The sequence below is a fragment of the Thalia democratica genome, chromosome 1 (assembly GCF_965202585.1).
Source record: "Thalia democratica chromosome 1, ktThaDemo2.hap1.1, whole genome shotgun sequence".
Taxonomy (NCBI): Eukaryota; Metazoa; Chordata; class Thaliacea; order Salpida; family Salpidae; genus Thalia; species Thalia democratica.
Window position 1 is genome coordinate 60,934,183 of NC_139165.1, and position 72,089 is coordinate 61,006,271.

Genomic DNA, 72,089 nt, shown 5'->3' on the forward strand with positions numbered 1-72,089 from the left:
AACAATTTCAAGTGCTTTTTCGATGTCACAAGAACATAAGTAGTTTTATACTTTTAATCTTTTGTGTTCATGAAAATGCTCAGGTAGAGTTTTTATTTTCGTATAAAGAGTTTTTTCAGTTTATTCTTACTTTTTACTTATTAATAAGTATCTTGTGAGTAGTACTAAATATTATTTTTGTAAACCTTTTAATACCTTAAAATATCGTTTTTTTACTAAAATTTTTAATCATTCTTTAAATAATTAGTGCTTTTTATTGATATTAAACTAAAAACTAGTTTCTACAATATGTCTTAAACCTTTTAAGATAAAAAACTTAAAATGTTACTTACTTTGTAAAAATTATTAAAGGTGTCATTAAAGTTTATATGTTGCATGTAGTTGAAAAATAGTACATTAGAAAATTCAGGTCATAAATAAAATAAAAGACTAAAAACTACTAAATACAAACTTACTTTTAATAAAGGAGGTTACATTTTTTTCTTAAATAAAATATTTTAAAGCTTTACGAAGAAAGAGCTTAAAAAAATCAATAACTCTTGTTAGCATGTTCCTCATGTTGTATCTTTTTTTTTGAACACTGCACTGGTATTAATTATTCATAAAATTCAAATACCAAGTATTATTAATTATTATTTAATATAGCTTCTTAAAAGTAAAAAAATGAAACTAAAACCATTTCTAAATTTTATTAATATTTTTCTAATATATCAATAAATTTAGAAAATAAATAGTTTTTATTTTATAAAAAGTATGTAATTTATTAAAATAATGCTTAGTAGAGTGTCAAGTAAAATCAAAAACCAAATTATAAGTGTATATATTGATTAAATTTAAAAGTGCAAAAAACAAACTATTACTGCTGTATCATAAGTCTTCACAACGAAAATTACTAGAAAAAAAAACACAGCAATACGTTTGAAAAAAATACTAAAAAGAAAATATCAAATAACTTTTTCTTCGTTTGCAAGTCGTTAAAAAAATATATTTAAGTGTTCACTCTACAGTCAAAATTCTCTAAAACTACTTGCAATCTTGATAATGTAAAACACTACCTAACGGTTTTGAAAAAAAAAATATATAATAAACAAAAAATAACAATTGTCAAAAATTACTTCTTTTCGCTACTAACTTTAAATAAAAATTGAGACAAAAATTAATTTTGCGATTTGTTTTATTTTTAGTGAACTTAATATTTATCAGTCTACCCTTTTCAAAAGTTCATGTAGATAACTAAACAAATTTGTGTAAAACAGTAAAATTAATAAAATTGTAAGATAAGGTTGACGTTGCGTCCAAAGGTAAACAAAATTATATGTATTATGTGATGCTATTATAAAGTTGTTTAACAAAATTTTAAGTATAAAGTTTAAGTACTAGAAATTGAAAGCATTAATAGCAATTTTAATGAGAGGAAACAGACTTGTTTAAAATTTCTTTAAAATAAAATTAAACAACAATTGAGGAAGAACTTATGTGGAAGAACTTCGCAACGATTCCACATAAGAAGGGACTAGCATGTTACTAACACCTTAAGAAACTGGATGACCTATGGGACAAACAAGCCAATAAAAAGTCAATCAGCAATATGTGAACATTTTTTAAATAACTTAGAATGCTCAAAAAACTATAACGATAATATGTTTTCCATAGTTTGTAAAGGAAGTAATATGTATCATTAAAGTGTTTTAGAATTTTTTTTATAACAACTAATAAGCCAAGTTTATGCCAACAAAAATTTGTTTATAATTCTAAATTATTCAAATTATTGTAAATTCGCTACTAAGTTTTGTTTTTGTTGTTTAATTTTATTTTTAAAACAAGATTAAATACGTCTGTTTCCTATTATTAAAATTGCTATTAATGCTTTCGATTTCTAGTACTTAAGCTTTATACTTTAATTTTTTGAACAGCTTTTTTCCGGTGCATAACTTATATAAAAAATATAACAAAATACATTTCATTTTTCTTAAATTTATTTAAGTACTTTCGTAGTAAGGCTCATCAGAAATTGTATCTTACTAAGTTAGATTGAATTGAAATTGAAATAAAATCATACTGTAGTTTAAAGTTTTAAAATATAAAATGATGTAATAATAGAATGATAAAAATTAATTAAATGCTTATGCTGTATACATTTGGTATACTAATAAAACTCGTTAGATTAAAAACAATTTAAAATAAACCAGCGATAAAAATAAAAATTAAAACTACACTTTAAAACAAAATTAAAGAAGAAAATAATTACTTTAAAATTAGTTAACAAAAGGATTTAAAAAGTCTAGTTTGGTATACGAACTTTTCCTGCTTACATAAAGTGGGTCTTAAAGATTGAATACATAAGGCTTCCAGAATATGCGGCTGAAGAGAATTCTCCGCTCTCAATAAAGCTGAAAATTTTTCTATTTTATAATTTTAGCACACAAATGTTGCCCAATCGCTGAGAAGTATTTTTTCGTTGGTTTCTCCGAACGGCCATCAAACTAGCTTTTCGAGACTTTCGGAACATGCTGATCGATTCTTACATGAAACCTTTGAGATGTTTTTCCCACGTAGTCACTACCAGAGTGACAACTAAATTTATAGATGATGTTACTTTTTTCTTGGGTGGGAGAAATATATTTGTAAATTCCACTTAGAGGTCGATTAGTATACAAAATTGTTCTTAAATGAACAGAGCTGAAAACCTGGTTTATTTCCTCTGAAATTTTCTTAGAAAACTTCTCAGAAATATTTCAAAGGTTAGGAAGTTTTAAGTACACTGGACTGAGGGCCAACCATTTTTAAAGCTGTTGAATTTCTAGCTCTTGTGATAACTTTCGAAACTAAGTTACCTGGATAATTAAGGGAAAGGAAAGTATTTTGAAGTGTTTTTAACTCACCTTCAAGAAAGCAAGGAGAACAAACTCTAGTGAAACGGTTTACCATACTCGTTAAAACTCCTAAATTCTGCTTGACTGGACCAAAAGATGCCCACGGAACATAAAATGCTTCTGAATTTAATTTACGATGGTCTTTTGTTAAAAATTCCCCCTCAACTGATCGTTGGACACAAACATTTTAAAAATTTAATGAATTGTTGTGTTCTTCTTCTTTTGTAAAATTATGGTTTTTGTGAAGATTATTTAGGTCATTTAGGAAACTAAAAGTTTCTTGTCTATTTCAAACATGACAACAGTGTCATCTACGTTTCGAAGATACATAAGAGGACTTTTACAGTTCAAAAACAACTTACTTTCTAAGTAACCAACAAAAATATTAGTAAAGATAGGACCTAAAGGTAAACCCATTGCAACCCCATCTATTTGTTTGTACATTTTACCATCAAAACTGAACTTAACACCCAAAACAGCCATGTGTAACATTTCTTTGCACACGATTTCCGGCATCTGAGGTTGTTTTTAAAATCTGAATGATACAATACGTTTAAGCAAATTTCAAAACCTCTACTACTGAAATATTAATGAACAAGCTTTTGATATCATATGAAATCATATAGCTACTTTTGACTTTGGAACGAGGAATTAGATTAATTTTTTCGATGAATTGAAAAAAACCTTTAAGAGTGTAATTTAAAAGTTTTTCTAAAACTGGTGCAAGTGTTTTTACTAACAACTTTGCCAAATCATTTTGTGGCGAATATATCGTTGATAAAATTGGCCTTAAAGGGCAATCGTTTTTATTTATTTTAGGAAGACCATAAAGTTTTAGACGTTGTGAGCCTAACGGTCTGATTGAATTATACGTAGTTTCACTAATGAATTTATTTTTGTACCAACCTAGTATTTTTCTTTGATAAGAAAGTTCAATGCGTGCTGTGAAATCAAAAGAGTTTACAGAACCTATATGTTTAAATTTATTGCAATAGTTAAATATATTTTCCATTTTACTAACATAATCAAAAGAATTTAAAATTACAACCCCAGAACCTATATCCGCATTTGTGATAATGATGTTTTTGTTATTTTTAAGTTGTTTAAGCTCTTTTATGCAACCCTTAATCATTCTGAAATCACCTAAATCAATTTGTGTACCACTATAACTATGCGCAAAATCTCAAAGTTTGGCATCTAAACTGTTATGAGCTTCAGTACTTACTGGCTTAGTTCAGTTTCAGACCATAATCTGACTAAAAATTCAGATAGTTATCAAAAAGAAAACGAAGTGTTAATCCAATTAAGACACTGTGTCATCGTGCACAGTTAATCTGTTTACCTGAATTGTTTGAAGAGGAAATTAATTACATTAAGACCTTATTGTATAGGAATGGATATCCTCCTGAGTTAGTAGTAGAATATTAAATCTCACCTAAATGGTTTACAAAGAAATAAGGAAATTGGACTAGAAAAATATGTAATCACCTTGAAAATTCCATACATTAACAAAAGATCTGCTTGTTTAGAGAAGAATATTAAGCAACTAATAAGTTTTATTTTTTCAGCTGCAAAACTTAGAGTAGTTTTTACCTCAAGTCCTATGTTGCCACCTGAAGGCAAAGACAAGATACCCACACTTAATAAAAGAATGTTTATTTACCAATTCAAATGTTATTGCCTCGATAGCTATATCCGTCTAGACAACTGAAGAAGAGGATTAAAGAACATATATACCTGTTTGCTCTAATAAGTTTTTGAATTTAGCTGAAAAAGAAAAGAATTCCAATAAAAATATAAATGCAATAAAAAGATCTGCTATTGCGGAGCATTTGGTTAACAATCAGAGTTGTGTTGAAATTTCAATTTGGAGAGATTTAAGATAATTAAAAGTTGTTATAACGTGTTTGACTTAGTTAGAATGAAATCTATTTGTACTTTAAATAGAAAACCTGCTCTTTGCAGGCAAAAATAATTTGACTATAATGTTGATTTATTAACTTAATGCTCTTTTTGGTGTTTATATCTTTATATTTTTAATCAGCTTTAATAATTAGTATTTTGATTAGTTTTGTGTAATTGAATTTGTATGTAATTAATTTCTGTTTAATAGTTACTACTGTTAATTTTTAACTTAAAACTATGTTTTATTTATTGCTATTTATTCACCTATGAAAATAACGTGAAATATATCTGAATTTTGTCTTAAGTATTTTTTGTATATTGTTTAAAGAACTAAATTTTACAAATGGTTTGGTTTTTTAGTCACAAAATTCACCAAATGCCGCTTGCCTTTTCATAGCATTGTATATATACATTATACTACATTGCTTTATTTTATAGTTTCTTAAAGAGGCCTTATCAGCTACAAGCATCATTTTCTTGTTTATTTTTATAAGTTCTAGGTAATTTTTAAACTTAGATGGTACAAATAAAATTTTATATGTAGAGCTATTTTATACAAAATTGATTTTAAGTATTCTATACTTTATAGACAAAGTAAAGTAATATATACTTTAGATATGAACAAACTAACAACTTAAATATGTTTCGGACTTAGTCTGACAAAGACTTAAAACATATAACCCTAAGTTTATTATTTGATTAGTAATGAAAATAGTTTTTAGACAAAAATTTTAATCTACTTCAGTTTTATTTATTACTTTGCTTCAGGGTTTCCTAAAGTTGGCGATATCACCCAATGGGAGCGATTTCGACTAGTAAAAGGTAATCACACAAGTAATATGGTGAAAAATGGGTAACCAACTACTAAAGAGTTGATGTCTAGTATAAAGGGTTATTATATTTCTTTAATTTCTTTAAAATGGGCAATCATGAAAATGAGTTAGGGAAACCCTGCTCTTTTTGTTCAAAATTTTTACTTAAAAAGTCTGCTATTACGAAACACTGCCGTTAATAAACTTCTTTGTGAGCTCCTGTATATGATTTCTTTGTTTAATGAGATTTTAAAATCTTAGCTTATTGTATGCACAAGTTTTGCTGATAATAAGGTTTGCTAAAGATAAAAAATTTTAAATTATACATTGTCACATTAAAACCTTTGTTAAATAAGTAAAAAGTACGTCAGCTCATTATAAAACAACTACTTAGACTTTTACACTCATTTATTTAAGTAGTATGTATTAAGCGTCTTTCAAAACTTTAGTAAAAGGTACTGTATGTTTGTAATAAAATTAAAAAACATATAAATAGACTGAACTATAAAAAAAATTAACAACTATTAGAATTATCGTTGTCATTTAACTTATTTAATAAAAAAATCTCAACATTTAAATTCAGTCTTGAAATCTTGTTAAGATTTTATTTATCTAAATAAGTAATGTATATATCATTTTTGATTTTTTAAATTGCTATTGTTTTAATATTACCTTAATGAAAGTAGATAAGATTTTACATTAGTTGATTATCATTTTCTAGTATAGTGTAGTTCTCTAAACAGGCTTGGTTTAGTTATTATTTTTTTATGTCAACATCATAAAGAACAAAACAAAACCATTATATAACACGTAACTAGATAAATATTTATCTTTATAACTACAAAGTTTTAACTGAGTGGCAATAACCTTTATCATCTGCAATTTTTAATCTGTACAAGTTATAGCACACTACAGTTTACTTTTAATTTTCGTTGTAAGTAAAAATTTTGAGAAACTTTTTTTTTTTAATTTAAGCACTTTTATTTAAAAGTTAATTTTTAGTACTTCAGTAGTAATAAAAATTATGTTATAACTCTTTAAAAATTAAATCTTATAACGATCAAACATTAATTAACAGTAATAAAAAAAACTACATATGCTCAGCATTATTTTTAGTATAAAAGTTCTAAAAAAAAAAGTTTTGTTGATTTAAATTTTTCAAAGTAAATATTTTAGAAAATAGAAAAAAACTCAAGCATCTATAAAAACTTTTTTCAAGCAATAAATTTTAGTATTTACTTTGATTATGTTTAAGTAATTTAAAAGTAAACATTTTCTAGTCATTATACTATGTTAAGATTTTAGAAAAAGCTAATAATAGTTTATTATCACTAAAATTTACAAGTAGGGTGTCTAAAGTATAAACTTTTAGAGTAGCTGAAGTAATTTTTGATCATAGAAGAGTTTAGCACCTCTAACAGATTTATATTATTAAGTCAAAATATCAAGCTTATTTTAAACATTTAAAAAAACGTTTTATTATAGCGGAATAAAAAAAAATTGTTGCAACAAAACTTTTAAAAATAGTATCTGAATATATAAACCACAACTTTTCTAGTTATTCTGTAAGAATTATTACTTATAGTTTTTTTTTTAATTATATACATGAGATGGGCAAGTATGCTTGTCACATCCTTTTGCATACTACACGATGAGTCAAAAGCCATTAAAATATAAAAAAGGGTCAGCGACTTTAGGCCAACTTTCTATATCCTGGTGTAGTTTCATGTTTTAATTCATAATTCTTAAATTGGTTGATTGACGGCGTTTTTAAATTATTATTAGAAATATAGGGTCCTAAATAAATTTAATTTGCATAATTTTGTTTACACTTAATACAGAAATCAAAAAGTCATAAAAGCGTTTAAATCATAAATAATTTTTTTGCCAGATAGTCCAATTTTTGATAAAGTAAGTGATGTGAGCAATACTTTAATTTTACAGCATTTTATAAATCATAAACTATATATTCAGAGTCGTTTTTATGTACTAATGACTAATTGTCCAACTGTATTTTGAAATATGTCTGTGCTTTTAAATATCTTCTAAATTCTGTGTTTATTACAAGCTGTTGCAATAATTTTCTTTTATGTAAACTTTTTAATCTTAAGTGTTTGATGCTTTTGTAAAGAAAGAAATAATATGCTTAAAATAAGTAGCTATAATTTTGACTGTTTAGTACGTTTTATTTAGTTTTTCTAATGTATACAAAATAATTTACTTTAAGTTAAGCAAAACTAACAGACGTTTAGGTGTGGCTAGTAAAATATTTGGTAATTTCTCTCTTGCCTTTTTCTTTTGTTAGAACTGCATGATTGCTTCGAAGGCTTTTTGTATACTTTAAATGTGTTTATGTACATAGTTTTTGATTCATATTTGTTTTTAGTCTGTTTTTATTTCGTTTAACTGAATCTAGCATATATTGAGTTTTTTTAAACTTCAAAAGCCTTATCGTAAAAAATAAGAAATATAAGCTAAATGGCGCTCAAAATTCAGCCAACGAAGCTCAAAAATTTTTTAAATCAAACTTCTTGTTTTAAAAAAAAAATCGTTTGTGCAGTAGGTTATAAAAAAATTAAATATATTATTAGAATTAAAGTGGTAAATGCTACTTTCATTTTTATTAGAACAGTTTTCATTTTTTAAATAAGCGTGCGAAGAAAATCGATCGTTGTGCTCAGATTTTTTATTTTTATACACAGGACAAGTTTTAGTTTCTGTAAGAGTTTTAGTCTTTATTATTCTCTGAATAAAAACTGTATAAATATTAGATAAATCTATATATTTTGAATTGGGCTAAGACCTTCTTCTTATCGTTTTTTTACAAAATTTAAAGCAACAATATAAAGCCTGAATTTTACAATCAAAACTAACTTCTGAATACTTTTTTGATTACTTTCGGTAAGCTAAGATTAGGGAAAAACTTTAAGATAACTGAATTAAACATACTTCGCATTAAAGACATTTTATTTAAGATATTGGTATCAAAATTCTATTCAACGATTGTTACTTTAGATAACACTGTTTCTCCTAAAAGGATCTTCAGAGCTTTTTAAGTTACAGTGTCAGCTAAAATAACAACCGTTAAATAAAGGTTTGATAATTAAGCTTTTATGTATTGAGCACTCTAACTCATACAGTTTTCTCATTTATGTAAGATATTGATATATAGTTTGTAGCAAATCTTGCTGGACTTATAAAAAAATTTTAACCCCTAAAGCATATAAACAAACTTTTAAAAAAAGTTACAATAATAACGACCATGTTGTATAACATTCACGTATTTATTTAATTGTTAAGTTGTTAGACTTAAACTTAAAGTTATTTCTTAAGCACTATTTATTGTGTTTAAATGAAACTATTTTTAAAGTGTTCTTTAAAATTCAAATTATAAATTTTAAAAAAAGTTGCTAGACGACACAAAATAAAGACAAAAATAAATACTATACCAAAAAAATTATCTACGTAATTTTTATCGGCCCATATTTGTGAAAAAAATTTGGTATAAGTAAATATTTCAAATAGTTCTAGAATAAAGTTTGCAAAACTTCTATTTAATCTATTACTGTTTTTTTTTACTAAAATAAACATATTCTAAGAAAAATTTCTAATTTGACGTACACTGTAAAAACAATAGAGTAGACTGACATACCTACAATTTTTTTTTGTCTTAAACCTTTTCGATTTGGTTTGGTCGTCAACTAAAATGAGCATATAATTTTGCTTAATTTTACAACAGTTAAAATTGTGACAATTAAGTTAAAAATTAGGTGTATATTTACTGTTTGACATTTTGTCACATAATCTATATGTGTTACAAATTTTATTATTGTTCTGATGACACGCTTAAAACGTAGAAACTGTAGTAAACAAATCAAAAATTAGTAGTTTTGTTGTGTTATTTATATGCGTTAACATATATACATACATGTAGAAATAAGTTGATTAACTTAATAAACAAATTTTTTTAACACAGAGCCCACTTTAAGGGCTTTTTTAATAAAAACTCAAGTTTCGTGCCTACGCTTCCTCAACTGCAAAAGAAGTCCAAAAATTTGTTAATGCTAAGTAACTTATTTAAGCCGCAAAATATACTTAAATTATTATGATGATAATATACTTATAATAATAACAAATTTGTATATACACTACCTCGGAACGGGTCAAAATTGTACGAAAACAAAATTTCACAAGGTTACTAAATTGCACGAAGGGACTAAATTGCACGAGAAGAAAATTGCACAAAATTGCACTAAGATAATTTTGCACGAAGACAAATTTGCACGAGGGCACAAATTTGCACGAGGGAACAAAAATGCACAAAGACTATTTTGCACCAAGGTTCAATTTTGTACGAGTTACATTTTTGCACGAGAGTAAAAAGAACATAAAAAAAAGTAAATAAAAGATATATAAATAAAATAAAAAATAATTCAACTCGTGCAAAAATATCTCCGTGCAAAATTGTCTGCTCGTAGAAAAGTGTCTTCGTGCAAAAGTATCTATGTGCAGTTTTGTACACTCGTGCAATTTTGTACCCTCGTGCAATTTGGTACGCTCATACGAATTTGTAACCCCGTGCATTTTAGTACGCTGATGAAAATTTGACAGCTACCTACACTATCTAAACTTGAAATATTTTATTACCATATGAGTACATAATAATCAAAAGTTACTTTTTTTAATTTAGTAGTGCAAGCTCAAAAACTAAATATTGATTTCAAAACATAACTTACAAAATATATCTTAATTAATTACAACAACTTTTTCATTCTATCAAAAAATTGACTTGCATATAGTTTTATTTTTTAGTCTAACTAAGTGACTTTTCAAAAAACAATTGGAAATATCATGAGTAATAGTGTGCTATAGATAAGATAGATTTTTACAAACAAATTATGATCCCAAGTAGTATATATGTCAGTTTATGAATGAGATAGAGGGATTCCATTCATCTATGATCTATGTAGTTGTTAAATGAGAAAAGATATGAATAAAAATATGTAATTTAGTTGAAAATAGTAGTCCTAAGCACTAAATTTTTTTTTTTTATTTTACATAAACAAAATGAACTTCTTTTGTTTAAGTTTTGACTCAGGGTCAAGTATTCAATAGCAAGCTACAATTCGTAAAATAGCAACCTAAAAAGTAAAAACTTTATGACTGCCAAAGTTTTTAAAATCTTCCCCCCACCTTTCGCCCCTTTACTAGTTATTGCCCCCGACTTACTAAAATCGCCCCCAGGGGGGCGGTACCGCCCACTTTGGAAAACCTTGGTTTAGATGGAAGATTAATTATTGCACTAAATAATTGTACTGTACAACATTTAACAATTACGTCATTGTGTTTTTTTTTTTTTTGTTTTCCTGTTTAACTTTTGTATCATTGTTTAGCAAAGTGCTATTCATTTTAAACCGCACTAGCTGAAGATTAAAAACTATTTTGTTATTTTTATGAAGCGTATGTTCTGTGTTTTTTAAAACCAGTTTTTTAATAGATTACTAAAAGCATTTTAAAAGGGCTCTGTGGAAAGTGGTTAAGTTTATATAATCACATTACTTTCTATTTATTTTTTTATGACGAATACTACCTTTTAGTAGTCGTTTCACTTTTTTTTTGATGCAAAGTATATCGCTGACAATTATTAGGATAAATCTTGTTGTACTGAAATTAATTTGACACAGCTTTTAAAAGTTTTTTCATTGTTTTATTGGTTTATAACAAAAAAAACTTGTGTATAACTATCTATTAATAGGTTTTAAAAAACAATAAGATAAATGTGTAAAACTTAAAGGTTTTCTGTGAAAAAACTTCCTTGTACAACTAAAGATTTCTATAAAACCAGATTGCGGTTCGGTAACAAGTTTTTCCCGCTATAAATTTTTAAGACAATAAATTTTTTAACAAATTTAGCGTTTTGATCACTTGAAATCTTAGTAATCAATCTTTTTTGCCAGACTTTTGTCACATTTAACAGAAAAATAAATGGCTTTAAAGTTTGAAAAATTTTTATTTTTTTTAATTAAATTAGTTTAAATGATTACTGACAAAATGCTAACTTAGTTTGATAATTATGTTCAAATAAAATAAGTTTAAATTGTAAATAATCAAATAGAAATCTATGATAGAAAATTTTTCAGGTACTAGCAAATCCAATTAAAACCGATCTGATGGTATATAACTTTTATAGAAATTGATCTGATTATTTAGACAGGTTGGAATTGAACGGATTAGATTTTATTAAGATCGGAAATTAAGCATGCTAAAATTTATTGGCCGGGAAGCTATTCAAACTGGAAGTGATCGAGTGGAAAATGGTCGAGTTGAGTATAAATCAAATTGGATTTAAATAAGTTGAAAATTTCAGAAATTTAGGCAGCCATGAGGCAATAATTTAAAACTTACACAATATATTATTGAGTTAAAGATAAAAAGTAATTTAAAAAAGTTTTTGCGTATTTAAGAGTAGTTTCTTGAGAAATGTTGTCGGAGGGGGCCCTAGCTTTTTTTATTTCTTCTAAGGGGGTCTTATGGATAAAAGTTTGGAAACCTTGTCCTAGACGTTGAAAAATTGTTCAAGGCGAGGGTTTAAAACACATATGTAAAATAAGGCGTGTCAAACGAGCTGTTATTATCAATACAAAGAAAAGACAATTTTATAGCAGGAAAATTATACGTAAAGCAGAGAAGAAGATGTTCAAAACATTAGAAAAGATTGATGAATGTTGAAAAAAAAAGAAGTAAAAGGGGTTTCACAGTTCTAGATATAAATTAAAATAAAGGTTGCCGGGTATGATAGAAAGATCTTTTGAACAAACGACAATTTTAAGTCATTTTTAGTATAAAACAACTTAAACAATACAATTCTATTTGGAAGCGTTTTTTGTTTACAAAAAAAAGTAAAAAAATAAAGGCACAGGACGTTAAAGGGAAATACTGATAGAAAAAATGTATTGAGTATTTTATTTCCGGGTAGAAACATAACGCTTTGCACTAGTTACTTTTGTTTAAATGCTAGAACTTACTTGGCATTTATAGTTCATAAGCATTAGAGCGGATAAGAAGCTGCTTAGAAATACAGATCCCAAAGCTATGTACTGTTGTTTTCTTTTGTATTTGTATTTTGTATTTGTTAGATGTTATAAAAAGTGAGTATTTTATATCTTTATTGCTAAAATTAACTTTGAAGTTGTTCTGATTTTCTTTTGTGCCTGGTTTCCAGTAAGTTTTAAAAATAGGCAATAAAAAAGTTATTATGTAATAGACATACAAGTCCAGAGCCTTAGGTTGTATGTACTGTACATGGCAAGTTGTACTGTTCGTAATACCGACAGTGCACACTTAACTAAGTTATAGAGGTAAAACTAAATACATGCATGTAAATTTTCTACCTGAAACTTATAAGAAACAACTAGTGTGTTATTCATAACGTTGTTTGATGTTTAACTATCAGCTATAAATACTTAAAACAAATAACTATAACTAATTATGCCGTTAGATTTTATAGTTGAATTTCAACGTGTACCTTTTTTTTATGCATTTCCACTTCAACTACAAAACTTATAAAAAGTAGTAAAATACAATGTATAAAATTTTTGAACAAAATAATTTAAAGTAAAGTATAAAAATAAAAGAGTTTTCAAAAGCTACAAACAAGTAAAGCTACTTGTACATTGTAAAAATAAATCTATTTTAACATTAAGTTGCTAAACATTAATTCTATGTAGATTTTAAGTTTTTTTTTTACTATCGTTAAAAATATACGCGATATGAAGCTTAATATTTTTTGTGAAGATAACCTACTATTTAAAAAACAACTTCAAGGAAATTACCAACATGCAATTTTTAATTAAAAACTGCATTTATTTTAGTAAACAGATTAACAAAATTATATTTTCAAAAATGTAGTACATACTTGTTTTGTTATAAAAACTGTTATAACGGTAAACTATTACTGTCTGTATACATTAAATTTTGAATTTAAAACAAATTTTTTTTTGTTTTTTTTTTTGACTTACAACATTTTTTTAGCTTGTACTTAAAAGCTCATTGAACCTTTTCTGACTAACATTTTATTAGTAAAATGTACTTAATATTTATTTGGTTCTAAACACTAAATTTAGTACAATACTTTGAACATACAGCTTCTATTAAAAACTTTACAATGTCTTTGTACTCTGTTGAAAACAAAGTTTTTAAAAACTTGGTATTGTACGGTAGTATGACAGTGGCAAAAATGCTAATAATGGCCCCCCTTACAGCTTACTTCCGCTTTACAAGGAACTCCTTTGCTAACATTGAAGACGCAGCGCCAGGTGCTAAAGGAGATGCTGAAAAACTTAAGCGATCACTAGTTGTAAACGACGACGTTGAGAGGGTAAAATAAATTATAAAACTTGAAATACTATTTGTTAAATAGAAATATTTTAAATGATGAAGTCAGTTGAAATTTTATGTATTTACATTTTAAATTAAAGCTCATGTATATACTTTTAGTGAAATAAAAGGTTACAAATAAATTCAAATTATTTCTGTGTTATTTTAGTTTTAGCATGAAGGGTTAAAACCTTCAAGATTTCTTTTTAGTTTATTTTAAGACAATGTTTTGGCAGTATTATTTCTCGATCACTAGTTTAAATGTTTCATTGCTTTTATTAAAACTTATATTTTTATACTTAAGATATTATTTTTTTAGATATCGTTTGTTAGGCTCAAATGTAACAACTACTGTGAATTCATATTGTAAAAAAAACTAATATCTACTATTGTGTTAATTTTAAGTACCAGTATTTTCCTAAAGTTATTAGTTTTAAAATTAAAAACGTACTAATTCTAATTATACTCAACTTTTAATTTACTTTTCAGGTTAGAAGGTGTCATTTAAATGATATAGAGAATATCATTCCCTTTGTATTGCTAGGTATAATGCTTGTTGGAGTAAATCCAAACGCTGAAACTGCTATTATGCACTTTAAGGTATAAAAAAATATTATTATTATTAAAAAAAAATTGAGTTTATAAAAAGTTCTAATATATATTTTCTATTCTTTCTGAATTTTGTCAAACATTTTTATGGGCTATATTTAATCTAAAATTATTCGTACTCTCAATCGTAGGTACTTCAGATATGTTGATGAATGTTTTGTATTGGTCAAAAGCAAGAAAGATGTTGATAATTTTTGTTAAGTTTGAATGACGCTCACACTTTTATCGAATTTACCATAGAAAAACAACTAATATTGAACTGCTTTATTAGAATTTACAGGTTAAACGTGAAAATGATAGTATCTTCACTTCTATCTATTAAAAAAAATTCAATTATTTATTTAAAATTTTAAGTCTAGTTGTAAATAAAGAGACAAGTAAATCTGATTAGAATTTCGGTCACCGTGAACATAAAATTGACTCCAAGAATTGTTTTTAAGTGAGCTTTATCAGATTAAGTAGTTACCTAACAAAAATAGGTATCCATAAGAGTTGATTAACAAGATAGTTAATTACATTTGAGAACTTAAATAAAATAAAGTCATTAGGACCTGACAATCTGTAGTGACTTTTAAACTTCTTATTATGCAGCGCGTATAAAGTATTTTTACGTCAAAACCACTAGCTAACACCAAGTGGAAAAGACCCAGTATCCAACTTTAAAAAGAGAATCTTAATTTACCAGTTTTTATAATAGATTAATCATCCCAATAATAGGTTGCTTTTTTAAAGCAACCTATTATCGGGATGAATTAAGATAGTTAAGAATAGGGTAAAAGAACATGCCCCAAAGGGGTAGCTGTCAAATTTTCACGAGCGTACAAAGTTGAACGAGAAACAAAATTGCACGAGGGCAAAAAATTCACTAAGATACTTTTGCACGAAGACTTTTTTGCACGAAGACATTTTTGCACGGGTCGATTTTTTTTTTTGATAATTGTTTTACTATTATTTTTTTTTTACTATAACTGTTACCTGTTACCCCTAACTCTTACCCTCGGTCGTGACTATTTTGTTTTATTAATTTTTTATTTTTTATTTTTTTAATACTGTGTTCCCTAACCCTTACCCTCAGTCAGTAACTTTTATTATTTTTTTTTTTTATTCATTTAATTATTAATTTTTTTTCTTCTGTTTTATTTTAATTTTATTAATTTTTACTCTCGTGCAAAAATGACCTTTGGTGCAAAATAGTTTTCGTGAAATTTTTTTCCCTTGTGCAATTTTGTGCCCTCGTGCAAATTAGTCTTCGTGCAAAAATATCTTCGTGCAATTCTGTTCTCGTGCAATTTTGTCTTTGTGCAATTTTGATCCATTTCCGCCCAAAAAGCATAGAAAAAGTTTTAGATAAGAAAAACAGTGCCTCGAAACGTCCGTCTATTGCAGATTATCTAGTAAATGACCTAACTTATGCAATTTATTATATATAAAGATATTGGAAAATAGTAAAATTTGTAATAACATTTTCGATTTAATCAAAATCGAAGCTATTTGTATTTTATTAAGTAAACCTATGTATGCAGAAACATTTTAGTTTACCTGTTTCGTTATTTTCTTATTACGTTATATTTTGTAAGTTTTTTTTTTTCTTTTGATTAATGTAATATTTCAACTATATATTAATTAATTGTAGTAAATTTAATTAGATCTTTAATTAATAGTTACTTAAAAATTTCTCCCTTTTATTACTTTTTTGATTACTTTGTTACTATTAAAGCTTGAAAATCATGTCTCATCTATACAACTGATCAAAATAGCTTGAAATATATCTTGTTGACTGAGTGTGACCTTTATTTACTAAATGATTTTAATTAATCATTAACTAATGATAAATTTGTTTATATTCTTTATGGCGTATTTAAAGTATTAAGTAATTATGTATTGAAGAAATTTTAAGTCCTTTTACACTTAAAATAAATGTATATGTTATATAAATATCAACAATATTAAAGTTATTTTTATTTATTGATGTATACATATATTTGTAAATACTTTTTCAACAAAATTAAAACCAACTAAATATTAAAACAAAATAAAATCGAAGCGGCAAACACGAGTATTTTAGAAAATTTTCCCAACAGTCTAAAAGATTTTTTCTAATAGCTTAAAACATTTTTCCAAAATAACCTTTCTAAACTTTCTTTAAAAGCATAAATTAACACTCACAGCTTATTATTTCAAATTCAGCTAATCGTACAATAAACTGTACCATTACTACGTCACAATTATCATAAAAATTTTAAAATCAAAATTTCTGTTCACTAACATAATAAACTGTAATTTACTGGCGATCACATGAAATTTTACATTTCATTACCCTCACATGAAATTTTACATTTCATGTGTGAACCAGCTGTATAAATTATAGTTTTTATATAACTAGATAAATATTTATATTTTTTCTATAAATATTATTAATTAAGCTTTCTGTAACTAGTAATGAAAAACCTAAAAAACTGATACACTAATTTTTGTATTGTTGTTGAATACTTTATAATTCAGGAACATAAGTTTTAGATATTTCTAATGTGTTGTTCTTACTTGTATTCTACTAAATAATTTTATTTTTAACTATTTACAATACTTTATCAATAAACAGGTGTTTTTTTATTCCCGTCTGTTGCACACCTTGGTCTACGTTGGTAAGGTAAGACAACCTGCCCGGGGTCTTAGTTGGATGATTGGATATTGCACATGCTTTTCAATGGCATACCAAATTATTAAAGCAGTTTGGTAGAATAGATTTTTTGAAAAAATCATTTTCAATTTTCATAAATATTGGTCATTATACTTTTATGTTATTAGCCTTTTATTCAACTGTTTCTGTTATTTTATTTCAGATTTTTAATAAACTATGATGTTTATTTAATAAAAAAATTGTAAAACTGAGATTTAAACAAAATCATCTGTATTATGTATTTAAAATTTAAAAATAAATAACAGTTCTTAATGTGAGAATAATTTTCAAACTTGAATTATTTAAGCTTCTCGAGAATAATTTTGTTTTAAATTATTTTTTTGTACTTAAGCTATTTAAGAAACAGCTTAAAAAATACTTTTTAAGAAGTAGTTAACTGTAGTTTATTTTTGGAAACTAATTGTAAAAACTTATAAAAGTTTCACTTTGCTTTAAAATAGCTTTTTCAGTTACAAGTGCTTTCAGATTCATTAGTGTAGCAGTTTTATTAAATCAATTTTAAAAAGTTTTTTATACAGGATAAAGTTTTATTTGAGAAATATATTTTTATGAAAAAGTAGTAATATCTGTTTAAATAGGGAACCCCCGCGTGTAAATGCCATCTAATAATTTCTATTTCATCAATTCCTATTCAAGTTTTTCCATCCATTTAATATATCTCAATTTTTTTCCCACCGTTTCAATTCATACCTTTTTTTTCTTCATTCAAATCAATTTTTATTAAATCATTATCAATCCGATTTTTTTCCTAACCAAGTATTTCTTTTCACAATGATACATACAGTTTTGGTTGTGAATTTAAAATTTTAAGTTTAATAAATCAAAAAAGTAACGTTTTTTGATTGCGCTACCGCTGAGAAAAAAAAAGGATATTCACTGAACCAAAAAAGCGTGTTGCATCAAAAAACTTACTTCTGTTAGTAGATTTGCAGTTGCTATAAATTTGCAGTGTTTTAACTTAAAAGTTTTTAATATTGAATGCAAACACCAAATGCTTTAAAATAACGTGTATCCACTGAATTATGTCGCTTTTGAGATTTGAACACCTTGAGATTAGCTCAACGAAACTGTACATAGTTAAGAATTTATATGACGTCATAATGAATATATAATTTTTGTTAGTCTGTTTTTGAAAGAAGACCAACAACTAATTTGCATAAGATTTTAAATTGAAAATGTTAGTTTGAACTAATAAATTAAGATGGTGCATTATCACGAAACTATAAACAGTGAGCTGCCAACTATGTAGGCCTTGCCTTTCCTAGGTGTACACCTTGCCGGTATGGTACGTACTTTTTAGCAGAAAAACTATGTGTTCATAATGTTTTTTTTTTTAATTAACAAAACAAACCTTAAAGTATTAATATAAAAGTATTATATTTTAAAATAAATTATACTGTATTTATTTTAATTATATTAAAACGAAAAAAATTAGAAAATAAGTTATGAATCTGGAAATTTTACATCAAGTCTAAGATTTAAAATAAATATGTTACAGATTATTTATTGATAAAAAGAACAGTGCTAGCTAAATTTGCATACTCTATGATTAAAACATAGTAATAAAAAACCTACCCATTGGTTATAACATTTTGCTTTTATAGTCATTTATAAACTTTATTGGTTTTAAAAGTGTTTGATACGTGTTAGACTTAATGTAGATAATAGATCAAATTTTCCTAGGTACGCACTTTTAAGCTGTGTTCAAAGTACGTATCTCTGGCAAGTTACTGTATTACAATTTTCTTCACGTTACATAGTTGACAAAGTTAAAATACCTTTATTTACTTGTAGATAATGAAATTATGTGTGCAAAATTTTAGTAAAAAAATTGAAGCAAATAAAAATACAGTTATGTTAAAAACAGATATCCGCACGCCTTAGCTTAGAACATGATATTATTTACTTAACCTTTGTTTTTATTTTTTATTCTTGAAGTTGAATAACAACTGACAATTTAATTTTTAAATTCGACCTCGATATCAATATAGTGACATTTCAACATTTAAGTTTAATTGACATTTAACTTAAAATATTATTTTTTGTATTACCTTACTTAAATACTACTAATATTAAAAACACTTAATCTTTTTAGTGACATTTTAAGTTTTAATAATTAAAGTAAATTATTTAAATATAAATATATTCTTACATATATTATTTTTTTTAGTTTTTCAATTTTATCCAACAGTTGTTATCGACTAAGTTATCTAATAGCTAAGAGTGGTTACTTAAGCTCTTATTTCTTTCTTAAATTTATTTTTGTTTTAAAGTATTAAAAATTGGTTAATATCTACCAATGGCGTCGCGTGGTTTTTTTTTGTTAGAGGGTACTGCAGATTGACATTGTCAAATTAAATACTTTTGTTTAAAACATTTTGATAAAAATCATAAAGGTAATATAAAGAAACAAGAAATTTTTCAAACAAAAAAAAATTGAACATATTTTTTTAATTAAATGATAAATAAAATACAAATAAATAAATAAACACATATCTCATACCTTTGTATATCATCACCCTTTCTTTACAACTATAGCTACTTTTATTTTTGTTTATGTCCATGTAAGTTTCTGTATTTGTACAATTATAAATTTAGTAATTAAGTAACTAAATTACGACTTGTCTAACTAGTAATAGAAAACAAAAAACACATGTGAGTAACTTAATAAAACGAGGTTTTTAAAATTAAATAAATAAAAATACTTATCTAAAAATTTTTCTGCATATAGCAAAATAAGAGATAAAGTTTATTTAGACTTAATATCAAAGTTCTTAAACTTCCTACAGGTAATAATATCTAATAGTGAAAAATACTTAAACAATATTGTAATCTTTTAATAAATATGTAGATAATTTCAAAAACTTATAAGAACTAAAAAGTAAAGTTTATTCAGACTTAACATTCAATACACATAATAAGCAAATAAAGCTAAACTTGTATAAAAGTTCCTTGTTTGCAAACCAATAAACCAAAAGTTGTAAAATAGTCTATAATTATTAAAGTATTTTTTTAAGAAATATAAATCTGAAGCAACTAACTTTTAACGTAAAAAAAAAGTTAAGTTAAATGAAAATTAGTTTTAATATACAAAATTAACAAATAGAGCCAAATATATGAAATATAGAGTTACCCCTGCTCGAGTTTTCCCTGCTTGAATTGCTCCTGCTTGGGTTCCCTCTGCACGAGTTCTCTCTGCTCGAGTTGCCCGTGCTCAAGTTTTTCCTGCTCGAGTTGCTCCTGCTCGAGTTTTCCCTTCTCGAGTTACCGCTGCTCGAGTTTTCCCTGCTTGAATTGCTCCTGCTCAAAAGTTCCCTGCTCGAGTATTCTTTCTCGAGTATTTCTTTCTTTGCTTCTGCTCGAGTTCAACTTGTCTTATTGTTCTCGCATTGTAGTAAATTTTTATTTTAACAACGATAATGATTTAATTCACATGGTGCTGAAAATTCACGCAGCTCCAGAATTTAATTTTTCAACACTTTTTGTATTGTAAACTTGTAAACATTTAAGATGCAGCTGACACAGATTGAGCTTGCAGTTCTAATTTTATGAACATTTTGAACATCAAATGTAAAAAATAAAAATATATAATTTAGCAGGGAAATTAACGACGTTTATGTACACATTTGGCTGTATTTTTTTTACAACTTCATAATAACATAATTTTCTTATTTTTTAAGCTAGTATAAAAACATTTATATCATCTTAAAGCTCATTTTTATAGCTTTAAAATAAAACTACTTTAACGTAGTTTAGGATTGTACTTAGGATTGAAGCAGGGGCCATTTAAAGCAGCGTGTTTAAAGGCTTAAACTTTAAATTTCAAAAAAATTAGCATACTTTTTCATTATTTTAGGTGGAGCTACAGCACCAGCGTTCCACCCCACGCGATGCCCCTGATGTCTACTAACACTATTTATAAACAAATAAGTATTAGTTCTTAGTTTTTTATTTCAAACTGTTTAGTACTTTTCTCTAACTTGATTTTTTTTTCTAGTTTAACCAACAGTTAATATCTACTAATACTATCTGCAAACTTAACAAACATTAATGAATAAAAAAGTTTCTCGTTCTTGTTTCTAACGTATGATTTGCTAATTTAGTTTATTTTAAATGTTTACTACTAGCACTATCTTCAACAATCGACATGAATTCACTGTTTTTTCTGATGTTTTTTAATACTGGTTCTAGTTCATTGAGCTTAAATATTTATGAAATTTTTTTTTAAGAAAATTTAACTAAAATGTAATTAAATGACAACAGGATCTTATTGATAATTTTATAATAAACTTTTTAAAACTTTTTTTTTAGATTATATAGCTATAACATAGTAGTAGTAACGTTTTTTTTTAATTTTATAGGCTATTTTATTAAAAGCTTTTAAACAAAGTATTTTTTATTTAACAATAAAGTATATGCTTTCAACTTTATTTAGCCTAGACCTGCCTCTGAATCAAAGGTAGAATTTATTTACTGTTTTATGTTTTTTTATTTTCAAAAAACTTAATACTTTCTACGTTATATATAAATATATTATTTTTACCTATGCAAATTTAAAACACTACAATTAAATTTCTGAAAATTAAAATTTGAGAATTCAAACACGTGTTTTACTAAAAACAAATCAAAATATTCTATTTCTAATTCACGATATTTAAAGCTAAACTTTATTGTAACTTGGTATAATGGTCTGCAAGTCAGGGGTTTGTTTGGACTGGTTTCCTGTGAACCTTCTAAAAAATAAAATTCAGAATATCACTAAAAACGTTGTTTATTGACTTTGTTTTGGTTATTTGATAAACTTTGAATAATGAATGTTTAATTTATTACACTTAAAAATTACAAGTTTCCGTAACAAAAAATGCTCGTTTTTGCCCAGCTGAAGTAGGTTTCAAATAGAATTTTAATTGTGACGTGATAATAGGTAAAAATTTTAAAGTAGTATTTTTTTCTGGGAAACTTTTTACTAAGATGCTCTTAGTTCCCATTATAAATTGTTACTTAGTGTAAATAACTTTTGATTCAGTATTTTTTTTAAACTAGTAAGTACAATTTTACTTAAAAATGTCCAATATTTTACTTAGTTTAAAAAAGTTTTATTTTACTTAGTTAATTGTATATAATAATGTTGTGTGAAACTTTTAAACCTTGAAAACTTCAATTCTGAGAATTTTCAAAATCATCTCTAGACCACTACACCACCTTGCAATTTATTCTTTTATTATTTAATTGTATTTTAATATTTTTGTTTAAGTTGTTTTACTTTTGTATATCTGTTGGCCACAAAGTTGATTCTTGATTTTTTGAAGTTTTCAACTCAGAGAGATTTCAAAACCATATTTAGAATCCCTGCAAACGTTTAATTATAATTCAAAGATATTTTAATTTAATTGTATAAGTCTAAATAATTTTTTTAGTGAAATTTTAAGTTTTATAGATTAAATTACTATAAAAAAAATGTTTTTATTATAAATAGATATATAAATTTAATCAGTTTAAAATTTAAAAGAAAATTTTGTAAGAACCCAATCTATACTAAGTTTTAAATATTGAAATTCTCTTTATAAAAACTTATTCTAGTTTTAATTTTTATATAATTTTGTTTAGTGATAAAAAGGTTAATTTTTTATAGGGTAAGTTAGTTATGTCTGTAACAGTTGAAGAAATAAATAACAATTGTTTTTTAAACCTTTCATTGGAAGAAAAAATTCAAATATTTTGATATAAAATTTGTAAGCTCATAACTTTCTTCTGGTTCTTTTAGTTTTAATATATCTAAATTTAATACAGTATAATAAATAAAAAAATATAATGATTTTCTTTTTTACTTCTTATATGTTTTTTTTTATTTCTAAAGATAAAAAAGCATTTTAAACATAGAGTTTTTCGGCTAAATATTGCGTAGTACGCACAATGCAATGCGTATTTAACTAGCAGTGCATACCTATCAAATGCGTACTTATACGACAAATTAAAAACAAAAAAATTGTGAACCCCCTTTGAAAAATTTCTAGACACGTCCCTGCCGCAAATACATATAATTTGAATGTTACTAATCAAAAAAAGACACCTTTTTAAATGCTTTATTAAAACTAAATATAAATTAAATATTTTTTAACTATTAACTTCAGCATCAAAACAAAAGTTCGAATATCAATTATAATTAGAATAAGTTGAAATATTGTTATTAAAATCCACATTAAAAATACATTAAATGTTACCTTAATAATAAAATTAATTGTCATAAGATAAAACTTATAAAACAAAACTAATTATAAGTTTAGTTTTATTTACAACTAAAGTTTTTAAGTTAAGAAAATAAAATTAAAAATACTAAAACAAACACACTAATTAAACGGAAGGTCAATAAATAAAGCACCATATTAACTATTAAATTTTTTTTTTTTGTGAATTTGGAGTTTAAGCCGTTATAACTCTTAATAGTGAAGTTAAATTTATTGTATTTTAACTGTAGTTTATAAAACATAGCGTTTACTTTATCCCAACTATAAGATAGATAAACTAATTTTTTTTTAATTCAAATATCATGAAACTAAATTAAGTTCGACTTTGTACCCGATAGTGCATGGTAAACTGATGGATCTACGTAATTTTGTCAGTTTTTAGTTATGATGTACAAACAAAGAACTTACTTAATTTAGAGTAAAGCAAAAGTAAAAAGTATTGTTAAAACTCAAAAGAAAAATTATTGATGATAAACCATTTAAAAAACGCTTACAAGGTTTAAATATCAACAATTAAAACATACAAAAAGTTTTAACTATAAAGCTCAAATCCCTAAGCAAATGTTCACCAGCGCTAAAACATAAAAATCATACCAAAAACCTGACCATGTGATAACTGTCACCAAAGTAAGCCCAATTCGCAATCAGTTGTTGACAAAACACATCAAACTGTTATTGTAATAAATACATTAATCTTTGAAGACTACCTTATCAAAAAAATTTACTACATGTTTTTTTTACTTAAAAGAAAAAGCTTCAGGATGTTACTTAGTTAAAATAAAATCTAAACCAAGTGAAAATTGTAAATTTAAAAAATTCTGTAAAAAATTGTAAAGAAGTAGAAGTAGTTACATTAATATAAACTAAAAACTATTTATAGTGTAATAAATATACACCTAGCATACTATTAAACCCAAAAAGCTTAGTTTTTTATTAACAAAACAAAAACTGGCTAAAAATAGTTAATATAAATTTACAAAAAGCCAATTTAACGTATACTAAATAGACATATGACCAAATATAAACTAAAAACATTTAGTCCAAATGAAACACAAATCACATATTTAAGGCATCTTAACTTACTTAATATAATAGCTTTTTTTTTTTAAAGATTTTCTAGAATACTAATCAACAACTGATCCAAATACCTGAAAGAGTTTAGGTCAATCTCTAATCTAGGTCTTTCAATTTTTTTTTTTGAATGTCTCGTATTATGTGTATAAACCGTATTAATTAGAGTAAAGTAATTAACCTCAAGTTAACCTCAAGTTCTTCTAAGTATTCAACTTCAACTAACAAACTTGCGAGTTAAACACCGTATTAAATTTCAGAATACCTCTTTCTACAAACAAAGAATTTGTTCAAGTCAGTGCAGGCACGCGACAAACATATCTCAAAACTACTTTTGCATAATAACTAAAATTACAACTTGCAGCACCACCCCAAGCTGATTTACAATACTGAACGAGCAGATAAAAAAAGCTGTAATACACCCTTTTTAAAGTATACGTACCGAAGTAGTGTCTCAATTTTGATATATAAAACAAATTTTTGAGAACTAAGATTTGAGGCACTTTAAATGTGCCTTATAATTTAACTTGTTATATAATACCACTTCTTGATATTTAATATTTGCACGTTGCTCAATAGCTGTCCTGGACAAAATGTTAATATGTATTCAAGAGGTGTGCGACTCGATAACCGAAAGTTTCTTCGTGCACCAGCTTTTAGGACCAAATATTTTGAGCGTCTATATCAAAACTAGTTTACTTTACATTTAATTTCTTTTTTTTTAAGTTCTAATGAACAGTAAAAACTTTATATTTGAAAATTTAATTTTAAAAAATTACCCAACTATTCAGCAATTTTTCTCAGCTCAAAGTATACAACAATACTCTTTCGGTCAGAATGTTAATAACTGAAGCAAGGACCATCTGCAAACAATCTCAATTTAATCTTTGTAGCTAAAAATAACTCATTTTTGCACACAAGAATTGAAATGTATCGTATGGAAACAGACAAGATGATTATCAATTTTCAATAGTGATTGATCTAAAAAAATGAGTGGGACTTGATCGGATGACAAACAATTTGGTTTAGATTTAATCCGAATTGGAATGAATAGTATACTGTTCCAAACTTTAATTATTCTTAAATAAGAGATAAATTGAGTTTTATTTTTACTTAACCACTTCAACGCACAGCTATTTCTTTTTACTTTATTAAAGCGTATTTTAGACAAAATCTTAAAGGTAAAACAGTTAATGTGTTTTTTACTTAAAATTCATTAGGTCGGTGCTAGGGAACATAGAAAATGTTGGGTATTTAGGCTCTTTTTTGTTTTTAATGGCAATCTCATATATATATATATTTATAATATAAGAAAACAACTAATTTTCAAATCGTTTACTTAGTTTCGATGCTTTATGCATCTCCTCAGAACGAAATAAAGAACAAAGTAAGATTTTTAAAGAATCAAACAAAAATACACATTGTGAAGTTTCAACTAAACTTGAATAGTTTTAGTTAGCCTATTTTAAAAACAACTTATGTACAAGTTAACTTATCTTTGCTTTGTTTGTTCTTGTTTTTGGATTTAGTTTGTTGTTATTTTTTTGTTATTATTTAGTGGTTTTTGTTCTTTTGAAATACATGTTTTGTTTATGTAGGCAGGGTTGCTGCCTTTCTTTTCTTTTATTTAATGATAAATCTTTTTTAATTTTTTCAATCTCGTATTTTTCCAAGCAACATAAATGGCATGTTTTATTATTTTTCGGTTTTGTTTTGGTTCTGCAGAGTATTTCCCATTTTAAATTATAGTCTTTTTTTGCGTCTTTTAACTCCCAAATATACTTCGATAGTTCGGTATTGTGTCTTTTTAATTTGTTGGTAAAGCTTGCTTTATGATTGCTATATCTGTTTTTAAATGTTGTACTAGTGGAACCTACGTAAAATTTTGTTATATCATCTGTTTTTATAGTTGCTTTTTAGATTATATTTTTTGATAGGCAATTATTGTTTAACGGGCATTATTCTTTCCTGCAGTTGCAGGTTTATATATATATATATATAACGGCTGTTGATTCTTTTAAGCACAGCCTACAAACAGGGTTGTTACCATCTGCTATTGGCTGTGCTCTTTTTATCACCAGTAGATGGTAACAACCCTGTTTGTAGGCTGTGCTTAAAAGGATCAACAGCCGTTATGTATGCGTTAAAAAAGGAAGGTTGTTTAAATAAGAGGAGCGAATTTATATATATATATATATATATATATATAAATATATATAGAATTAAGTTATTTAACTTGATAAATTAAATCTTTCACACTAAGCCCACCTTAAGGGCTTTATTAATAAAAAGGTTAATTTCAAGATGTAAAACTCAAAGGACTCGAGTTTCGTGCCTATGCACTCATCAGCTTCAAAACAAGTTTAAAATAAAGCACAAAACAAAACACACAAATGAAAGTTAAAATTTTAGCATAAATAGATTATGACGTAATTTTGAAACTATCAAAAATCATTCAAAACGGCTTGTGCGAAAATTAATTTACCATCGCCAGTTTATTGTCTTGGGTTTGCTGCATATTAAGTTTTTCTTATCAATTGTCTAATTTTCTTGTCTAAAATTTCTGAACTTTTATTATTGAATGGGAGTTTTAAGAAAAACTAAATATTTTTCAGGTTCTAATGTCTTTCTTCTATACAAATTTTTAAAATGTAAAAGAACTGTTTTGATAACTAACTCTTGTTGGTACACGTTTTTGTTTAATAATAACTTGATCTGTTTGATTATTCTTAGTAGTAACTTTGGGGAACAAATATTATGTGCACGATGACACAGAGTTCTGATTAGATTCACATATCTCTTTAGACTACAGTTAGATTGAAAGTTCAAATAATAACCTGTAAAGGTTTTCTTTCTATACAACGATGTTAAAAGTTGTTATTAAAGCTTGTAGTTACGTTTTCGATTTGATTTAACTAGAAGCTATTTGTATTTTATAAAGGAAACCTGGTTTATGTAAGCAATAAGATTTTGATTATACGGTTTCTTTATTTCTCTAATACTTTATAAGGTGTTTTATTGTCATTGTATTAATGTAAAGTTTTACTGTAGTTTAATTATAATGTAAGTTAACTTAAATTGTTAAACTGTTACTAATTGTTTTGTTTTTTATAACTCTTTTGATTACTTGATTACTATAAACGTTTGTTAAATCTTATCTCTTGTTAGCTTTGTACTCTACTAATGAGAACTGCTCGAAATGTATTTAGTTTTATCGAATTTGTGTATCTTGTGTATCTTAATGTAAAATTACTGGTCAGTTGTGTTCGAATATTTGAAAAAGAAATATTTTTATAAATATCAAAAGTTATATAAAAAAAAATTATTCAAGAAAATTAACTATAAACGTAGAGTTTATATTTAAGAATGTTAAAAAAAAATATTACAGAACTTACAATTTTTTTATTGCAATAAGTTATGGGTGTACTCACGATTCCTACCCATTTTTTTCATTTACTTTCTAGATGTTTTTTGATTTTATGTATATACTTTCTTTTTTAATTTTTTACTATCACTACTTGTTACCACTAACCCTTAATCTTGATCGGTAATCGGGTGAACATTTTTTGCAGTTTTGAACTGAGCGGATCCAAAGTTATGATACAAACTATATATTTCAAAATAAAGTAATGCTTCTTTTAAACTTAAAGTTTACTCATTAACTAGACTACCATAGAAAGTATACTTAAAGGTCAGTCTGATTTGCATACTTTCTGAGTCAGCTAATTTTTTTAAAGCTTTATTTTACGATTTTTTATGTATATCCCTATCCCTAACCCAGCTTACCCATACATATTAAAAATTAACCAAAAGATTTAGTTTTAATTATTAAAATTGAAAATAACGTAAAAATAAGCTTTTTTTGCTGACTCAGCAAATGTGCAAATTAGACTGACCGTTAAGTATAGTAGCCGAGAGCCGACTGCCATTGTATTTTTGCAACTTTTTTTTAGTAGGCAAAAATACTAGTTTAATTTTCAACGATCCCTATGCAGTACTGATATTTTTTTAATGACTACCAATTAACGGAGATATAAAGAAGTCGTCGTGTTCTTTTACGTTTAAAAGATTATAATAAAACTTTAATTAACTAAAAAAAGAACGCGCATGAGTGAAAGTTTAGTTTTTTTCATGAATTCTCTGATTTGAAATAAAGAATTGTACGATATAGAGTAAGAGTCGAAGTTTCAACTGAAAATCAATAATTATAACGTTATAGTAAAAGTATTCTTTTATATTAAAAAATTATTAGTAGTTTTTAGCTTTTAGCAAATCGTCTTAAATATTAAAAAAAATAATTTAATGAAGTTTTAAAAATGTTTTTAGTTTTTAAGTTTCCGTTAGTTAACTTTAAAACATGCAGTATGAAATTAATCACTCTGATAGTTATTCAATTCATAACAACGGTTAATGATGGAGCTGCACTTAAATCTTAAATAAGTTTAAATCAAAAATAGTGAACACTTGTTGTTATGGAAAATTTACGTCATCTAAACTTAAATCTAATAAGCCAATCAAGAGTCAGCTAGAATATGTACTAGACAGTAAACTTAATAGCAACATTATTGTTAAGAACAACTACCTGTTGACTACCTAACAAGTCAATCTGCACTGAAGTATTCAGCTACAATAAATATATATTCATAATGGTTAGAGTTACCTGTATTTAATTATTTTGAATGTTGTATAAAAGTTATTGTTTAAACTTCTTTAATTTTTAATAATTTGGGCTGTTTCAATATGTTGTTTTCCAAAAAAAAAACTTTTATATAACCTAATTTTTTTTAGAATAGAATCATAGATAAAAAGCTTTTGCTTTGTTTATATAAGTTTATTCACTTATTCAGTTCTCAAGAGTCAAAGGTAATTAATAAAGTACATGTTCAATATTTACTAACTACTTTTTTATTAAAGGTATTAAACATAGTAGTATCTGTTTCTATACATTACTAAAAAAAAAAACATGTTTTACAAATAAAAGTTATTTTACTAAATATCAGCTTTTAAAAACTGAAATAGTATATATTAACTCAATAAAAATTATACTTCTTCATAAAATTAATAAAAAAAAGTTTAATCTTTTAATTAAATTTTAAGCGCGAAGTTCTATCTGTTCACTGTGGCCAAGCAGGTGCTCAAATTGGAAATGCTTGTTGGGAACTGTACTGCTTAGAGCATGGAATACAACCAGATGGGCAGATGCCAAGTGATAAGACTATTGGTGGAGGAGATGACTCTTTCAACACATTTTTTAGTGAAACTGGAGCAGGAAAACATGTTCCAAGAGCTGTTTTTGTTGATCTTGAGCCCACTGTTGTAGGTCAGTAACAACATAAATTAAAGCCATAGGGTGGTCATATATATAAAAGAAACACTTTTTTTGTCCTGTATATAAATGTAAAAAATTTTTTTTTCAAGATCCACTTTATAATTTTTTTTTTGATTTTTAAAAATTCAGTAAGCTTTCTGAAAAGTTTAATAAACAAAAAATAAAAATACTTTTTTAAAGTTAAATTTTCATCATTGAAAAACTTATCAAAAACTAAATATATATTTTTAAGCATTTTAATGTTTTTTTTTCACTGACCAAAATACTAAAGCACTCTAATACAAACAATTCTTTATAAAAATAGTTAAACTTAGAATGTTAAATGTCCAGGTATTTACCTGTTTATTTTTATTTTTTAACTTGTGTATAGAAAAAATTATACTTTACCTTGAAACAATTTATTTGTCCAGACTGGTTTTGCCCAGTTCAACTATTAGCATTTTACTTTAAACTTTCAGAAAGTATTCCTTGCGAAATTAAAAAAATTGTAAAAAAAATGTTGACCAAAGTTAGATTTTATATTAAATTAAAGTTATTTGTTGATTAGAACATGATTTATTTTTATAATGTCACAATAGTAGCTGTAGTTTTAATTATATCTTAATTATTCTTTTAATAATATTTTTCAACCAATTGTGTTTAAGCCTTTGCTAAAATAACCTATAAAACTCTAAAAGTATATATTATATATTTATTAAAAAAGTTGAAACAAAAGAGATAAGAGGATAATAAGACTAATAACAGGGTTGCCATTTTACCTGGAATCCTGGAAAAACCTGGAATTTAAGAAATTTTGAAAAAACCTGGAAAAACCTGGAATTTTTAAGAACTAAAACAACTTCAGTAGTAAAGTTTTGGTTTGACTCAAAAAAATTATCATATAGATAAAAAATAAATAAAATAAGTCATTACCAAAAATTTTTTTATTAAAAAGCACATTTTAAGTAGCTTTACAGTTTCTTTTCAATATTTTTATACTATTTAGCACAGTTTCTTATCTAAATTTAACTTTAAACTAAAAATAGACCGAAAAATGTGTACTTTTAGAATCATTGAAATTTTTTTGAAAAAACTAGTGGCAACCCTGTAAAAAGCATCAAAATGACTTATATAAAATGAATTAACCATTATAACCTAAGTTTAAAGTTTGATCATGTAAATAAATAACAGAATAAAAATTGTAAAACTTATTTTGTACTTTTTTGAAATAGAAATTTTATATTGACTTAGTTCGAGAAAAATAAATTTTCAAAACCTCTTAAGTTTCTTGATTTATTTTTATTATGATCAAATTCCTTATACAAGAAAAATTATAGAAATCATCTTTTTTACAGAATGATCTGTTTAACTCAAGTAAATTAAAAATAAAATTAAACAAGCAGAACCAAAAAAAGTATTAAAACTAAAAGTAATTATTATTAATTGAATTTATATACAAATTTATAGCAGTTTTAAATATGTAAAAAATCTTATAATAATAATTCTATAGTATTCTTTGGAATAACAACTTTATTTTGTTAGTTTAAATTATTCTTAAAATTTTGATGGATACTGATTAAGTAGAAATTAACAAGCAACTTCGTTAAATATAGTTGATTTTACACTAAACTTTATTAGTATAAATAAGAAGTTTATAAGAAATAATTCTTAAAAAAGTATGTTTTTTTATTTCACAATTTTAGTCCATAAACTCTTTTTTATGATTTGACTTATCTCTTTTGAAATTTACTAATCAATAGTTAAAATATACTTTAGAATGGAGAATCTTAGTTTTTGAACCTATTTTTAGTCTATAAATAAAAATGGTAAGAACCATTAAAAAAATCAGTCACAGTCTTTTACAACCACTTAGAATAGATCTTTCGTTTATTAAAAAACAAACATTTTCAATGAAATTAAAATGGGATGAAGGTAGTCTTCCTCTTTTGATTTTAAAGACCGGACAGGATTGAATTTTAGATAAATATAAATAAAAATGGTAAGAACCATTAAAAAAATCAGTCACAGTCTTTTACAACCACTTAGAATAGATCTTTCGTTTATTAAAAAACAAACATTTTCATTGAAAATGTTTGTTTTTTAATAAACGAAAGATCTATTCTAAGTGGTTGTAAAAGACTGTGACTGATTTTTTTAATGGTTCTTACCATTTTTATTTATATTTATCTAAAATTCAATCCTGTCCGGTCTTTAAAATCAAAAGAGGAAGACTACCTTCATCCCATTTTAATTATTTTTAGTCTAGTTTTACAAGTTTTAATTTTATCCTTTTGTAAATCTGATTTTAACTTTTTTTAAAACAATTCTTAAGTCTGATTTCATCTTCTCAAATCATCAATTAAAAATTGTATTAAAAAAAAACATAGTAAAAAGAAAATTCATTTTAAAAATTCCATTTACAGTTTTATTTTATTTTTATTAAACATTACTTTTTAATTTAGTTTTTTTTTTCTTTCACAATTATGATAATACTTAAACAATAAACTGTTTTAATAACAGTTAGGTAGTATTCTATTTAAAAAAATTAAAAAAAAACACACATAAACGAGTTTTAATAGTTGGTGAGCCAAAAGTCCCTAAGACATTCAATCACGGATTAATTGTAAAAAATACAAAACTGGAAATAAATTTCTAAGTACATAATAATTTTCAATTTGTCTAATTTCCATTTCGTTATTTTTTGCAGATGATAGCTACGCTTCATAATAGTTTAAGAATCTTAATATTACAATAATAAAAACCAATCATACAATATGACATAGTAATATTACATATGTTACTGTAAGAAATTTTAAAAAATAAAGTATAAAAATAAATTATATAAGTATAGATTTCGTAAAAATATTACTAAGTTATCTAATTTTTATTAGAATATTTAAAAAATAAAAACTAGTTAAAACATTAATAAAATTTTAAAAGTACCTTTAAATTAAATTAATCTGTTGTAGTATTTGGTCACTTTACAAACTTTACTTTTATAGATGAAGTAAGAACCGGCACGTATCGCCAACTTTTTCACCCTGAACAGCTGATAAGTGGTAAGGAAGATGCAGCTAATAATTATGCCCGTGGGCATTACACTGTTGGTAAAGAAATAGTAGACCTTGTGCTAGACCGACTCCGAAAACTAGCTGATCAGTGTACTGGTCTTCAGGGTTTTCTCATCTTTCATTCCTTTGGAGGAGGTACTGGTTCTGGTTTTGCTTCTCTTCTGATGGAAAGATTATCTGTAGACTACGGAAAAAAATCCAAGTTACAGTTTTCAGTTTATCCCGCTCCGCAGATTTCCACGGCTGTTGTTGAGCCTTATAACTCAGTGCTTACTACTCATACTACTTTAGAGCACTCAGACTGCAGTTTCATGGTAGATAATGAGGCCATCTATGACATTTGCCGCCGCAACCTTGACATTGAGCGTCCCACTTATACTAACTTAAATCGAATCATTGGACAAATTGTTTCTTCAATTACAGCTTCTCTTCGCTTTGATGGTGCCCTTAATGTTGACTTGACTGAGTTCCAAACAAATTTGGTCCCATATCCCCGTATCCACTTTCCACTAGCAACATATGCCCCTGTGATTTCTGCTGAAAAAGCTTACCATGAACAACTATCTGTTGCTGAGATCACAAATGCATGTTTTGAGCCAGCAAATCAAATGGTAAAGTGTGATCCTCGTCACGGAAAATATATGGCTTGTTGTATGTTATTCCGTGGTGACGTCGTTCCTAAAGATGTCAACGCAGCAATTGCTACTATTAAAACAAAAAGAACAATTCAATTTGTTGACTGGTGTCCCACTGGTTTTAAGGTAGGCATTAACTACCAGCCACCCACTGTGGTTCCCGGAGGTGATCTAGCTAAAGTACAACGGGCAGTATGTATGTTGTCCAACACTACTGCTATTGCCGAAGCTTGGGCTAGACTGGACCACAAGTTTGATTTAATGTACGCTAAGCGTGCGTTTGTTCACTGGTACGTAGGAGAAGGCATGGAGGAAGGAGAGTTTTCGGAGGCTCGTGAGGACATGGCTGCTTTGGAAAAGGATTATGAAGAAGTTGGAGTTGACTCAGTTGAAGCAGAAATGGAGGAAGGCGAAGAGTACTAAATATTATATGCAAGAAAACGCACCATATTGTTTGTGTATAATTTACACTGTGTGTCTAATTTTTCACTCTACAAAACTCTCGTTTTTAAACCTTACTTTTATGTTATAATACATCTATGCAATAAAAAAAATAACACATCAATAACTATCTTTCTGTACGTTTTTTTAATGCAAGCATAAAAAGTTAAGAAATTTTTAAAGAGCAGTTTATCAAATCAAATGACATTTATAAAACAAGTTTTAAGCAGTGTTACTAAACTTTTTCAGAAATATATTCATTATGGTAGGCCTGCAGTCAGCAGCCTTATGTAAGTAACGGGCCAATTTTCCTATAAAAAGTCTTTCTTTTGCCGCAATTATTAAAAATAACTTTAGTAGACTTTCTAAACCAAAAATGTAATGAAATAAACAATAATAAAGCTCCAATAATAAATATTGTATGTATTTATTTGACAAATACATCGCTGAACGCAATTTTTTGCCTTGCCGGACGTGGTTTGCCGACCCCAGTATTAGACTGATGTAATTTTATAATGCTACATAAACGTTTTAAGAATTTGACCTACACAGCAAAAAATGAAAATGATCTCCGACTAATAAATTCGTACATATTTATTTTTTGATAACAGTAGTATTTATTTTTTTTTGCCTATATTAATTAAACCAATTGAAATGAGCTATTTCTTAAATTATTTTATAATTCATAGACTTACTTGTCTTTGTGTTTTTAACACGATGCCATAAATTTAAAAAAATATTAAAATCACATATGTACTTTTTACTTTATAGATCACAATAAAAGTTCTCGACTTAATGATAAATTTAAATTTTATTAACAAAACAATGTTTCACTCGTTTGAATTAAATCATCAGTTGAATAAAATCTACGTAAGGCTGGTTTCACTATAACGAGCGTAATATTTCGACGCATATTAAGTATTTCATGTTTAAAAATAGAAACTTTAAGTGTTTTAGTCTGTAACTACTTCTTTTTTCTATAACATTTAATTTAAAGAAATATTTGGAACTTATAGTTAAACGTTTTAAGAACAATTTCACAAAACTTTTTAAAGTTGGTGTTGATAGTTTGGATGTAAGTTTGATTTTTGAAAATATTTTGTATAAAACAATATACTTTGCGGACAAACTTCAGCTTATTTATGTAAGCCCAGATCAAAAACGAAAATTCGAAGTAATTATAGATTGTTGTAAGTTTGATTATTTAGTTTTTACTAAATTTATCTTACGACAGCAATTTTAACGGCGATACTTGTTTAAAAAAAAATTATTTAATGATTTGAAAACATAATGTTTATTTTACGAACAAATTTTTAAAATTTTAGATCAATTTTATTCAACTTTCTTAACTTAAACTTTGTGTTTTGTTATAGTTACTACTATCACTATTTTATGTTTTTATAGACAAAACATTGTTCCACTCCTATATTGTTACAAATAAATCTTATCTAAATAGAATATAAAAATATCCTTAAAGCTAATTAAGTTGAGAACTTAGAATTGTTTAATTCAAAGCAAATTACAATATTATATCGCCATTTTATGGTAGGTTATTAATTCCTACTAAAATCAATTCTAACCTGTTTAATTCCTATCAGATAATCTCCAATTCAAAACAATTCCCTCCCGTTTAATTCCAGCCTAATCAAATGAAATGCATTCTTTTAATTAATAAGCAACCGGATTTTTAAAAGTTTAAACTTTTTCTGATTGAACCAAATCGTCAAACTAAATTAGCTTTATATCCTTTAATGTTCAAATCGACTTTCATCCAATAATTAAAGTTTGGTTTAAATTCCATTCATTACCGATTAATTCCTAATCGAGTTTTCTCATATCCGAATTAGTAGTTATCCAATAATTATCTATCATAATTAATTTTTATCTGACTAGAATCCAATCAAACCTACTTTTGTGTAAGTTGGTACAAATAAAGCTCACTAAAATTTTTGTTTTTATTTCTCATAAAAGCAATTAAATAATCTAGCATCGTAAAGCATAATTTAAACTTTTGTAATTGAAAATACGTAACTTTTTATTTAAGATGTGATTAACGACTAGCATCACAAATTCAAAACTAAGATTATAACTGTTTGAAACGCTTTATTGGTTAAAATATATAGTGGATAATTTTTTTGCCAAAAGGAAATCTGAATTTTTGAAATCTTTCTGAAAGTTTTTAATGTGCATATAACTTTGTTTTATCTAGTATTTCTCAAAAACCTGATGAGGAATAGAAAAAAAGTTAAAAAAATTCCCTGGTTTATTTTAACTAATTACAATATTTATAAATAAAACAAATAGTTGTAGATAAGTTTAAATTAAATCTTCCCGATGCTAAATCCGGCCCACTACCTCTTTTTTACCTTAAAAATGCATTGTGAAAATAACTAAATAGATTTTTTATATATATAAAAAGTTAAGTATTTGTATTAATAATCGGAGTCTTAGTACACAGTAGTGTTTAGTAACTTAATAATTTGTATTGAAGTTTTACTGTTAAAGAGACCTTAAAAACTTTTTCAGTAATACATTTAAAAATTACTCGGTTTACTAAGGTATTTTTAAGAAGTCTGTCCTGCAAAAGGCTTTCAATTAAATCTCGCCCAGCGTCAAAAAAGTTGGCCAACATTCATAAGCAAGAAATTTTAATTCTTTTTCTCAATGTTTTCACATGTGTAGAAGATTTTAAAGCAAAATTCATTTTTTTGTTACTACAATAGTTATTCCAAATGAAATACTGTAGATGATTAAATTCAAAGGCCCCCAGTTTTCTTATTAAATAGCACATATGTCTTAAACTGTTAATTAGCTTTTAGAAATTAAAAGTAATTAAAAACATGTATTCAAATCAAAAGTTTATTAATACTAAAACGATTAAAAATATCAAACATGAAATATCATAATTTGAATTGTCGTAAATTTATTGCGAAAATTTGAAATGTTGTTCACCTAAGCAAAATTATCTACTCAATTTTAAAGAGGACAAAGCTAGATTCTGCAGGTTTATACCTCTTGAAAGTATAAGGTTGTCAGACTAATAGATATCTAAATAAAACTAGTATGTAACGAGTGAATGTCAAAGTACTGTTTATGATTAATGTGTACACTGTAATTAAAAGTTATATATGTTTTAACTATCATTAATTACTATCTTACTTACTATTTACATTTAGAAAACACATGTCCATTTTCTGCTTTAACTTCTTTTCTTTGAAGTACTTATGTTTTTTAGAACTAAGTAACAACAGAAAACGTATGTCAATTTCAATAAAGCAAGTACTTAGTAATTTATTGTTACTATAACTAAAGTATTTTTACTTTTTAATAAAATAACAGTTGTATTAGTAAAACCGTGTGTAGCTTTAAAAAAAGTGCTTTTGTTATAAACGGAACATTAAAACATTTCCTTTTCGATAAAAGACGACAGTACTCAAATAGGTAAACTCATTAATACACTACTTAACTAAATTTTTACCTCTAGTTATTTTAGCTTAAATAAGTTAATTGGTTTTTAAATGATTTTTTTTTTAAATGTATCTAAGTTCAACAAACAATCTTTAAGTATAAAAGTTCACAAATGTATGATTAAAATGAAATTTTTTAAGAGTAATTAAGGTTTGTACAAGCAATTATTTGCAATCAAATCAAACATATTTTTGTTATACGTATACTAAAAAAACTATATGAAGTAGAGTGTCTATATACAGAGCTTAATTATTAAACATGTTTTATTCAACAAATGTCAATTCAAGCTAACGACGTTTCACCTAGAAGGTTCTTCAAAGCTTTTTTAATTTACAATATTATGACATGTAGATTTATGAATGCAGAATTATGGCATGCAGATTGTGCTTAAAAGAAGCGTTATTAATACTCGAATCTGGTACAAATTGCATCAACAAAAGAACGGAAATAATGAACTCATGCAGACACAGAAACAAATTTTTATTAATCAACTGGAAAGCAGACAGAACTTAAACCAAATCATAACTAACGTACAAAATAGGTTATTTTTCTTGATTTTTTCATTAAGTTTTTGTTGACATTTGGCTTAAATTAAAAAAAAGTTTTTTTAGATAGTTCTTAATTCAACTTAGATAAATTTTTAGAATTTTTTTAGATAGTTCTTAAATCCGTTTAAATTTTGACTGTTATGTTAACTTAACACAAATTGATTTTGAAATTTTCAGCGACTTTGAGTTTTATTAATGTTTTGTTGACTCTTGGCTTAAAATCACAATTTTAGACAATTCTTAATTTAATTTAGATGAATATCAAGGTAAAAATATTTTTTTATTATTATTATTTAAAAAAAAAGCACTGAATTCAGTTTTTTTTTTTTTTTGACTCACTATATTAATATTAATGCAATTGGTTTTTTTTTAAAAACTAGTACTAATTTTACCTAAATATACTCTGATATGCTCGATTTTCAAATATGCAACATTTTTGCTTTTGTTTATATTCTTTACGCATGATTAAGTTTTTAAATAACAGTATAAATAACTAACATTGTTATATCCAGTTTCATATTTTATTTTTTGCTTGAAAAGGTCGCAATCTCTTGCCACCGAAACCGGTCGCGTATAAAATATACAATTCGCATAAATCTATTTAAATTTACAATAAAATAAAATGAAGCACACAAATATATATAATGAGATTAGGTAATGAGAAAGTATTAGTTATTAATCAATTAGTAATTACATGCTTGAGCAAATACAAGGGAAGTTAATTAACTAATTGTAAAGATAAAACTTAGCAAAAACAATCTATAAATAAAATAAAAATAAATGAATAGTTGTAAACAAATTGCTAGTAATACAAAAATTAATAAATAAATAAAACTTAAGAAGTATAATAAACAAAAAATTAAAACAATAAATAAAAAAAAAATTACCAAAAACAAAACCAAAAATAACTAGATCTGAATTGGGGGCATACCAATGTTAGTTCTTTTCTTACATTGAGTGCTTTATCTCTGTCCGCTTCAGCAATGGCCATTATTTCTAGGTTGCATATATAGTGCAATTGTCTGTTTTTTGGGAACTAAGCAGTTAATTTTAAACAATACTTGCTATTCGATTTGGGAGAATTCAATATTGTTTGATGTAGTAAATTCTGCCAAAGCCTTTGATTGTAATTTCATGATAATGCTATGCTTGTGTTGCTGCCACCTTTTCTTAAATGAGTTTTCTGTGGAACCAATGTATTCCTTGTCTCTAACTTTTGCTTTATATACTCCTTTTAAGAGGCATTCACCGTTAAATTAGAATTTTCCTTTTTGTATGGTGCAAAGTGTTGCTGCTTAAATTCATGTTGATATCCAAAAAATTTGTTTGGATTAAGTTGCGTTCAAAGGAGATCTTGAATCCGTGAGACTTGAAAGTATTTCTAATTGTTTAGGTTGCTCTTTCACTTTCGCACTTAGATCTATTTAAAACGGCTAGGCCATCGTTGATATCCGAACATATTTTTTGGATATCAACATATTTTAAGCAGCAACACTTTTGCACCACAAGCATAGCATTATCATGAAATTACAATCAAAGGCTTTGGCAGAATTTACTACATCAAACAATATTGAATTCTCCCAAATCGAATAGCAAATATTGTTTAAAACTAACTGCTTAGTTCCCAAAAAACAGACAATTGCACTATATGCAACCTAGAAATAATGGCCATTGCTGAAGCGGACAGAGATAAAGCACTCAATGTAAGAAAAGAACTAACATCGATATGCCCCCATTTCAGATCTAGTTATTTTTAGTTTTGTTTTTGATATTTATTTTTTTCATTTATTGTTTTAATTTTTTGTTTATTATACCATCTTAAGTTTTATCTATTTGTTTTTTTTTTATATTACTAGCAACTTGTTTACAAGAATTCGTTTATATTTTTTTTATTTGAAGATTGTTTTTGCCAAGTTTTATCTTTACAATTAGTTAATTAACTTCCCTTGTATTTGCTAAAGCGTGTAAATACTAATTGATTAATTAATTACTTTCTCATTATTTATATTTGTGTGCTTCACTTCATTTTATTGCAAATTAAAAAAAGCTCTGAAGAACCTTCTAGGTGAAACGTCGTTAGCTTGAATTGACATTTGTTGAATAAAACATGTTTAATAATTAAGCTCTGTACATCGAGCACTCTACTTCATATAGTTTTTTAGTATATGTATAACAAAAATATGTTTAATTTGATTGCAAATAATTGCTTGTACAAACCTTAATTACTCTTAAAAAACTTTTGTGAACTTTTATACTTAAAGATTAAAAAAAAATCATTTAAAAACCAATTAACTTGTTTAAGAAAAAATAACTAGAGGTAAAAATTTAGTTTAGTAGTGTATTAATGAGTTTACCTATTTAAGTACTGTCGTCTTTTATCGAAAAGGAAATGTTTCATTTATAAAATAAGCACTTTTTTAAAGCTACACACGGTTTTACTAATACAACTGTTATTTTATTAAAAAGTAAAAATACTTTAATGTATAGTAACAATGAATTACCAAGTACTTGCTTTACTGAAATTGACATACGTTTTCTGTTGTTACTTAGTTCTAAAAAACATAAGTACTTCAAAGAAAAGAAGATAAAGCAGAAAATGGACATGTGTTTTCTAAATGTAAATAGGAAGTAAGATAGTAATTAATGATAGTTAAAACATATATAACTTTTAATTACAGTGTACACATTAATCATAAACAGTACTTTGACATTTACTTGTTACATACTAGTTTTATTTAGATATCTATTTGTCTGACAACCTTATATTTTCTAGAGGTATAAACCTGCAGAATCTGGCTTTGTCCTCTTTAAAATTGATTAGATAATTTTGCTTAGGAGAACAACATTTCAAATTTTCGCAATAAATTTACGACAATTCAAATTATGATATTTCATGTTTGATATTTTTAATCGTTTAAACATTAATAAACTTTTGATTTGAATACATGTTTTTAGTTACTTTCAATTTTCAAAAGCTAATTAACAGACAATTGCACTATATGCAACCTAGAAAGAATGGCCATTGCTGAAGCGGACAGAGATAAAGCACTCAATGTAAGAAAAGAACTAACATCGATCTGCCCCCAATTTCAGATATAGTTATTTTTAGTTTTATTTTTGATATTTTCATGTTTTGTTTATTATACCTTCTTTAGTTTTATTTATTTATTATTTTTTTGTAATACTACCAATTTGTTTAAAAGTACTTATTTATTTTTTATGAAGATTATTTTTGCTTAGTTTTATCTCTACAATTAACTTCCCTTGTATTTGCTCAAACATGTTAATACTAATTGATTATTAACTAATTACTTTCTCATTACCTAATCTCATTATATACATTTGTGTGCTTCATTTTATTGTCAATTTAAAAAAGCTCTGAAGAACCTTCTAGGTGAAATGTCGTTAGCTTGAATTGACAATTGTTAAATAAATTTTACTTATTATTTTTGTTATATAAAGTTTTAACCCAGTTGCTTTATACAAGTTCATTTTTAACTAGATTTAGGTAGCGGGTAAAAAATTTTGCTTGGTAATAACTAGTAGGGGACAGTTATAGAATTAAAATAGTTAAACTTGGGCAGTTACAGAATTTTTTATTTTTAAGCTTGCTATGTTATTAAGTTTAGTTTGAGTAATGATCTACACTAAATATTCTAAGGTTTTTTAATGAAAGGTAATAAAAAGGTCTGTGGGATAACTGACAGTAGGCGTGAAAATAACAATAATTACTAAAAGGGTTTGTAATGAAGGTTAATTTTTTAATATTCTGTTTAGGGTAAATATGAACATGAGTTTAGGAAACCGTGATGTAAACCCACTGTGTACTTTACAGGGTTGCCACAGATTGTGATAAAAAATTTCCTGACTTTTATAAATTACTCTGATCTCTTTTTTTTTTATATAAAGACCAATTTGAATTGGGTCCGACTTCATTTATCTGGACTTGTTTGGATTCATCTAGGGGCTGTAAAGTTAAAAGAAGGTTTTCTTTAAGGTCCTCAGCGGTGGTGCAACCAATAAATTTCGAAGCTAAGTATTGTGTTCGATTTTTAGACATGTACCGAACCATAATATATATTTCAGCTTTCTTAATGATGTCATTGTAGCTTTCATCAAAAGATAGCTTCCAGCAAGGTATTTTGAAATTGTGGTCAAATGCCAAAATTTTATATATATGACAATTTGGTCCGGGCCATGTGGCATGACTGTATTATCGCACTATCACTTTGTCACACGAATTGGCCGAGTATTAAGCACTGAGAAAAATGTTCAAGTTACTCTCAGCTCATTAAAGATACAACTATAAATTCTTCTAAAGATGTTTATAAATAAATAATTTATAAAACTGATGTAAAAATTCAAACCAAATTTAGCTCTTATAGTAACGAGAATGATTTTAAAAGCTGTATTATTTAAGTCATTATCTAAGAAAAAATAAACAACTAAAAAAAAATAAAAACATGTTATAATACTCATGTTTTTATGTTTAGAGAAAAAAATATTCGCTACATTACAAAAATGTTTTAATAAAATCAAGAATTAAAAGTAAAAGGTCAAGTTAAAGTAAAGCGCTAATAGCAAAAAACCAAAAAAAAAAAAAGAATTGTAGTTTAAATTAGTAAACAGTCTTTTGATAAAATGAGTAGTAATAAAGGTTATGGATATGTTTTGGTTATGCAATCAAAAAGTTATAAAGAAAAAAGATAAAATTAAAGTTAGTTTTATTTCAAGTTTTGAAAAATTTACTAGTTGAGTTTTATCTATGTTTGTAAACAATACCTTTTAAAGTTTACTATTCAACTATATAAATTAAAACAGAAGTAAAATGTTTTCAAATAATTTGAACTTTGTTTAGAATTGTTTAGTTTTTAAGAATGATTAACTTGAATAAAAAGTAATATTTATTTTATAATGAACATATACTTAATATCTTTGTGAAGAAATTAGAAAATAAAAAGATTATTAATGTTTTATTTTAGCTTACTAAAACCCAAGAGGATGCACAGGGATAGGTTTTTGAGTTTGAATTAATGTATCAGAGAGCTGACCCATATCATTAACCCTATCACCAAACTGCGGACAAGAAAGAAGCTTTAAGTTTTCTTGAACTCTTTTGTGCGCTTCTTGGCACCAAATGTTACACATGCGGGCTTCGTTGGAAGCAGACTCAACGCTTCTATTGGCTGAGTCTGATGCTCGACTGACTACTGCTACCATGGCAAATATATCAATGCAGCAGTTGGCAAGCACTGTTTGATGAGATTGCATCCCTATAAACTTTTTCTGGTGCTTTAGTGCAAGATCTTCTACGGCAATGCCTGTAAAAAATAGTAATTTTAAACGAGGTAAGCCTTCCAAAGTACGTAAACAAATAAACCACTTTATTTACAAGGTTGCCAACTTTTTTAGCAAATTTTCCTATAGGTTTTTAAAAGTACACATTTTTGGGTCTATTTCAATTTAAAGTTAAGTTTAAGGTAAGAAACTATGTTGGATAGTATAAAAATATTGAAAAGGTACATAAAGCTACTTTAAATGTGCTTTTTTTTTTAATCTTGATAATGACCAAATTTTTTAATCTATATGATAGATTTTTGTATAAAATATAAATTATACTACTTAACATATTAAAAATTCAAGGTTTTCGTTCAAAATTTCTCAAATTCAAAGTTTTTCTAGGTTTTTTGGCAACTCTGTATTTAAGTTATAAGTGAAATATAATTATTATATTATGCATTAAAAAAATTAAGTTATATTAAATAAAAGAAAAGTACAGTATTGTAAAATTGAATAACTTCAAATAGAATAATTTGATAGATTCACAATAAAATAGCATAAAGCAATAAATTGATTATGAAATTTACATTTATAATTACTGAATATAAAAAAATTAAATTACTACAGTCTAGCAATTTCAAAGTAAAATCTAGCGTACGTTTAAAAAAATGATTTCGGCGCTACCTACATACTTTGGTTAAAAGACAATTCAAATTCTTAAAAAAAAAGGTCCACAACTTAAGAAGTAATATATATATATATATATAAAATTAAAATACACAAAATAAACTTTTGCTTGGGACAGCTGTTTCTGCGTTCAATACGCGTCTTCAGCCAAGTTTTATTCAATGAAATGCAAACTTGTAAGTACAGCAATAAAATTATACAAAATTAGGTATTACGTAATAATATATAATTGATTTTAGACAAAATTATTAACATAGTTTTTAGATAAATTGTTTACGATAATGTATGCAGCCAGTTTGTAATTCGTTTCTTTTGTTTAGAGATTCTGATTTATTAACTTTTAAAATTTCGATTTTTTCCGCATTACACAATTTACATACATTTTTTAAACTATATTTATTTTTCGTTCTTGTTAATATTTCCCACTGAATTTTAAAATTAACTTCGTTATTTTTTAGTTTCCAAATGTACTGCGATAAAGTTGTCGTGTTTTTATGTTTTTCGTGTTTAAAGCTGTACTTGTGCTTTGTGTAGCGATTCTTGAACGATAGTCCAGTCGAGCCAACATAAAACTTGGTCTGGTTTTCAGATATGACTGTCGCTTTATATATAATATTTTCCATTAAGCAACTTCCATTTACCGGGCATTCTTGTTTTTTGCAGTCACACATTTGCCTCTCTTTGTCCTGCGTGTCTAATATCTTTCGATTATGTGCCATTATAAGTTGTTTCATGTTTGGCATGCAGGAGTAGGACACTTTTATGGATAGTTTTCAGTAAAGTTATTGTCCACAATCTCTAGGAAGCGCTTCCTAACCCGTGTTGCCACACTTTTGCAGAATGGAGCGTTGAAATATAAAATATTTCTTCTCCTTCTTTCCTTGTTCTTACCCTTCTCGCTTTTGTGGCTATAGGCTAACTCGTGATCGTACCCACTTTCTCTTATAGCTTCCTGGTATTGTTGGGTTGTTTCCTTAAAAATGCTTTGACTGCTAGAAATCTTCTGGAGGCGGTTATTCACTGCCACCGGTATGTGTTTTAACACATGCTCTGGATGGTTTGACTTGCTATTCACATAAACCGTATGCGCATTTGGTTTTCTATACGGCTTTTAAAATAAAGCAAAAAACAAAACACACAAATGAAAGTTAAAAAAATTAGCATAAATGGATTATGACGTAATTTTGAAACTATAAAAAATCATGCAAAACGATTAAACTTGTTTTTGAAGCTGATGAGTGCATAAGCACGAAACTCGAGTCCTTTAAGTTTTACATTTTGAAATAAACCTTTTTATTAATGAAGTCCTTAAGGTGAGCTCAGTGTGAAAGATTTGATTTATCAAGCTAAAAAACTTAATTCTATACATATATATATATATATATTATAATGTGTATATGGAAACTAAAAAACAATAAAATTAATTTCAAAATTCACTTGGAAATATTAACAAGAACAAAAAACAAATACAGTTTAAAAAATGGATGCAAATTATGTGATGCGGAAAAAATCAAAATTTTAAATGTGAAAAAATCAGAATCGCTAAACAAAAGAAACGAATTACAAACTGGTTGTATACATTACAGAAAAATTTTCATTAAAAATTATGTTAATAATTTTGTCTAAATCAACTAACTCTTCTATTACTACGTAATACCTAGTTTTGTATAATTTCATTTCTGTATATACAAGTTTGCTTTACATTGAATAAAACACTTGGCTGAAGACGCGTATTAACGCAGAAACAGCTCTCCCAAGCAAAAGTTTATTTTGTGTATTTTAATTATATATATATATTAAAGGTTTTATAAAAAGTTCTGATCGATATGTTCTGATAAAAAGTTCTGAAATGATAAGTTTAAATTATAGTTTTTATATAATTAGATAAATATATTTATATATATAGAATTAAGTTATTTAACTTAATAAATTAAATTTTTCACACTGAGCCCACCTTGAGGGCTTTATTAATAAAAAGGTTTATTTAATGATGCAAAACTCAAAGGACTCGAGTTTCGTGACTATTCACTCATCAGCTTCAAAACAAGTTAAAAATAAAGCACAAAACAAAATCACCAATGAAAGTAAAAAATTTTTTGCATAAATAGATTATGACGTAATTTTGAAACTATCAAAAATCTTGCAAAACGGCTTGTGCAAAAATTAGCAAAAATTCATATAACTTCAGTGAGTAACTATATATTAGGACAGATAATTGAAAGAGATAAAGATAAACTTAAGATGCAAATTGAAATTTAGGTTATTTTAGAATGAAATTAAAACTTGTTGAACTTTAAAAGCGACTTTTTTATATGTCTACAAGATGATACAAACTCGCTTCTTTTGTTTAAACATCTCTTGCCTTTCAGTGCATATACAACGGCTGATGCTTCTTTGAGACACAGCCTACATATTGGGCTATTGCCGTCGGCTATAGGCTGTGCTCTTTTTATAACTTCCCAGGATATTTCGTAGTCAATGCCGCTGCGCTTTAAGCCACAAACATACTCCGAAGGTTCAGTGTCATTTTCATATATGCCGCCTTTAAAATATTTTAAGATTTTTTATGATTGGCATACCTGAGTCTAAACTGAGTCGAGCACAAGCCAACATAGAACCTCGTCTCAACGCCAGAGTTAACTGTGGCCTTGTAGACGATGTTCTCTGAACGGCAATTACCCCCTTTCAAATTATATTTACAGCTACCAGCGCAGCCGCATTGACTTTGGATTCCTGAGTTTTGATTTAAAATTTTTTGGTTGTGTGCCTTAATGATATTCTCTAAGTTTGCCGTACACGAATAACTTATTCGCGTATTATGTTTGTTGAAAATTTTTGTTAGCGGATAATTGTTTATTAAAGTGTTTTTTGACTAGATTTATAAATTTTCTTCCAATATTAGTTTTTACAGAATTGCTATCTGGTACAACCCTCCTTTTAGCAATTCTGTAAAAACTAATATTGGAAGAAAATTTATAAATCTAGTCAAAAAAGACTTTAATAAACAAAATCCGCTAACAAAAATTTTCAAAAAACATAATATGCGAATAAGTTATTCGTGTACGGCAAATTTAGAGAATATCATTAAGGCACACAACCAAAAAATTTTAAATCAAAACTCAGGAATTCAAAGTCAATGCGGCTGCGCTGGTAGCTGTAAATATAATTTGAAAGGGGGTAATTGCCGTTCAGAGAAAATCGTCTACAAGGCCACAGTTAACTCTGGCGTTGAGACGAGGTTCTATGTCGGCTTGTGCTCGACTCAGTTTAGATTCAGGTATGCCAATCATAAAAAATCTTTTAAAGGCGGCATATATGAAAATGACACTGAACTTTCGAAGTATGTTTGTGGCTTAAAGCGCAGCGGCATTGACTACGAAATATCCTGGGAAGTTATAAAAAGAGCACAGCCTATAGCCCAATATGTAGGCTGTGTCTCAAAGAAGCATCAGCCGTTGTATATGCACTGAAAGGCAAGAGATGTTTAAACAAAAGAAGCGAGTTTGTATCGTCTTGTAGACATATAAAAAAGTCGCTTTTAAAGTTTAACAAGTTTTAATTTCATCTTAAAATAACCTAAATTTCAATTTGCATCTTAATTTTATCTTTATCTCTTTCAATTATCTGTCCTAATATATAGTTACTCACTGAAGTTATATGAATTTTTGCTAGTTTATTGTCTGTTGGTAGATTAATTTTTGCACAAGCCGTTTTGCATGATTTTTGATAGTTTCAAAATTACGTCATAATCTATTTATGCAAAAAATTTTTTACTTTCATTCGTGATTTTGTCTTGTGCTTTATTTTAAACTTGTTTTGAAGCTGATGAGTGCATAGTCACGAAACTCGAGTCCTTTGAGTTTTGCATCTTTAAATAAACTTTTTTATTAATAAAGCCCTTAAGGTGGGCTCAGTGTGAAAAATTTAATTTATTAAGTTAAAAAACTTAATATATATATATATAATTTATTGAAATGACGATTTTAAAAATGCTAGAATATATATTTCATTAAGACAAAAAAGATTGTCTCTAATCTTCAGCCAGTTCAAATTTAAAATATAAAGGACTTTGGTAAACAAAGATGCAAAAGTTTACAAAAAAACAAAAACAATATGACGTAAGAATTGAACATTTTAGATTAGAAATATTCAGCACAAAAATCGATCTACCATCTAATTAATCAAACAACTAAAATTGACGAAAACAACAGTTAATTGACAAAGTGCTTTATATTTTAAATTTGAACTGGCTGAAGATTAGAGACAATCTTTTTTGTCTTTATAAAACATATGTTCCAGCATTTTTAAAATCGTCATTTCAATAAATTATTAAAAAGCCCTTCAAGTGGGCTCAGTAGAAGGTGTTCAAGTTTGAATATTAACCTTATTACATATATATAATAACATATATATATACAGAAATAAGTTGATTAACTTGATAAGTTAAATTTTTCAACACAGAGCCCACCTTAATGGCTTTTTTAATAAAAAAGTTCATTACAAGATGTAAAAACTTGCAGAACTCAAGTTTCGTACCTACGAACTCATCAACTGCAAAATAAGTTCAAAATAAAGCACAAAACAAAACACTCAAATAAAAATTTTAAAATAAATATATTATGACGTAATTTTAAAACAGTTAAAAATCATGCATAATGGCTTGAGCAAAAATTAACTTATTAATCGATAATAAACTGACAAAAATTCATAAAACTCCAGTGAGTGACTACAAATTTGAACAGAAAATTGAAATTTATATTAATATAACGTGATGTTAAAACTTATTAAACTTCAAAAACGATTTTTTTGTCTACCAGGGTTGCCACAGATCAAGCTGAAAAAAATTTCCTGACTTTTTACTAAAACTTTCCGGACTTTTTGAAAACAAACTCTAAATTAAAACTTATTCTAAAATACATAATCAAAAACTTGAAACTATATATAGCTTTCAATCTGATATTTATACAGGTTAAAACAACAGTTTTTTTGCTGAATTTAATCATCTAAATTTCATTACATCACTTAAACTATCTGTATGATTGATGTATTTGTAATAAATAGCTTTATCAGTAAAATACTTGTATTTTCTAACTTATAAACACATGAAGGTGTCCTTGCCACATATCATCAATATTAAAAAGCATACAAAAACTGCTTGTTCAAGTAGGGTAGTTGTTCAATATGTTAATAGAAAATTTTTGCAGTTTTATTAAGGAAATTTTATTAGTTTTCATTAGATGAAGGCATTAGAAATCAGGTAATTTTGTATATTTCTAAAAAAATTTTGCAATTTTAGTCTGACTTTGTAGGATTTTAAATTAAATGTTTACCATTTGAAGGTTTGGAAAATGTGGAATTTATTTTGTAAATTTGAGCTGACAAAACCTAAAGTTATTTCAAATTTTCCTGACTTTTGTCATTTTTTAGTTCATCCTGACTTTTCTTGACCTTGTGGCAACCCTGGTCTACAAGATGATACAAACTCGCTTCTTTTGTTTAGGCAGGTGTTATCTTTCAAAGCATATACAACGGCTGTTGCTTCTTGAGACACACCCTACATATCGGGCTATTGCCGTCAGCTATAGGCTGTGCTCTTTTTTTAACTTCCCAGGATATTTTAAAGTCAATGCCGCTGCGCTTTAAGCCACAAACATACTTTGAAAGCTCAGTGTCATTTTCATGTATGCCGCCTTTAAAAGATTTTTTATGATTGCCATACCTGAATCTGAACTGAGTCGAGCACAAGCCGATGTAGAACCTCGACTGAACGCCAGAGTTAACCGTGGCCCTGTAAACGATGTTCTCCGAAAGGTAATTGCCCCCTTTCAATGCATTTAATCAGCTACCAGCGCAACCACATTGATCCCAATTCCTGAGTTTTGATTTAGAATTTTTTGGTTGTGTGCCTTAATGATATTCTCTAAATTTGCCGTGCACAAATAGCTTATTCGCATGTTATGTTTGTATTCGTGCACGGCAAATTTAGAGAAAATCATTAATGCACAGAACAAAAAAATCTTAAATTACAACTCAGAAATTCGGAGTCAATGTGGTTGCGCTGGTAGCTGTAAATATGCTTTGAAAGGGGGCAATTACCTTTCGGAGAACATCGTTTACAGGGCCAAAGTTAACTCTGGCGTTCAGACGAGGCTCTACATCGGTTTGTGCTCGACTCAGTTCAGATTCAGGTATGGCAATCATAAGAAATCTTTCAAATGCGGCATATATGAAAATGACACTGAGCTTTCAAAGTATGTTTGTGGCTTAAAGCGAGTAATCTTTTTAAGTCTTTTAGTTAAAAACCTCAAGTTCTTAAATAACATTCTTTAAACAACCTAAAAAATTTAAAGTTTAAAAATTTTAAAAATATTAAAATAATATACTAAAAAAAAAAAGAGATTGTTAGAAATATTTAAATATAAGTGTTAAGACTAACAGTAAAAACTTGAAAAAGATTAGCTTTAAAAATTAAGGAGTAAACATACTTTAACTAAAATATTCTTTCTAGCTTTTTACTAGGATCCTATTTAATTGAACCAATTTACCTCAAAAAATACTTTGAATTTTTAAGCTGGTAAAAAGGTTTGATAGTTAAAATAACAGCCTACAAAATAAGACCAACATTTAAAAAACAAGGTTGACCGCTATTAGACTCAAGAAATTGTATCAGAGAAGTAAATAAAACAAGGTTCATTTTAACTATCTAAAAGAGTTTTACAAATAAATTTTAAACTAACGTGTTAATGGCAAAGCTTTTATTAAACATTTTATTTGAAGAAGATTTGTTAATCAACTGAGGATCTCGTTTTAATTTATGTAAAACGAATGAAACATTGTTTTGGCAATAAAATTTAAAAACTTGAAGTAACACTGTTAATAAGACTAATTATTAATAGCTGAATATAAATACATTATCATATTTATAAACTATGTTCTTTTTTTTTGGAATTTAGTTAATTAATGTTTTTTAAACTCAAAAAATTTTTGACAAAAAAAATATTTGCAGTGGTGCTTGAATAACAAACCAAATTTATGGATAACTTCAGAAGCGAGTTTGGCAGAACTTTTGACACTACCATGAACATTGGATTCAAGCTGACTTGATGATGACAATCCAGCCCGCTTTGAAACATAATTTCCAGTAAATTTTAATAAGGTTGGTAAATTAGTAAGGGGAGACTTTATTGCTTTTGTTACCTGAAAACAAAAGAAAAATTTCAAGCAAAACTGAATTCAGTTTGTTACTGTTCTATTTATAATATAATAATCTATCATATACAACACGTATTCACCATTAATGAAAAAGTTTAGGCAAAAGTATACTACAAATAATGAATTGACCCTAAATTTATAACTGTGTACTAAAAAATAAGTTGTTAATATAAACATTAGCAAGTTTAAGATGTAATGAAATCTCATCATTCACATGTTCATTTTATTGTTCGAATGTCAAGTATTAATGACGAAACTACAATCGCCGGGAAGCCTCTTAGAATAGAACCTAAACTTATCTTGCTAAGAATGAACAATTCTCGCCAAGAAAATACCTTTGAAAATAATTTGTTCTTCATCATTAAAGTGCATGGTAAAAGGTCGGGATAATCTAACTTCAGATAGTTCATCAGACCTAATTAAATCATCGATTTTGAGCCGTCAAATTTCAAAAAATTACAGTATTTCATTTCAATAAATATCTATCCATTATCATTCAAGTACTCTTTTAATAGTTTTAAAGTAAATACCATTTTTATCAAATTAGTTAAATTGAGTAACTTATGTCTTTAAATAAAAGCTAATCAGTAAGTATTTGTAAGATATACTTTTTTCAAAGTTGTTTAAATTATTTTTTACTGATTATCTTTACTACGCATTTCGATTAAGGATTTATAACCTCAAGTTTTCAATATAGCAAATTGTTTATATAAAAATAAATTAGTAAATAAAAACTCTAAAATTTACAATTATTTTTTTTGATCTCAGAAATTACTTAATAAAATAAGTACCCAATAGATCTTTGTATATATTTTGATTAAATGAGTATAAAACATTACAAAAAAAAACATAAATAGGTAACAACATTTTATGGTAGGTAGCTTATAGTTATTAGAGTAACTAGTTTCTCTTATATGGTCAAATTAAAATTTTAATAAGTTTAATAACAATCTTAACTATTTAAGTAAAAATACTAGTACAAATTCAAACTAATATTTTTCTAAATTAACTATATCAAGTCTTGAGAAAGCGTACTAAATTTTTAGCACAAATTTTTTACGTGACAACGAAACTATGATTCTTCCGAACCAATAACTAGTGAGATAAATTAAATATAATGTGTTGATGTAATTTAATATTTTCAATTTCTATATAATATTTAACACAACTATTTTAACATTTTAAAACTTATGGTCTAACTCTAGCCGTTAATTTTCTTTTAAACACTTTATTATAGAACAAAAAAAAGATATGAAAATTTATTTTACACCAACTTAACAAATAAATCACTTATTTATTGATTATTTAAATTTCTAAACGCAATTGGTATCCACTTGAACACAACCACATTAAATAATTTACCTTCAGGTGCCAAAGGCTTTTTTAATTTTTTTTCCAGGTTTTATAAATTTCTTCAAGGTTTTTTTAAGAACATTTTTTTAGTCCACTTTTAATATTAAGTTAAATTAAAATAAAAAACTGTCCTAAATAATATAATATATGATAGATATTTTGTACACAATCGAAATTTGAAAACCTTACATTTAAAAATTAGAACTTTTTAAAACTCCAGGTTTTCCAAGGATTTTTTCAAAATTTTTGAAACTCTAGGTTTTTTAATGTTTCATTCTACCTAAATTGTAAAGTTCGAGATTTCTTGGCCACCCTGTTACCTTAATAAGTTAACAATAGGTAGAGAGAAAACTTATTTAAAATTTAAATACTGTTGCAATTTTGTACATATGTATTTCAAAATGCATGAAACAACTAAAATAATAAAAAATTCTCAAAAAACAAAACAAATTAATTGTAACAGACTATTTTAATGTTTACATTTAGGTCTATTTAAAAATAGATCAATAATACTAGGTATTAAAATATCATTGTAAAACCAACACTAGCTACTTAAATGATAATGATTTTCGAATATATAATAAACATGTTTAAGATTGAGCTGTCAGTACAGGAACTGAAAACGGGTAGTAGTCTAATATGCACGAAGACGCTTTTGCACGAAGGGACACTTTTGAACGGCGTCAATTTTGCAAGAGGGGTCACTTTTGCACAATGGGTCAATTTTGCACGGATTGAAAAAAAATACTTTTTTTTTAACTTTAATTTTTTTTATTTTTTTTTACCATCACTTTTACCCCTAACCCTCAGTTGGTAATTTTTTATTATTATTAATTTTCATTAGGTTTTTTTTATCACTGTTACCCCCAACCCCCGGTCGGAAACTTTTCTTTTTTTAGTTTGGTCTTTATATTTTTTATTTTTTTAAATATTTTTTTTTTCTTTTTGTTTTATGAATTTTTTTACTCTCGTGCAAAAAGTGTCTTCGTGCATATTTGACCCGTTCCCACTGAAAACATATACTCTTGATAATTCAATATTAATTTTATGAATTACTTTTTTTGTTTACATTATAATAAAAAATGCTTAAACATTTGCTTAGACATATATATAACTTTTTTTTAAGATGTAACGTTATAAGGCGTTAAATCCTGGAGATCCTGATAAGCTAAGCTTATCGGAATGTATACCACAGATGTTCTTGTGCTAAAACTTTATTTCAACTAACGGCGTTTCACTGCTCTCAAATAAATTTAAGAACAGATCTACGGAGTCTATAAAATGTTAACACACATTTTTTCTAATGTGTGTTAACATTTTATAGACTCCGTAGATCTGTTCTTAACTTTTTTTTATAAATTTATTTATAAAAAGCAGCAATAGAATATGTTTTTTTACTATAAAAGGAAAATGTCTGCTTCCTAACTTTTAAAAGTTTAAAACACTGGTACACTTTTATGAAAACACTGGTATAATAGATTTTTTTTTAATTAAACAACTTTATACTTAAATGTAATATTTGAGTTACTTTTTACCATAAAAATGATACAACAGGGTTTTTTGAATTTTTTTAGGTTTTCTGTATTTCTTCAAGGTTTTACAAGTACAAGTTGTTTTTGTCCATTTTTTGTACAATAAAAAAATTAAAGTATAAAACTGTCTTAGTAACATTGAAGTATTGAAAAGATACTGTAATGCTACTTAAAATGAGTTTTATAATGAATAAATTCTAGATTACCTACGAAAATTTTTTCTATATACTTTTTTAGCATTTAATCAAAATTTAATTATTTTACATGTAAAAATTGTTTAAAATTCCAGGTTTTATGGCAACCGAGAAACAAATATAACAGCTGTATTTAGTCATACAACAAAAAAACTTACATTAGCATTTGTTTTTCCATAGTATTGCACACCAGTGAGAGCTAAAAAGAACCTCAATATATCATTTGTTCCTTCAAATATACGGAAAATTCTAAGATCTCTCATGACTCTCTCAGCACCGCAATCCTTCATGTAACCCATTCCACCAAGAATTTGGATGCATTCATCCGCTACTGACCATGCAGCCTCTAAATGATTTAATATTTGTATATAATCTTTGAATAATGATTAACTTTCTCTAAACGTTTTATTTTTTTTACAAAAGACAAATACTTCTAATGTATCATTAGAATTTTACTAAAATTGTAAATTAATACCTAGTGAATTACTTTTTGACAATAACTAGAATAAAGTATATTCATTAAACTGTAAAAAAACAAGGATTAACAACTAAATAAAATTGAACAAAATAAACTTAGTTTATGTTACTTAAATGCAGTATAGCAGCTTAATTTCAACATATTTTATAAATAATTGTTTTACTAAGATTCTAAACAGTTTTTTGAATGATTCAAGAGGTCGTTTAAAGAACATTTATCATAAACTATTATTAATATGTAAAAGTTTTGTAAAAAATCTAACACATTTCGTTTTAAAGCTATATGTTAAATAATAACAAAACATTCTTATGTAATAAACATAATTATAGTCTAAGTCAGTTGTCTTCATTTTTAAGACCTTTGCACACTATTGTGAATATAAACTATTTTGATGTGAACAGAAAATTTTGGTAAGTTACACAAATATATATTTAAAAGAAGTTTGTATGTCTATGTATAACAGAAAAAGCTAATTATATCATAAATTATCAGTTCTTGACTTAAATTTATATACTAAGACACTCAAAACAGAAAAAATAACAATGTTTTTTTGTTTTGATTGTCTTAGTATATAAATTTAAGTATATAAATTTATATTTGTTATAGCTCAGTGTGCACAGTTTATGAAAAGTTTGAAGACTACTGGTCTAAGTAAATGTAATGTAAATCCTTTTATCTGAAGTTATATTGAAAAAAACTTCTGAAATTTTTCATAAACATTTTTATAAACCTTTAACAAAGAAAACTCTAAATATGATTAAAAACTTTTAAACTATACTAAACTTCCAACATAATTTTTGACATCTTGTTTAAATTTTTAGTTTGCTGATGAATTTCTTAAGAACTTGTTCACTTAATACAATTTAAAAGAAGTACAAGAGAGTTAATTTAAGAAGTTATAAAATAAGTAACCGCAAAATGAATAGAAAATAAACTAATCGGGTAGCTGTCAAATTTGTACGAGCGTACAAAATTGCACAAGGGGACAAAATTGCAAGAAGATACTTTTGCACATACACTTTTGCACAAGGGGATAAAATTGCACGAAGATACTTTTGCACGGGTCAATTTTTTTTTCTATCACTGTTACCCCTAACCCTTACCCTCGGTCGGTAAATTATTGTTTTTTACTATCACTGTTAACCCTAACCCTTACCCTCGGTCAGTAACTTTTTTATATATATTTGTTTAATAGTAATTTTTATTAGCTATTTTTTATATATTCTTTATTCTCGTGCAAAAATGTAACTCGTTCAAAACTTACCCTTGTGCAAAATTGTCTTCGTGCAATTTTGTTCCCTCGTACAAATTTAGCTTTGTGAAATTTTGTTCTCGTGCAATTTAGTCCCCTTGTGCAATTTAGTAACATCGTGCAATTTTGTCTTTAAGCAATTTAGACCCGTTCCCAAACTAATCATAGAAGTTAAATCTATAATAATTATGGCTTATGTATTGTAAATACACGTATTCATCTTTTTATCTTCTATTCTTTTTGCAGTACTAACTTTTTCAGAACTTAGGGGAGCTGCGTTAATTGGTAAACACAAAGAAACGTTTAAGTACTGTGAAAATTGTTGCTATTATTGTAATTAAAGAGTATTAATATTTTTTTAAAATAAAGTTAAAGAATTAAATACCAAAACTATAAAAAACCGTAACAAACTTATACTATAAACATACAACTAAGAATCTATAGAACTCTCAAAATTCAAATCTTTTTATGTTGAAAGGTTAGTTTAGTTTAAATGATATAAATGGATTTTACAGCTGGAAATTATGCAATTATTTTTACTGTTTTAAAAACTTTTTACTCTTAAAAAACCTGAGGCAAAAATTTTGCTTATGGCTGCTTCTAATTGGAAGTCATCATATCCAGCGTCCATACTTCCACATACAATGTACGCCATGGACTCAGTGACATAATGAAGGATAGACATCCTTGCAAGTTTTTCCTTGATTCCATTAAACTCATAAAGTTTCTTACCAAATTGGGTTCGGTTTGTTGCATGATCCGTAGCTTGAACTATCAAGCTTTTCATTGTACCTATAGTCAAGAAATTACTGAATTTACTTGTCTTATAATATAAAACTTACTTTTAAACTACAAAAAAAAGATAATGGAAATAATTTTCAGTTAAATAAAATTAAATAGAAAAGAAATTAAAAGCAATATACAAATTAAAGACCACCAAAAGTTTTTGCATATTTGTGAACTAATAAAATACAGATAACTTTGTTTTTAAATCTCATACTACCTAATTTTACAAAAAATGTTTTCTTACAAACTAGTTATCGTGCTTGTAACTATTTATCTGTTTAGATTTATGGTCAAGGCCATAGGGGTTTCCAAGATTTTTGTTCAGAAATCAAACATTAGCTGTTATTTGAAAGTTCAACGTTTATTTTAAAAAAATTTAGAACTTAAAAATTTTAATTAACCTTTCAGAAAAGTCAGTTAAGTAAAACGTTTTTTATACAAACGTATGGAGAAATAAGTCTTTTATTGACAATTTTCTTGTATTTTTGAAAAATTCACTAGGAGTTAATCTTCAACTTTACTTCTTCAGCAATTAAACTAAAAGTTTTAGAAATTTTTCTTGCATTTTAAGATAGATTTCCATTGTATAAACGAAAAAAGAAGTATTTCATGACAAAAAATAAAAAGAATCTTTTTTTTAATAAAAAAAAAGGTTAATAATAACTAAAAAATATCTACAATAACATCGGTTATTACTATGTTAATATTAAGGCCATAGGGGGGGGGGGGGGGGGGGTAGGCCATGTTTTTTACAAGTTGATCTTATTTTATAGAGTTTTTACTAAGCTTCAAGTTGCTTTTTACCGTTTTTAAAAATTCGAATTAGTTTTTGAGATATGACCGGCCAAAGTCGGGCCGCATAACAGGTTCCTTATGGGGAAGGAAAAACTAAAACGGCAAAAAAAGACTAATGCATTCAAAATCTATCTCCTCCTTCATTTTTTAAGCAATCTTCTTCAAACTTTCACAGTCTATTCTTTATACAATAACAAAAAAACGTTATTTGTAACTTTTAAAAATTTCAAGTAAAAATACCTTTTTTTTGAAAAAAAAAATTTTTTTTTGATAAAAAATCACTTTTTTTTTTAATTTTTGTCATAAAATTTTTATTTTTTTAAATTATTAAAATTCACAAATAACGTTTTTTTCTCATAATGTAAGGAACATTTCCTGAAAATTTGAAGAAGATTGCTTGAAAAATGAAGGAGAAGATAGATTTTAAAGCCCGTTTTTAAAAACTTGAGAAAAACGACTTTAAAGTTTTGGTAAACTTTATTTTTTCATATAAATATTTTTATATAACCGGTCATAAAAAAAAAGTTACTTGATATTTTTAAAATCTAAAAAAAGCATCTGAAAGATTATGAAATTTACTATAATATAAGTCTATATGTTATTTTTGGTCAAAAAATGGCTTCTACCCCCCCCCTATGGCCTTAAACTGAGAACGCTTGAGATAAATTGATTTAAAAGTGTAAAAATCTTTAACTTTATCTCATTAAAATCCAACATCAAATCTTTCATAAAGACTTTTTAGCTTTGAGTAAGCTTAGTTAAGGTTAAGGGTGTTACTTACAAATTTTTAAACATTAGTAATTTTTTAACTAAGGTACAGAGTTGCCAAAAATTTATGTACATTTCTTTCAGGTTTTTTCAAAACAAGTTTTTTGGTCCATTTTCAGTATAAATTTAACATAGTTAAAACAAACTGTTTTAAATAGTATAATATTATTAAAAAGATATTGTTAAGCAACTTTAAATGTGTTTTTATACACATCAAAATTTAATGAAACAATTTTTGTCTTCTTTATGATAGATTTTTTGTATATAATCAAAATTTTGTTACTTTACAGGTTAAAATAATTTAAAAGTCTAAGTTTTTTTTTAATTTTCCAAATTTAAGGTTTTACCAGGATTCTAGGTTTTTTGGCAACCCTGTAACTAGGGCTAAGAGTAAAAAAAAAATATTTAATTAGGCTCTTAAAATAACTTAAGTGGTATGATTGCATTTATAAAAAATGTTCATTATAAAGTGAAGCTTTACCTGTAAAAAAAATAAGCGCAGTTTTACCCATACAGGGTAAAGATTTTAACTTGATTTAAGTATTAAGTACTAAAATTAACTTTATATACCTTCAAGAAAATCAAAACAACTTTAGCTTATCAAAAGGTACATCAACACTTTCTTATAAACTAGACTTATTCTAAGAATTACTGATGAAAGTTCATATGAAACCAGAGGAGGTTGGCATGCCAACTTCCAAGGGTTTGTTTAGGAGGGTAGGAGGGTCAATGGTGGACTCATGGCTAAGAGGTCTTTGGCTCTGAATGCGAGCACTCTTAGCCCGAGTTTGAATCCTAGTGTCTGGAAGACACTCTGGGCTTGGACTGACCCGTGACATAGTTTAATTTTACTTTAATAAAAATTTTTTAATAATATAAAACTCAAAATAGTTGGGATAAATTTATATGCTAAAAACTTAATAGTAAACCAATTTGTAACAAAATATAAAAAACTTAAAATGAACAAAGTAGTTAAAATTAGACAAAAATTACAATAAAAACTCAGGTATGAAAAAAAATCAATAAAATTTTATAAACTGTTATAAAATTTTATACAATGTTAACAAAATTCAAGAAAATACTTAAATTTGTCTAAAAACAATTTAAGTATCTTGCTTATAAAAAAGTCAATAAAATTAGTCACTAGCACTCAGGAAAAGGTGATTCTGCTGGAAGACAATAAACTTCACTCCAATTCTTTCCTCAGAACTCAGACTCCTCACTCTAACAATGTCCAAGCTTACAATACTCCTTTACTTGACTGAAGACTATTGTTATAGCAACAATTTCAAATTTAGCTTTCCGAACAACAAAGTGTTTCCAATTAAAAAATAGAAAATTGGAATAAAATAACGTATCGTTACATTACTTTTCCTCTCTTTTTTTTTTTATTTTATTTTTTTTTTTTTTTTTTAACATGCACCTATCTAATGAAGTATTGTTCTCAAAACAGTAAAACATATAAAAACACGCTAGTAAAGATGTGCAGTAACATCCCGCTTTCCTTCCTCACTCTCTTTAAGGAAAGAAAAGAATACATAGGTAACAAAAAACAAAATATGTATAAATAACGTCATACTAAGATTATCGACAAAATAAATAAACCAAAATAACAATCATGGCGACAAAACCCATAAAATCAAATACAGTTACACATAACATTACGGTCATGTAAAATGTCAAACTTCTGAACATAAATCAATAAATTCCATAGAACAGCAATTAATAAAGTTTTCATTTTTTTTGTTGTGTTTTAGGGAATTTTTTCAATGTTTACAGTTGTTGTTAAATTTGCTTGGTTACTGTAAGTTACACAAGCAAGATTTCATTATTTATTTAAACTTCCCAACACAATAAAAGCAAACAAAAAATTAGTTTTTTTATAAAATAAAATGTTAGAATAAATCTCTATTTTTGATATGTTTTTTTTTTGTGTGTTAATAAAATAATCTTAAAGCCAAAATTTAAGATTTTGTTTCAAAAATTGTCATAAATTTAACAAGCAATAATTGTATTTAATAGTTCAACTTAGATACAAAAAAGTAAGAATAAATAAAATAAAAGTAAAAAAATCTTATTATCTTGTTATAAGTTAGTTTATATTTAGATAAACAAATCAACTCAAAAACAAAGCACATTTAAAACACAGAAATTTTTTATCCCAAATTACGTATAACTTGTTTAAAATTTTTTAAAATAATTATACGGATAAAATAGCTCAACAAGAAATATTAATAATTTTGGATATAAAATAAAAAAAAATAATTGTTACAGTCCAAACCCAAAATAATCCACCATACCATTGACCATGTCCTACTCCTCTGAACTATGGGTCTCTGCATAATTAACTGGCCCATGTGGTCTTATATTATAACTATTAATACCTTCCAATTCATCAGTAAGATTTAACGGACCAACATAAGCTTTAGTATTTCCAATTGATACTTTCACAACTTGAGAATTTTTTATTATGTACAAAGAATGTTCTGTTGATTTATTTCTTACCACTTTGTATGGTCCTTCATACAACTTATCTAATTTCTTTCTGCTATTCTTTTTCAACCAAACATATCTACAATTAAAAAGGCCTGGCTGATAGAAAGGTGCATCATTTTTAGTTTTTCTGAACTTGCGGCTGATATCTGCCATGGAATTTACAAAGACCGCACATTCAATAGGAGATGGTCTGGTGATTTGATGAATTTCATCAACTTCATCAAAAAGAAGTCGGCCACTTAAATTTAAAGAGCATCCAAATGCATACTGGGCCGGGGTGTAAGGGGAACCTTCAATAAGTGAGTTGTTAATGGTGCAAGTAATTAATGGGAGGTGAAGAGCCCAATTTGTTTTTTCTTCAAGTGAACGAAAAGCCACATTGATTGTTCTATTCTGTCTTTCAACATAACCATTTGTCTGAGGCGTTCTTGAAGAGGTAAACCTTTGCTCAATTCCCAATTGTTTACACGCCTCTTGCAATAAAAAATTTTTAAATTCTTTACCGTTATCTGAAAGAACAACCTGAGGTACTCCATAATGCCCTACCCAGTTTTGTATAAAGGCATCCCTAACAGTTATTGCTGTTTTATCTGGTATGGGAGCTGTTACCAATAACCCAGTTGCTCTATCTTTTATCATTAGAACATATTGATAGTCAACTGACTTATCCAATGGGCCTATAAGGTCTAAATGTAAAAATTGGAAACGTTGCGTGTTATTGGGAAAAAAACCTATGTTTGGCCTGTTATGTCTAGAAACTTTTGTCTGCTGACACGTGGCGCAGTTATTAACCTAGTGACTGATGTCATTCCTTAATTTAGGCCACCAGAAAGTTCTTGCTATGGCTTCTATGGACTTCTCAATACCCAAGTGAAGCCTGTTATGGGCTGCGTTGTACGCAGTCAGACGCAACGACTCAGGCAATATGACACGTTTAATTCCATCTTCTATAAAGAAAGCCATGTTTTCGTTTGTTGTGAACTGGACTTCTTTCTTTAAGAGGCGTGCTTGGTCAATAAGGCCTGGCTCCCTCCTTTGGAAAATTGCAATTGCCTCCCTATCCAAAGTTTTAGGGCTAACAGATTCTACATCTGAGCTTGAAATATCCAAATCATAAACTTCTGGAGTTATTAATTGCTCACTGTTATCAAAATCATCTATGTCCAGCTCACTGTCACTAGTATCAGACTCCGAACTACACAAGTAATCCGGATCCTCTTGGTGTGCTCTAACATGCATGGCTGTAATCTGAGGCGGCCTGCTTAGAGCATCTGCAACTGTGTTGTTGGATCCGGCTATGTGTGCTACTTCTGGATCAAACTCTTTTATCAGCATGATGTACCGTTGTTCCATAGGTGACTGATCTTTTAGATTATTGTTAATGGCCCCAACCAATGCCTTGTTATCTGTCCTTATCAACAACCTCCTGCCAAGAATTCTATATTGAAAGTGTTTCAAGCTTAAATAAAGGGCACGAAGTTCCTTATAAAAAGTTGACCTAACAGTCTTAAGTGGTGGCAATTTCTTTGAAAAAAATGCCAAAGGACGCATCTCCCCATTCTTGCCTTCCTGCTCGAGGACTGCGCCAACATGGGTATCAGATGCATCTGAAAATAGCATTAGTGGTTTGTTATGATCTTCATAAGACAAGGTAGTCGTATGTGCTAAAATAGCCTTTGTGTTTTTAAAGGCTTGAATATGCCTATCATTAAGGTTAATTTTAGCACGATTAGTAGATTTTGGACCTCCAGATAACTCATTGAGAGGTGCAGTTATTTCAGCAATCTTTGGAACAAAACGATGATAGTAATTCGCAAGACCTAAAAAACGTTTTAGGTCTCTTCGTGTGGTGGGAATAGGGTATTCCCGAATAGCCTCAACCTTTGAGTCTAAGACATTAAGTCCTTCAATGCTAACAGAATGACCAAAAAATCTAGTTTTGTTTTAGCAAGATTGCTTTTGTTTGTATTTAGATATAATCCATTGTCAGACAATATCTTAAAAACTGTCTTCAAATGAGAGATATGATCTTCCTCAGTTTTGGAAAAAATCAATATGTAATCCAGATAAATAAATGTAAAAGTTTGACAAGAAATAAAAATACTTTCCATCATCTGCTGAAATCTGGTAGGGGCATTTTTCAAGCCAAACGTGCAACGTTTTGGAATGAAAACTCCTTTATGCGTGATTATTGCAGCATACTTTTGAGAACTTATTTCTATTGGCAAGCTGTAATAAGCTTCTTTTAGATCCAGGGTAGAGAAAACACATGTACCTCCTGGAATGATTTCAGACAGTTCGTCTATACGAGGTAGCGGATAAGATAAAGGACGTGTATGTGAATTTAGAATAGTGTAGTCAATGCAGACACGATAAGTCTTATCTTTCTTGGGTACACAAGTAACTGGAGAAGCACATGTATCCCCACTACCCCGGACTACAGCACCTCTCTCTAATAGATCAAAGAAATGATCTTTAATTACTTCTCTTGTACCACCGCATCTCCTGGCCTTGGTCATTTTAGGACAATAATTATCGACTATTATCTCTAGGGAATGATTGTGCTTTGGTGGTACAGTATAGTCAGGTTTCTTAGTAATTTCTGGAAATTTAGCAAGTAAGGCCTTACATCTTTCTTCTAAAGAATTTTTGCCTGAGTTTATCAGTTCGACACTGTTGATTGATGCAACTACAGGGCTGGGAAAGTCTGAAGCCACAAGGAGTTTTGTCTTCCGGCCTGAAATTGCTGAGCGTAATTGTGACTTGGCTGGCAGTATTTCTAATTCATTCGCTTTTAGAAAATCAAGTCCAATGATACCATAACCCCTTGACTCTGGAGTTATCCAAAAGGTATGTGTGAAATTACCTAGTTCACTAACATTAACTTCTATATCTGCACTCCCAACTGGGTGAATTACTGAGTCGCCTATTCCTTGGATACTTTTGCTATTAGGGAGAAAATATTTGTTAATACCATTAGTTAAAGATTTTGGTAAAAGTGATATCTCACTTCCAGAATCGATTAAAAATAACACATTTGTATTCAAATCTGAAACAAACTGAAGATTTTGTGGCAAATTATTAGGGTCAACAAAAGAGTTTTTGACCAATTTGAAAGTCCAGCGCAATGGACGTTCGGGAGACTGTTTAACAGTCTCTGTAAGAGGACTTTTAATCCCGCCATCTGATCCTCTCACTGCGACGAAGACGGGAAGTCGTTTTTTTGTTGGACGTTGAGTTCTGATACCTGCCATTTCACACGTCCCCGGGGCAGCGCATTCATAGGCGTTATTCCCAAACTTTCTATGTCTGTGACAGAGAGTACTTGAAGTCCCGTTGTTGCCTGTATTGTTGTGATTGCTATTATTTTGTCTGCCTTGATACCCATTGACAACAGGGGTATTGTTTTGGTGTGTCCGACCCTGGAAATTATCTCTAGGGTGGCCAATGACTCTAGTATCAGGAATAAAATTACAATCTTGATGGCCAAAATTGTTGTTTGCATTATTTTGGTAGCCAGAGTTTCGGTCTATATGTCTATAGCTATTCATGTGATAGTTAGATTTACTCTTCCTTTGACTTGGTCTATTAACATTGTAATTAATATTCCTTGAAGCCTCTATACTACGTTGGTGATTGGCATCACAAATATCCCTGCAACGACGCTTAAAATTTTCTATATCTAAGCTTAAAACTTCTCTCATTTTACCTTTTAAGTGTTCAGGAGCTAGGTGAATGTATAAAAACTTTCTTAAAGTGTTAGAGTCTTTCATTCCTGCCTCCCACTTCGTGACTTCTAGTTCCAAAGCTTGGCCGTTTAGATTGTTGAAATCAGGTCTAGGCAGAAGAACTCTACCAAGCTGACCATCCCTATTTGACAAGTAATCAATAAGACTCTTGTAACAACGTCTCCCATACTCGACAGTAGTGTAGAAATTTCTTATATCTTTATGTGGCCAGACTGAAGTCAAAATTTGGTAGCGCAATTGAGAGTCAAAAATTTCAAGACTTCGGCACATATCTTCAAAATAGCTTATTTCATCTCTAGGGTTAGCGGTAATATCTATCTTAATAATAGATTTAAGTTCAGAGATCCTATTGCTTAAATTGAATCCCCTATAACCACCCCCTGGCAAGTTAAAGTCAACAATGTTATTGAAATTTGAGTCAGGCTTGGAAGTTGTCCTCATTGAGTTATTATCAATATGATTATATTCACCCCTGGCATTCACTAACCCATTGATTATTTTAGTTCTACTAGGACAGGTCTGCTGTAGAGGATCTCTGCAACTGGCTTGCATGTCAAGCTCAAGGTCATGTGCTTCTTTGTTTATTGACAACAAAGTTTGTTTTCTTTTTTGTAACTTTAACTCTTTGAGACGTTTAGCTTGACGCTCAATTTCTAACTCAACCATCTGTAATTCTTGCTCAGTTGTTGCAGATGCTAAGTTGTCTGAGTTTATGGCTTGACTAATGTCTCGTACCTCACTGGACACTTGGTAGGGTAAACAGACCTTAGTACCTAAGTGGGTAGAATTAGTTGTGTTGTGATACCCACCTATATTATGTATGCTTGAATTAACCTTGATGTCAGGCTGAAACTGGCCCACTATGGCTTTTTGACTGTAATTTTGATTGTGATTTATTTTAGTATTACTATTAATGGTATATGGTATATAATCATTATGGGTATCATGCATAAAGCTAGCCATGGTATGATCTGTGTGAAAATGTTGAGGGTCTTTACAACTTGTGTTAGGGTTTGGTAGGTTGTCTTTTAGTGTCAGATGTGACTTACTTTCCCCTACTATTGTTTGTACATTGTTAATATCATTTTTAGTAAATAACAAATTGTTCTGAGTTGTGATGGCCAAATCTGAATTTGGTGAAAAACATGGATCAATTTGACTGGTATGGTAAGACCCACTTAAACTTATGTTAGGTTGATGTGTATGACTGACCGAAAGGTCGTTATTCTTGTTCTCGAGGACGCCAATGAAACCAGAGGAGGTTGGCATGCCAACTTCCAAGGGTTTGTTTAGGAGGGTAGGAGGGTCAATGGTGGACTCATGGCTAAGAGGTCTTTGGCTCTGAATGCGAGCACTCTTAGCCCGAGTTTGAATCCTAGTGTCTGGAAGACACTCTGGGCTTGGACTGACCCGTGACATAGTTTAATTTTACTTTAATAAAAATTATTTAATAATATAAAACACAAAATAGTTGGGATAAATTTATATGCTAAAAACTTAATAGTAAACCAATTTGTAACAAAATATAAAAAACTTAAAATGAACAAAGTAGTTAAAATTAGACAAAAATTACAATAAAAACTCAGGTATGAAAAAAAATCAATAAAATTTTATAAACTGTTATAAAATTTTATACAATGTTAACAAAATTCAAGAAAATACTTAAATTTGTCTAAAAACAATTTAAGTATCTTGCTTATAAAAAAGTCAATAAAATTAGTCACTAGCACTCAGGAAAAGGTGATTCTGCTGGAAGACAATAAACTTCACTCCAATTCTTTCCTCAGAACTCAGACTCCTCACTCTAACAATGTCCAAGCTTACAATACTCCTTTACTTGACTGAAGACTATTGTTATAGCAACAATTTCAAATTTAGCTTTCCGAACAACAAAGTGTTTCCAATTAAAAAATAGAAAATTGGAATAAAATAACTATCTTACACATACAAAAACACCAAACAAATTGTTTATTTAAAAAAAGTAACTAATTCTATGAAAGCAGTCAAAAACTGATATAGCAAGAGTTTTTTTTTGGTTTTGTTCAATTAATACAACTTATTGATGATTTAATATTAATTTGAAAGCTATTTAATTAATTATATAAACTTTTAGTTCTTAATCTAGCATAAATATAGAGACTTAAAGGGTGAAATAGCAATAATTGTAATTGCTTTCTTATAATTAACTCATATAGTGTTAGACTCACAAAGTAATTTAATTATAATATCATTATAACACATACCTGATAGTGCACCAGCCATTCCAAATCTTCCATTATTTAGAATGTGCATAGCAATTTTAAAGCCATCACCTTCTTTGCCTAGCATATTTTCTACTGGAACTCTTACATCTTCAAAGTGAACTTCAGCAGTATTTGAACACTTGATTCCCATTTTTTGCTCAGGTGGTCCACTAGTGATTCCTCCAAAATCTCTTTCAACAATAAAAGCAGATACCTTGTCAGTTAGTGTTCCATCTTCATTTTTAACCTGGGTTTTAGCAAAAACAGTAAATATGTCAGCGATTCCTCCATTACTGATCCATATTTTTCCACCATTCAGAATGTACGCTTTACCATCTTCTGTTTTTACAGCTCTTGTTTGAATTGATGCAGCATCTGAACCACTTGCCGGCTCTGTGAGACAAAATGCTGCAAACTTTTCACCAGTTGCTAATGTTGGTAAGTACTTTGCTTTCTGTTCTGGGTTACCACGGAGTAATATTCCCTTAAAACCAATAGATTGATGAGCTCCTAAAGCAATGCCAACCCCAAGGTCACTGCTGCCTACAATTTCAACAAGCCTTGCATATTGTGTATTTGTCAATCCTAAACCATCTAACTCAACTGGGACTTGCAGACCAAAGGCACCCATTTCTTTTAAACCTTGCAAAGTATTTGGTTCTATTTCTGCATCTTGATCATTTTTGGCTGGGTTGTTTACTTCCGTCATAAACTTAGAGAATGGGTCTACTAAGGCTTCAACCATCTCAGTTTGCTCCTCATCAAGGGATCTGTACAGATTTATCAAAAAAATAAGGAATTTTAGATTAAATATTTAATTAAAAATAAAAAGAAGTTAAAACTCTCTAACACAAGTAGATTTTACTGCAGTATATTTAATTTAGTTTACAGTACTAATTACTTGAACAGTTGTACTCATAGTTTCTAAAATCAAAATTTTGCAGTGCAAATGAATTTGTAACCTCTAAAATATCTTTTGAATCTAAAATTTCACTAGAACTGTTAATTTTTAACATTTCATTCTTAAATCTATATCTTAAACTTTGAATGTTTTGAAGTCTTTACTATCATTTCTAATTTTTGTTTTTCTTCCTTCTACTTGTTTTTAACTTTTGAAAAAGAGATTGAGCTATCATTGATTTTTGTAATAAAAAAAATCAAACAAAATATATCTTTTGAAAATATAACAACAACAACTTTAAAGGTACTTAATTTATAAAAACTTACAACATTTTTCTATGTTAAAATAGAACTTATGTTTCTATTTACATCAAAGGATTTTTTTTTGTAAAAGTATACATTATTTTTTATAAAATTTTAAGTAGTTTTTATTTACTATCTAGATAGACACTTATTATGGCTTTTTATGCTAATCAAGCAACATAGTATTAAAGTTATGTGCATAGATATCATTTTCCTGTTCTAACAAAATACATAAAGTTTGTTTAAATCCATATGATTGGAGGGGTAAAGTTTAAAAAAATACTATTAAGGCCATAGGGGGGGTAAACCATGTTTTTTACAAGTTGATCTTATTTTATAGAATTTTTTTCTAAGCTTCAATATGCTCTTTATTATTTTTAAAAATTCGAATTATTTTTTGAGATATGACCAGTCAAAGTCAGGCCGCATAATAAGTTCCCTATAGGAAGGGAAAACTAAAACAGGGGAAAAAGACTTTTTTATTTAAAATCTATCTCCTCCTACATTTTTCAAGCAATCTTCTTCAAACTTTCACAGTCTAATCTTTATACAATAAAAAAAAACGTTACTTTGGAATTAAAAAAATATTTTGTAAACTTTTTTTTTTTGAAAAAAAAAAAAACATTTTTTTTTTAATTTTTGTGATAAAAATTTTATTTTATTAAACTATTTAAATTCTAAAGTAACGTTTTTCCTTTTATTATAAGAAACGTTTCCTGAAAATTTGAAGAAGATTGCTTGAAAAATGAAGAAGATAGATTTTTAGTGAATTTTCAAATTTCCGAGAAAATTGACCCCAAAAAATTTGCCGGCCATACATTTATATTGGAAAGTTTTTACAAAAAATTAAATATCTCAAAAGTTAAATAATATTTTTGAATTCTATAAAAACTGGCTTGTAGTTTATACTTAAAGCTTTCATATAAAAGCCAAAGTTAATTTTTGTAAAAAAAAATGTTGGAGCCCCCCTATGGCCTTAATTACATTAATAATAATCTAAGTCACCAGTTTATTTTTAGGGTTAGTTAAATAGAATATTACTGTTTTACAAGTATAAACAAATTCACAATCATTTAAACAAGATTATCAGAAACAAATTACTATTTTCCCAGAGTAAATAGTCTTTGTGGTTCTAAATACTTATCCTATTTTGGATGTCAAGTATAAGAGGAAATTCCAAAAAGCTTAAAAGAACAAAACTATCTTATAGCATTTCAACCTGGACTAAAAAATGTATCATTAAAAATAATTAGATTCAAGTCAAATTTAATTTTTTATATAATACTAAATAAAATTTTACTTTTTGGTTAATAATGTTTTTAATCTCTATTTTTTTCTAAGACTAATCAATGGTGGATACGTTGACTGAGTGTGAGCAGAAATGGTTTGGTATTGGTTATAAGTTTTAAACATGCACAGTTTTTATCTATTAATTTATTTTTTATGTGAGTTTTATTATTTAATATGATTATAATTTTTTTCCTTAAATAGTTGTTAGGTTTACTTTGTAGGTAATTAAAAGTTTTTGAACATACATAGTTGAAATTTATTTTTTTATTTTACTTTTAAGTGAGATTTATTAACTAACTTATTTATTATTAACATAAGTAGTTGCTAAGTTTTTTCTTTTTTTTATTTTTTAAAAAGCATTTAGTTGCAAATTTAAAAGTTGATTTCTACGTATGTAGTTAATTTTTTTTTCTTACATATATATGTCAACTTTTAACAGGGTTCGTGCGCGAATTTTTTTTCATTTAGCCTGACTGAGACCAATTTAGCCTGACATTTTTTCAAAGTTAGGAAAATCCCCTTTAGAATTCATTTTAGGTATTGGGGGGGTCTTGAATAGTACTATTGTAGTCTCTGACTTCAACCAGCTATATCTCAAAAATTTTATGAGCTTTAAAAATCTGCAAAAAGCAACTCATAGCTTAGTTACAACTCAATAAAATAAGACTAAATTGTGAAAAAGGTGATTGACCCCTTATTCCCTTAACACAACAAATTCAGTGATAAGTTTTAAAATAAGCGTTATATCTTATCTATTACTAATTTAAAAATTTAATATATATTACTAAATACAATTGTTCAATTTAATTAAGCACTACGTAAAAACATTATAACCAGAAGATTTAAAATAAAACAATGTGCATTGTCGTGTTTTATTAAAATTTAAAATGAAACGCTTACACAAGTATTAAAATAAGTAATAAATGTTTATTATAGTACTTGACTAATACTTAAAATTGAAGCATAATTATAAATCCTAAACTCTAAATAAATACAGTGATTGTTGATTTCATATCAAATTTAAAAAGGTTACGCTTGAATTAAAAAACCTTTAACATTTTGTTCTTGTAAAGAAAAATGAATTGTACCTCAAATTTGTACTCCCACAAAACTTAGTACTTATATCTTAAAGCTAAGTTTTAGTGTTGTGAATACCTGTAACAACTTTAAACAAACAGTAAAATATATGAATAAACTGCTAAGAGTTTTAATCTATAAAATATTCTGTATAAAGCCTTTAAATTAGAAATTAAAACAGTTAAACTAACTAAGCTCTAAAAAACATAGCTGATGTAAACAAATTCAAACAAACAGCTAAGTAGTTGAATTAAACTGTAATGTTTAAACTGTATTTTTTTATGAATTTTCATAACTATGATGTATATAATCTACTTAAAACTAAATAATGAAGATTCTTAAAATTTTTTAGAGATTAGGTTTTAAGCATTTACTTTTACAAATACTGACTAATTTTGTCTTTAATAACTAAATCTTTATTTAGAAATAACAACACATCTCAATTTGATCTTTAAAAGATTTCTCTTTTTTTTTAATCAAAAATTTTCAAGCATTTGAACTGAGAAAAACCGAGACTTTCAAATTTTTAAATAAAAAACTGATTTAGCCTGACGTTTTTCTACTTTTTTCAAAAAAACTGATTTAGCCTGACTTAGCCTGACGCGCACGAACCCTGTTTTAATGTGAGAACTAGTTATTGTTACTGACTAACTTACATATTTAAAAAGTATTAGAAAATACTAAATAGTTTATTTTTTATACTTATAAACTTTACTTATAAATGGGTTTAAAAAATATTGCATACCTTTTCTTTCATTTAGAATTAATTCATTCTAAATTTAAGTAAAATAAAACAAAACTCATGTTTATTGATCTTTAAGTTAGATTTATTATTGTTATCAACAAAACTTATCAAATATATTTACAAAATACATAGTGCGAGGCTCAATAACCAAAATGTTTTTTTCCACACCAATGTTGTCAACAACTTTCAACAGCAAAAAAATATGGTGAATTTTTTCATAGTAGTCATGGATTAATTATGAAAAATCAAAGAAAGTAGATTCAAAATTGCAGGAGTAGATAAATTTTGAGTGAAATAGTACTATTTGGTCATTATGGTTTGCTTACTCAATAAAAAAAATTACTGAACTTGTTAACTTTAATTATATATATCTCAAACATAACTTGAGTTTTTTTAATTGGAAGAAAGTCCCTGGTAAGACAAAAATTTTCAAATAAGATCAAGTCGTAAAATACAAGGTGGACCCTATAAGGCAGAAGTATGCAAAATGTTGGTTCAAGTAATTTTATAGAACTTTGTTATTTAAAAATATTAAATAATTCTAGTGTTATCTCTAAAAGATAGTCTATTGCTTACGTTTATTTGGTTTAATAAAATAGTAAAAAATATGTTTTTTAAGCACATTAAATTTGTTCCTTTTTTGTCATACCGACCTCTGTTCTAAAGCCTAAGGCTCTAGGAGGCAGACAGGTGGAAAATTTAATTGATAATTTAACTTTGATATAAAAAAACAGAAAACAGATGTTTAAAGAACATTAACTGCTAATAATATTTGGTAATTAAGGTTTCAACAAAAACAAGTTAATTGTAGTATACAACAACATTTTACAAAGTAATAAAACTATTGAAAAAGTTTGAAAGTATTGAGCACTTTGTGAAATGTTGTTAA

At 27.2% G+C, this 72,089-nt stretch overlaps 3 protein-coding genes across 3 annotated transcripts in view; 2 read left to right on the forward strand and 1 right to left on the reverse strand.

Annotated features, from left to right (window-relative positions):
• The first annotated feature begins 13,688 nt into the window (after nt 1-13,688).
• Nucleotides 13,689-17,471, forward strand: LOC145849452 (microsomal glutathione S-transferase 1-like). Its single transcript, XM_082954470.1, has 3 exons — nt 13,689-13,967; nt 14,456-14,566; nt 17,175-17,471. The coding sequence occupies exons 1-3, from the start codon at nt 13,755-13,757 to the stop codon at nt 17,310-17,312; spliced, it is 462 nt and encodes a 153-aa protein (XP_082810596.1). The 5' UTR covers nt 13,689-13,754; the 3' UTR covers nt 17,313-17,471.
• Nucleotides 17,472-29,680: 12,209 nt separating this feature from the next.
• On the forward strand, nt 29,681-34,026 carry LOC145840391 (tubulin alpha-3 chain-like). The gene is made up of 2 exons (XM_082947680.1): nt 29,681-29,909; nt 32,900-34,026. Exons 1-2 carry the CDS (start codon nt 29,789-29,791, stop codon nt 34,024-34,026), a joined length of 1,248 nt encoding a protein of 415 aa, XP_082803806.1. The 5' UTR covers nt 29,681-29,788.
• Nucleotides 34,027-42,573: 8,547 nt separating this feature from the next.
• LOC145848359 (very long-chain specific acyl-CoA dehydrogenase, mitochondrial-like) overlaps nt 42,574-72,089 on the reverse strand; it is a 30,006-nt gene continuing 490 nt past the window's right edge. The window contains exons 2-6 of the mRNA XM_082953872.1: nt 66,886-67,655; nt 56,619-56,840; nt 54,477-54,664; nt 51,053-51,224; nt 42,574-43,381 (exon numbers count right to left, since the gene is read on the reverse strand). Coding sequence (XP_082809998.1) covers nt 43,047-43,381; nt 51,053-51,224; nt 54,477-54,664; nt 56,619-56,840; nt 66,886-67,655 — 1,687 coding nt within the window. The 3' untranslated portion in view covers nt 42,574-43,046. The remainder of the gene's footprint in view (nt 43,382-51,052; nt 51,225-54,476; nt 54,665-56,618; nt 56,841-66,885; nt 67,656-72,089) is intronic.

Coding starts and splice junctions, on each gene's coding strand:
- LOC145849452 (XM_082954470.1), top strand. CDS start 13,755: ATGTCTTTGTACTCTGTTGAAAACAAAGTTTTTAAAAACTTGGTATTG. Junction 13,968..14,455: donor TAAACGACGACGTTGAGAGG/GTAAAATAAATT, acceptor TTTACTTTTCAG/GTTAGAAGGTGTCATTTAAA. Junction 14,567..17,174: donor CTGCTATTATGCACTTTAAG/GTATAAAAAAAT, acceptor ATCAATAAACAG/GTGTTTTTTTATTCCCGTCT.
- LOC145840391 (XM_082947680.1), top strand. CDS start 29,789: ATGCCAAGTGATAAGACTATTGGTGGAGGAGATGACTCTTTCAACACA. Junction 29,910..32,899: donor TCTTGAGCCCACTGTTGTAG/GTCAGTAACAAC, acceptor TTACTTTTATAG/ATGAAGTAAGAACCGGCACG.